General features: G+C 45.2%; 1 protein-coding gene across 3 annotated transcripts; it reads right to left on the bottom strand.

Annotated features, from left to right (window-relative positions):
* Positions 1–26,755: 26,755 nt before the first annotated feature.
* Positions 26,756–60,624, bottom strand: ZBTB38 (zinc finger and BTB domain containing 38). Of its 3 annotated transcripts, none has more exons than XM_088466597.1 (2): positions 60,585–60,624; positions 26,756–33,201 (listed from the first exon to the last, which is right to left on the bottom strand). In XM_088466597.1, the coding sequence occupies exon 2, from the start codon at positions 33,179–33,181 to the stop codon at positions 29,408–29,410; it is 3,774 nt and encodes a 1,257-aa protein (XP_088322723.1). In that variant the 5' UTR covers positions 33,182–33,201; positions 60,585–60,624; the 3' UTR covers positions 26,756–29,407. The 3 variants fall into 3 exon arrangements, with proteins under 3 accessions (XP_088322723.1, XP_088322721.1, XP_088322722.1); XM_088466595.1 differs by lacking the exon at positions 60,585–60,624 and adding an exon at positions 41,687–41,795; XM_088466596.1 differs by lacking the exon at positions 60,585–60,624 and adding an exon at positions 41,215–41,259.
* Between the last annotated feature and the right edge of the window lie 11,465 nt (positions 60,625–72,089).

Genomic DNA, 72,089 nt, shown 5'->3' with positions numbered 1-72,089 from the left:
GCCGGCCCTTTACTTATGACACAGGCGCACGCTTGGCACTACTTTGTTGATGCACGTGCGGCTACTGCGCACACAATTCACAAACACAGAAAATAATTTTTTTTTTGGTTTGGACTGGAGTGTACTTTCGGGGGTTACAGCACCCTTTAACGGTCAAGCCAGCCGGCCCTTTACTTATGACACAGGCGCACGCTTGGCACTACTTTGTTGATGCACGTGCGGCTACTGCGCACACAATTCACAAACACAGAAAATAATTTTTTTTTTGGTTTGGACTGGAGTGTACTTTCGGGGGTTACAGCACCCTTAACGGTCAAGCCAGCCGGCCCTTTACTTATGACACAGGTGCACGCTTGGCACTACTTTGTTGATGCACGTGCGGCTACTGCGCACACAATTCACAAACACAGAAAATAATTTTTTTTTTGGTTTGGACTGGAGTGTACTTTCGGGGGTTACAGCACCCTTAACGGTCAAGCCAGCCGGCCCTTTACTTATGACACAGGCGCACGCTTGGCACTACTTTGTTGATGCACGTGCGGCTACTGCGCACACAATTCACAAACACAGAAAATAATTTTTTTTTTGGTTTGGACTGGAGTGTACTTTCGGGGGTTACAGCACCCTTAACGGTCAAGCCAGCCGGCCCTTTACTTATGACACAGGCGCACGCTTGGCACTACTTTGTTGATGCACGTGCGGCTACTGCGCACACAATTCACAAACACAGAAAATAATTTTTTTTTGGTTTGGACTGGAGTGTACTTTCGGGGGTTACAGCACCCTTTAACGGTCAAGCCAGCCGGCCCTTTACTTATGACACAGGCGCACGCTTGGCACTACTTTGTTGATGCACGTGCGGCTACTGCGCACACAATTCACAAACACAGAAAATATATTATTTTTTTAGCACTTGGGGGGAGCACCCCTGATGGACAGAGCACCCCCTGGACAACACTACAGCACTCCTTTAGGACTGGGACACTGCACAGGACTTTGGAGTGGACACAGCCCCTATGGAGAACTGACTGCACAACACAGTCCAGCCAGCCCCTATGGACTTTGAAGTAGTGGACACAGCCCCTATTAACAACAGCAGCACAGCACAACACAGCCAGCCCCTATGGACTTTGAAGTAGTGGACAACAGCAGCACTACACTACACTACACTACACTACACTACACAGCCCTAACTCCCACCCTCCCTCTTCACTGTCCACAGCCGAGTGAGAAAATGGCGCCGACGCGGGTACCTTATATAGGATCCAAAACCCGCGAGACTCAGAAGGCGGGATGATGACGTTTTGCCTCGATTTCAGATCCGAGTCAGGCGGGAAAGTCGAGCCTGACTCGGATCGGACTCGGATCGGGGGGGCTCGGGGGGGTTCAGATTTCAGAAATCCGAACCCGCTCACCCCTAGAACATATGGAAGCCAAATATTAAAGAACTTCTCTGCTTCCTTGTCTTTATTAAGGGATAGTTCTAGCCAATCCATATTAAATAGGTATGTAATTCTAGGTTGTAAAAGACTGAGCGTTAAAGTGTCAGTGGATATCCATTGAGATAATATTGTTTTTTTTGCAGCTGCTGCAATCTTTGCTAGTAATAGACGGGCACCTCCAAGGGCACAGGATGACCCAGATGATGGTACAATATCCCACATAGCCCACTCGGGTGTTAGTTCAAAAGCAATTCCCAACTTGGTGGATATATAGGTGTGTACCAAGGACCAGAACCTCTGTACCTCCACACAGTGCCACATACAATGCATTAGATCCGCATCAGGTTGACCACATTTAAAACAATTTGAGTCTGTGGAAGTACCTGTGATGAGTCTTAATTTGGGGGTGAAATAGGCACGATGCAATAATTTATACTGCATTTCCGCGTATGAAGCCGAAATTAATTGCTTATTAAGTCTAACAAAAGATTTTAAAATGGTGGATAGGGGTATGGTAGGGAATGTGGAATGCCACTTGGCAAATCCCACCGTCTCCACTTCCAAATTTATTTCCCGGCGTATATAGGTGTATAGCATAGAAGTGGAAAATGACATAGAGAGGCAGCGAGACAGCACATCATCCAAACCATTTTTCCCAGGTATAATGGGAATTTTAGGGAGTAAAGTATTGACATAACTACGTATTTGGAAATATATAAATAAAGGGATTTGGATACAGGGAAATTTTTCCTGTATTTGGTTATGAGAGTAAATAGTCATTGTGGAGAGATCCAATAATTGATATATGTAACGCAATCCCTGTGTGTTCCAGGTTTTGAAAGTCTGTGTTAGAAAACCAGCATCAAACCCTGGGTTATGGCCGATAGGAAGGAACAAGGAGACATTGGGAGGGACTCTCATTTGAGTTCTGGCTCGTCGCCAAGCCAAGCATGTAGTATGTAGTAGTAGATTTTGTGCTACGTGAGGTGGAAAAGGCAAGGGTCGTGTGTGTAGCAAACTAGCTAATGGCATTTCAACACTAAAAGATTGCTCTATTAGCTGTCAGCAAATCCATTTGTTCCTCTAATCCAGTCAATTGCGTATCGGTAATTTGACGCAATAGCATAAGATTTTAAGCAAGGGAGATTAATTCCGCCTAAAGCAGGTGGTTGGCTGAGTTTGAATAATGAAATCCTGGGTTTTTTGTTCGCCCAAATGAACTTGCTGATCGCTTTGTTAATCAATTTTAAATCAGATTCTAAAGGAAGCAAGGGGAGCATCTGAAAAAAATATAAAATCCTAGGAAAAGATATCATTTTAATTAATTGACATCTATCGAGATATGAGAGTGGGAGATGTTTCCATTTTTTAAAATCTAAAAGTGTACGTTGTATTAAAGCAGGGAAATTGACTGAGTATAGGGCGGAGGGATGTGCCGGAATATTAAGGCCTAGGTATTTTAGAGTTGTTTTGGCCCATTTAAATGGGAAAGAATTTTTCCAGTTTTTTGTGACGTCCGAGTGTAGGGCCAAGGCCTCTGTTTTGTTATAATTTATCAAAAAACCAGAGATAATATGGAAGTCTTTCAGGATATGAAGGAGTTTAGGTATGGCAGAATGTGGGTTCTCAAAATACAGTAATAAGTCATCCGCATACGCGGAGACTTTCAAAGTGTTATTTCCGATATTTATTCCCTGCCATTGTTGACATAGCAAAAAGGTGCGGATAAGAGGATCTATAGCCAGGTTAAATAATAAAGGGGATAGGGGACAACCCTGTCGGGTGCCCCTATGTAGTCTAAGGGATGGAGTATTCAGGCCGTTAACTGTTAGGAATGCTATAGGGGTGTGGTATATTGTTTTGAATAATGTAATAAATTCGGGACCAAAATTTTGTAGCTGGAAGATGCGCAGTAGGTGGTTCCACGACACCCTATCAAAGGCCTTGTCAGCGTCGCAGCTGACAAGGAGCGTTTGGTTATTTCTCATTTGGTGAGATTTAGTTAATCCTGCAATCAAATGTCGGACGTTGATCACTGAGTGTCGTCCTTTCATAAACCCAGTTTGTGCGGTGTGTATGAGATGTGGCAATACTAATTGTAAACGTTGAGCGATAATACCAGTGAGGATTTTAAAATCCTGGTTGAGCAGAGATATTGGCCTATATGATTGGGTCAGCGTAGGGTCTTTCTCAGGTTTCAAGAGAAGGATAATTTGGGCCTGGTTAAAGTCTGGTGGTGTTGAGGCTCCCTTCAATATTGAATTAAATAAGGAAACTAAATGAGGGGTTACAAGTGGATTTAATATTTTGTAGTACTCGGCACTAAGGCCATCTGGGCCGGGTGTCTTTCCGTTGGCCAGGGATTTGATAGTTAGAGCAACCTCCAACTCCGAAACAGGAGTTGTTAGGGAGTCGCGGGCCTCTTCAGAGAGGGAAGGTAGATTAGCCTCTTTCAAAAAGTTCATCCCCAGAACAGGGTTATCATCCTGTGCGGAGTATAAGTCTGTGTAATATTGTAAGAAAGAGGCCGCAATGTCCTCGTTGGTATGTAATGATCCTAGAGGACCTTTAAGAGAAAGAATGGGAGAGGATGTTTTCTGACTTCTCACTATATTAGCTAGCAGTTTGCCCGCTTTATTTCCCCAACGGAAATAGCGATATTTCTGGAAATCTAGATAATATTGGGCTCTTTCAGTGCACAATGTGTCATATAAATTTTTGTTATTCAAATAATTCCGCCGTGTCTCTGTGTTGTTATTTTGCAGCATAATGGCATACGATTGTGATAGGGCTTTACTCAATTCCGTGAAACGTATGTTAAGTTTACGGCGTTTATGGGAAACATATCCCATAATATGCCCTCTCACTACTGGTTTAGATGCGGCCCAAAACAATGATATGTCGCCAATATGAGAAGCATTATCATTATTATAATTAAGAAATTGTTGTTCTAAGTATTTTTTGAAGTCTGGAGAATTGAATAAGTATGAGGGGAATCTCCAATTGAAGGAAGATGTTTTGGGGGTAGATAGTTGTAACGTGAACCATGTAGGCGCATGATCGGAGATGACTATGTTTTCTATATGAGATGTTTGAATCCTATAAATTAATGAGCTTGAGACCAGCCAGAAGTCCAATCTAGCTGAGGAGTGATGGGGGTGGGAGTAAAACGTGTAATCACGTGCTAAGGGGTGGAGGTGTCTCCATGGGTCTACTAGGGCGAGGGATTCAATTAGAAGTTGTAGCGTTGGAGATGTGCTGCCCCGCCACTCACCGGATGCTCCCGTTCTGTCCAGACTAGGAGAAAGAGTAGTGTTGAAGTCTCCTCCTATGACGAGGGCGCCTTCTGCCCAATTCTGGAGTCGGGCGTAGAGATCGGAGAAGAATGCATTGTTGTGACCTGTGGGAGCGTACAAAGTGACAAGCGTGATTAATTCACCTTCTAAATTCAGTTTAAGAAAGAGAAATCTGCCCTCGGTCTCCAGGATCGAGTCTACAACTGTGTATTTTAAAGATTTATGGAAAATCACCAGCACCCCTCTTTTTTTAGATGTGAAAGATGCAGCTGTATAATCTTTTATCCATGAGTCTCTAAGAGTATTGGGGTCACCCTGTCTCCAATGGGTCTCCTGTAGCACTGCTATGTCAGGTTTAAATTTTTTAAGTTGTTGTAGTATTTTACGCCGTTTAATCGGGGTGTTTAAACCCTGATTGTTATTATTTTATATGATTTTGCAGATTTTGATAAATAATGTGAATGAACTTGCTGCAAATGACGTAACATGGAGGAGATACCTAGATGGTTTATGTCCCTACCTCTACTTACTTTGGCACTGCAAATGGTACAGATGGCTTGACAAATGTCAGGATTTCAGTAAAAAAAAATCCACAGAGAAGAGGTGGATTTTTTGGTCTTTTGCCCAGGCATGACAGTGTGCTTCTTCTTATAACTGGACCTGCTGCCACTGGTGGCTAACTTACTTTGACACAAACAACATCATCCTCCTGAATTTTATCACATAGTGTCAGACACATAATTATTCCCCTCATCCTGTTGCACTTCCAAAGTAGCATCATCAATTTCTATGTCTAAAGCATTATCATCATCATCATTACTATTACTACTACTCTTCCTCATATTTGCAGAGGGTTCAGAAATGGTGGAAGGAGGCACACATAGCACTCTTCAAATATGATTTAAATTTAATTATAAAAGACTTCAGATTTAAAAAAAAAACAATAAAAGATAATACAATTTTAATACTTATGATTTATGGCCGACCAAATAGCCAGCTGGTGGCTTGTCATCATCATGCTATCATGATGATGGACCTATTTTTATGTGGAGGCCTGGAGCTGTAGCTCCATCTGCCCCACTGTTAATCTGGGCCTGTGTGGAGGGCATCTATTAATGTGAATGTGACAGGGGGAGATGTAGTATTAATGTTAGAGATGAGCGGTTCGGATTCTGTGGAATCCGAACCGCTCCGAACATTGGGGATCCGAGTCCACCCGCCCCGCCTGACTCGGATCCCCGTTCGGGGCCGAACGGCGGCCGCCTGATGTCGGATTCTCACTAGAGAATCCGACATCAGGGCTCCTATTGTGTAAGGCAGAGCGCTGTGATAGCGCTCTGCCCTACACAGATACAAACACACAGCCGCCAGCGGCAGCTGTGTGTTTGTTACAGCAGCCAATGAGAGTCACACAGACTCTCATTGGCTGCTGCACGGAGGGAGCCGGCTGGAGCTCTCACATGAGCTCCGTCTTCCGGCTCCCTCCTCAGCGTGTGACAGAGCGGACGGCGCGGGAGCGGGGATACAGGTAAGTTTTTTTTTTTTTACTTGTGCAAGGGCCGGTGGTGCTACTGGGGGGGGGTCTGCTACTGGGGGTCCATAATATTGGGGGGGCCTGCTACTGAGGGGGGCTATACTATTGGGGGGGTCTGCTACTGGGGGTGGCTATACTACTGGAGGGGGCTATACTACTGGGGGGGGGTCTGCTACTGGGGGGGTCTGCTACTGGGGGGGCCATACTACTGGGGGGGCCATACTGGGGGGGCATACTACTGGGGGGGCTTAGTACTACTGGGGGGGCATACTACTGGGGGGGGCTTACTACTACAGGGGGGGGGCATACTACAGGGGGGGCTAATACTGGGGCAGCCTACTACTGGGGGGGGGCTGCTACTGGGGCAGCCTACTACTGGGGGGGCATACTACTGGGGGGGCCATACTACTGGGGGGCATACTACTGGGGGGGCCTGCTAATGGGGGGCATACTACTGGGTGGCATGCTAATGGGGGGCATACTACTAGGGGGCCTGCTAATGGGGGGCATACTACTGGGTGGCATGCTAATGGGGGGCATACTACTGGGGGGGGCATACTACTGGGGGGCATTCTACTGGGGGCACTGCATAGGGGACCCTACTACTAAGGGGACTGCATAGGGGGCACCACTGCTGGGGGCATTGTGTAAGGGACACCGCTACTGTGGGCATTGTGTAAAAGGGGCACTACTGTGGGCATTGTGTAAAAGGGGCACTACTGTGTGTCGTAACATAAATAAGAGACACTACTTTATGGTGTAATGTGAATCAGGCCCTATGTGCGGTGTAATGTGAATAAGATTGCGCACTGTGACTCCTTGGGCCGTAGCCCACTATGTAAACAAGTAATGTGACTCTGCTGGCCGTACCCACTGGGTGGGTGCACTACTTTTCATTTCTGTCACTGCTGTGTGGCAATGTGTCATAGATGTGCTTTATACTGTGGTGTCTGTGTCGTTGTGCCGCTGCTTTGTCGCTTAGTAACCAGTCAGCTCACTGCAACCTTTGGCCAATAATGTTGAAAACAATATTATAAGCTGTGATATGGTCTAAATTGACTGGAAATTAATGTTATTGAGGTTAATAATACTCTAGGAAGAAAAAAAAGACCAATTTATGTGATTTTAGCTTTTTTTGTCAATTTTTGTAAAAAAAATCCAAATCCAAATCCAAATCCAAAGCCAGTCACCGCAGTTTGGCAAATCCAAATCCAAAGCCGGATGACGAATTAGAACCAAATCCAAATCCGGCAAAAATGGTCCGGCACACATCCCTAATTAATGTAAATGTTGCAGGGCAGAGATATACAGTATTAATGTCAGTGGGGTAGCTAGGGTCTTAGCTTATTGGAATATATACGCTCATAAGTGGAGCTAGACACGCCCTTTGGGCGGAGTGGACGCTGTGCATTCTGCTGCCATCTACAATCTCCCTGAAAGTGTTTTTCAAAAGTAGGCAAGTATGCTGTAAGTGCAGCTCACTTTTTCAATATCACTTTTAACAAACAAACACAAGAGCATGTTTGCACTGGATTGCAGTTGCTACTAGTATCTGATCAACAAGCATACAGTGCCATTAGCCTGTTTGCCATTTGCAGCACTGGAGTGTGTCATCAGAATCGATGGTTTGAGCTCCATTTTGGGACAGTTGGGACCAGCTGAAGTAGTAGTGTGGTTGAGACTGGGAGCCGTGATAACTTGCCTGCTCATGGAGCAGAATTGGGTAATGCTAGAGTGTCCTTGGCTAGTTTGGCAGTATGACACTGAAACACAGGCCAGGAATCTGATCCAAGATACAGAACTGGAATCCCAGAAGTGAGGGCCTGGAACTGATCGTATGGAACTCAGCCCTGGTACCTGGTGACAGGGACTGAAGGCTTGGACCAGCTACATGGAACTCAGACAACACTACTGTGGAGACTCAGAGCTGCATAGTATCAAACGTGGACTCGAGAAACTCAGAACCAGTGTCAGGAATGGGGAACTCAGGTCGAGCAACCATGGAGGCTGGATCACCCTAGAACCCACACTATAGCGCACTAGCCTGGATCCAGAATCAGATCATGGCACTCAGTTAGAGAATGACAGATACAGACCCCCAACTGAACCAGGCGAGTGAACTGAGAAACGGCAACCCACCACAGCCATGGAACCAGATCCTTGAAACTCAGGAACAGTCACAGTGTAGACACCCATAACAGGAGAAACCAGTCACAATAATAGCCTATGGAGATTAGCTAGAGGGATGGGCAAAAGTAAAGATAAGCACTAGATGCTGGAGACACACTCTTGGAGATAACCACAGTAGATAGAAGCCAACGGGTGCCAGGAGGTATGCAGAAGTCCTTTGTGCAGGACACTAGTGAGGTTGGCACATGGGGATACTGGGCCTGATTCAGACCCGCTCGCGAGCGCTGATCGCTCACAAGCGGGTCGATGTTGCCCAAGTGCGCATGCACACGACGGAGCCGGCTCCGTCGTGCGCATGCGCGAGACCCGAATAACGACGGCCAAGCTGTCGTTATGGGTCTAGCGACAAAGGGGGCGTGCTGTCGATGGTGATTGACAGCACGCCCCCTTTGGTAGGCATGCCTGCCCAGACGGAGGCGTTCCCATGGGAATGCCTACCGTCTGGGGCCGGCCCCACTGACATCACTAGTGATGTCAGTGGGAGTGCTTTTGGCTCTGATAGAGCCAAAAGCACTCCAGGGCTTGCGGCAGCGAGACCCTACCGCGACCATCATTTTGGCCGCTCACTATAGCTGTGGGTCACCCACAGCTATGCTGGCGGCCAGGAGGCCGCTCCTAAACGGAGGAGGGACGGCCCTGATTCAGAGCGAGCGCTCTGTCAGAGCGTCCGGCTCTGAATCAGGGCCACAGTCAATATCCCAGCAAAGGGGATGCCGGCGCTTAGAATACTGGTGCCGGGAATCCCGACACCTGTCAGAATCCAGGCGCCGACATCCAAACACCGGCATCCCGTACCCAACCCGGCAGATGTACCGATGCTTGTTGGTGACTGAGCACAGGTAAGGCTGGTAGGTGAAGTCCCACACTGGAGTACAGCAACAGGGAACAGGAACAAGCACTGGAAATACTGAAGCCTGGGGACAAGGTTCTATCCCAGAAGGAAGGCGTTGCTCTGGCAATGTGCTGTACTCAGGAGCACGTTTAAATAGGTTGCTGTGGAAGCCTATATTCTGCATGAGTTATGTGAGCTTGAGTGCAGTGCTGGGATAGGACTAGGAAGTCACATAGGGAGAACCAAGATGGCCACGCCCAGCATGTTGATGAGGTACCGGGGAAGTGCGTTATTCCACAATGTAGCAGTGGTAAATGGGGCTAGGATCCCAATTTGTGACAGACTGCAGTTGCTAGCTAACAAACACATACACAGTGATAAAGATGCCTGCAGTCTTTTTACACACACTCCTACCTACAACTCTCTCTAATGGCGATAAGTATTGCAGCACAATTACAGCCCACACAACCTCTCCATGCACTCTCTAATGGCGATTTTAGTTTTGTTGCTTGTGGCACAGCTACAGCCCACACCCTCTCCTTGCATTCTCCTGTGTGAAATGGCACCTGATCGCGAGGGAAGGACTCATAATCCTAAATCCCAAATTCGGGTGTGTCCGGATTTCTGCAAAATCAGGCCACTCATCTCTACTAAGAAGTGGTGTATTATTTATAATATGGACATTCGCATGCATTGTATAGACACAATTTATGTCTACGTTTTTGTAGTAAATTTCATCCAAATCTCCATGATTGTTAAAGAATATAAAGAACTGCAGGAACGTCTAACGTCTTACATAAAAAGCTTTAACAACACAGAATAATAATGTTAAGGAGGAATTTATTTCAGCAGTTGAGCTGAAGCCTTGCAGATTGTGAAGCAGAGTTTCCTATGGATCTAACAAAAATTATGGTTGGAATCATGAAGCATTGGAAATGACACGAGTAACCAGCAGTAAATTGGGCTTATTCCACAGGTATAAGGAATGAGCAAAGTGAGCCCTCTTCAGATGGCTGGGCCTACAAGGACCTGGATGCCTCATAGCGCTGGGATCATTAGTTAAATTCTGACCTAGGACCTATCTATGTGGAGTTTGTAGGTTCCCCCTTTGTTTGCGTGGGATTCCAGTGGGTGCCTCTGCCATATTCCAAAGACATACTGGTAGGTTAACTCTCTTCTGATTAAATAGACCAGTCTGTGGGTAGGGAATATAGATTGTAAGCTCTGCTAAGGTATGGACAGTTGTAATTGATTAAACATTGCCTGTAAAGCTCTGCGTAGTATCATTGGAGCTATATAAAACAACTCCTAATACATAATATGGAAGTCACGGCCTATAGACCTAGGGCGGGAAGTACTAACCTTGCGGTGTACATTCCGCCAGTAACTGCAAAATTACATTGCATATGTACTAACATATGCGATTAGTATTGCAATAAGAGCTGCCCTTTGCGAAGCCCAAAGCCGGGTGTGGGTCTCCGTCCCCTCCGAGCCCAGGAGCTTCCTGCTGGTGGCCTGTGCAGGGAGTCCCGGGCTCCTCCTCCTCCTCCCTGCACCAGGAAGATTAGGAGGAGGCGGAAGACCCAGGAGGAGCACAGGCCGTCAACCAGGAGACTGAGGTGAATGCTGGGCGACTGCGGAGCGTCGGGAGCATGATGCGGTAAAAAGCCCTTAGGCTTCTATAGGGTAAAGCCAGATTTTTCTGGCATAACCCTCCACACCGAAAATAGGGTGGCCATGGCTTAGTACATATGAAAATGCGGTAAAAACCCTGAAAACGTGTTTTTACAGCATTTTTCCTTTAGTACAGCCCGCCCCTAGAATGAAATATTTTCAAGCACCATAGAGAGGAGCACAAAGAGGAAATCAGAGAGACCAGTTGCCAAAAAAAAAATCCAGCTGAAAGTGCTCACAGTCAGACGAGCACAATGGACTCCCGTGGTGGGGGCCTAATGCAGGGGAGTTTGGATTCCTTACAGATTGGTAAAATCAGTGGTCTTGCAGCTATATTCCTAACCAGAGAATAATGATATCAATTATCTTTAAGTATGTCTGTCCGCTGCTGGAACAGAAAGTAGTTTGTCTAGTTCTGTTGGAAGAAATATATCAGGCTATTATTATCCTATTTTTCTAGTGAAAGAAAACATCTGAAGTCTTGCTGCCTTTTACATGACTGTACCTCGCCAGTCTGAGTGGTTCTATGTGTACCACAGCTCTGTAGTCTAATCCAGAGGTTCCCAAAGTCCGCCATTACAGTCCACGTTTTAGGGATATCCAAACTTGAGTCCAGATGGTTAAATCAAATGGATTGAGGAACTAATTAAGTCACCTGTGCTCAAGCATAGATATCCCTAAAACGTGGACTGTAATGGTGGACTTTGGGAACCTCTGGTCTAATCCTTACCTGTGCCTTGCCAGCCTGGGTAACCCATCATGTTCCGATGCCTTGTTGCCCAGTCTATGCCTGTTCCTCACCAGTTTCCATCTGAAAAACCTGCATCTTAATCCTATTGGCTCCAGCCGAAAGAGCCCAAAATCCTCACCTTGTGACAACCATCAAAGTTTAACTATCTACACTTCTCACATATAATTCTTCGGGAATGCAATTTCCCTCCAGAATGTGGGTTTGCTCAGGTAAGAAAGTGGCTTTATTAAAGCAGCTTACAGTATTTCAATTACAGATGTGTCCACATACATCTAGCCTCCTTGCGCGTTAAACAGCCCTTCTAGTTGTGCCATGCTGTGGCGCGGCTTGGTAGCGCAGAGTGTCTTTTAGTGCGAATTTTCCTTAAAATGTCTTATTCGCAAAGCGATGCGAATCGGACGCACAAGCAGCTTCTGCTGATTAAAATTGTACGTGGCATGCCTATGTTCTATGTGCGACTGCGGCTCTATCTGCATGCAAAATGCTACGTTACAGTGTCACAGCCGCTCACACTGTGACATAGCATTTCGCATGCAGATAGAGCCGCAGTTGCACATAGAATATAGGCATGCCGCATATCATTTTAATCAGCAGAATCTGCTTGTGCATCCTATTCGCATCTCTTTCTGAATAAGACGTATTTTGAGGGAAAAAGTTATATGTAATGACGCTCAGTGTTACAGAGTCACACGGCGCTTACGCATTATGTGTAATGCATCTTGTAGTGCATAGAGGACAGATGTATGTGGACACATCTGTATAACTGGGCATAAGCTAATACCTTTCTAATACAAGTTTTAGAAATGCAGTATGTCCATACTGTCCTACTTTTAAAAAAGCATTTTAGGGACATTGTGAAAGCAACACCTAGGTGCAGGTCCAGCGACAGGGGGGGACTAAGGGTCCAGACAGGAACCATAGCCACAGCCGCCAAGCCCCAGCTCCCTTGTGGCCTGGCCCCGGAAGCACTGGGCTCTTCCAGGTGACTCAGATGAGGCCCGGGTCAGGCATGACCTTTACATCTGACTGCAACGCTGCAGCGTGACGTCATTAGTCATGTCACTGCACGTCTTCCCTGCCCAGGCGGAATGGGATGGATCCCCAGCTGGCCATCAGGTGGTAAGTAGTTGAGGCTGCTGTTAGGGTTGGGGACGGAAAAAGGTGCAGGGGGCAGAGGAAGGTGACAGGGGCTGGGGGCGGAAGGTGATGGGCTGGACGAAGAGGAAGGTGAAGATGGCTGAACACAGAGGAAGGTGATGGGGCTGGTGCAGAAGGTGACAGGGGATGGAAGCAGAGGAAGGTGAAGGGGGCAATGGAAGATGAAGGAGGCTGGGGCACAGGAAGGTGATGGGGGCAGAAGGTGACAGGGGCTGGAAGCAGCGGAAGGTGAAGTGGCAGAGGAAGATGAAGGAGGCTGTTGGCAGAGGAAGGTGATGGGGACTGAGGGCAGGTGTTGGAAGCAGAGGAAGGTGATGGTGTCTGGGGATGGAGGAAGGTGAAGGGGGCAAAGGAAGATGAAGGGAGCTATGGGCAGTGGAAGGTGATGCGGGCTGGGGCAGAAGGTGACGGGCTGGACGCAGAGAAGGTGATGGTGCCTGGGGACAGAGGAATGTGAAGGGGGCAGATTAAGATGAAGGAGGCTGGGGGCAGAGGAAGGTGCTGGGGGCAGAAGGTGACAGGGGTTGGAAACAGAGGAAGGTGATGGTGCCTGGGGATGGAGGAAGGTGAAGGGGGCTGGGGACTGAGTATGGGGTCTGGGGATGGAGAAAGTTGATGGGGGGCTGAGGAAGGTGATGAGAGGCTGAGGACTGAGGATGGCTGGCTGCAGACAACATCTCTCCTACCCCTGAGGCATCCACAGCACTGACATCAAGAAGACCTTGCAATAGACGGCAGACAAGAACTACAGCCTGCATCATCAGTGACAGAGAGACAGTGTGGTAAGCCGTAGTGTAATTTTACTTTATTTGAAGGCTGGCATATCTTTCAGTTAACATTATACTTCACATATCACACATGCAGGGGAGAGATGTGCGGGATTGGGGATGGTGGCGAGAAGGTGGGGCCCCCAGAGACATCACTGTATCGGGCCCTGAGATTTCTGTTGCAGGCCCGGCTTAGGTGCACGGCAGTAAAGTGGACGTGCACTGCAACATCTGAGAGGCCTGACTTACATGTACACAAGCCCCAAAGCAGCAGTTATTGCTCAGTAAAGGTGCCCATCCACTAGACGATTAAATTGAGCAATTGAATGATAACGATATCGTTATTGTTCTATTGTTCATAAATCATTTGCAAAAATGTCTAAAACGACCAAGCGATTCGCGCTCCCGCTAGTCGTTTAGACATCTATCATCGGGCAAACATGCTGGACAACCTGATGATAACGTCAGGTTCAGCATGTTTGCACATTATTGATGAGCCTACACTGAACGACTGCTCGTCCAGTGTAGGCTCATCACAGACTGACAAACGACTGCACGAGCACAATGTCGTAATCGTGCAGTCATTTTCATGTCTTTAAGTGGATGGGCACCTTAAGACCAACTTGTTGATGAAAAGACACAGGGCCTGATTCAGAGCCGAACCCCCTGACCAGAGCGCTCACTCCTCCATGAAAATGGAGCGGCCTCCTGGCCGCTCGCATAGCTGTGGGTGACCACCCACAGCATATGCGAGCGTCCATGATGATGGTCGCGATGGTCTTGACCATCGCGACCATCGGGCTTGCGACGGAGACCCTGCGGTAGGGTCTCGCTGCCGCAAGCCCTGGAGTGATTTTGGCTCTATCAGAGCCAAAATCACTCCCACTGACATCACTAGTGATGTCAGTGGGGCCGGCTTCAGACGGTAGGCGTTCCCATGGGAATGCCTCAGTCTGGCAGGCACGCCCACCAAAGGGGGCGTGCTGTCAATCAACATCGACAGCACGCCCCCTTTGGTGCGAGGCCCGGAGCGATGGAGAGCCCGTCGCTCGCCGGGTCTCGCGCATGCGCACGACAGAGCTCCCTCCGTCGTGCTCATGCGCAGTGGGGGAACATCGACCCGCTTGCGAGCGTCCTGCGCTCGCGAGCGGGTCTGAATGACCACCACTGATACATAATTTGATGATACCATTTGTATATATAAAGTAAAACTGAAAAAAGGCACCAAAACAACAGGAAGCAGAAGCCAGTGGTATTTTGGGGTCTGCATTATTATGTAGGGTCACCCCTCTCTAATCTTACCTTTTTATTCTAAGTTTATAACAGCTACATAATGGGGGTAAGGTGCAATCAGGGAGCTTGCTACTATTTCTGGGAGTCTTCCTGACATTCAGGGAGAGTATGAGTCATTACTTTATTAAAAAGAAAATCATATGCATTTCCTTCATATTTTATTGTTAGTTAACTTCTGTTGGACCTGTCATGAATTAGGGCAAATGCAAAGCAAAATTGTTTTCTTATCTGACAGAATTTTTATTTCCTGGTGCCCATTAATGATAGAAATACCCCCTCTTTTCAGGCTAGAAAGAGAATTAATTTAGGGGGTCATTCAGACCCGCTCGCGAGCGCAGGACGCTCGCAAGCGGGTCGATGTTGCCCCAATGCGCATGCGCACGATGGAGGGAGCTCCGTCGTGCGCATGCGCGAGACCCGGCTAGCAACGAGCTCTCCGTCGCTCCGGGTCTCGCACCAAAGGGGGAGTGCTGTCGATGTTGATTGACAGCACACCCCCTTTGGTGGGCGTGCCGTGAGTGTGGCTGCCAGACGGAGGCGTTCCCATGGGAACGCCTACCGTCTGAAGCCGGCCCCACTGACATCAGTAGTGATGTCAGTGGGAGTGATTTTGGCTCTGATAGAGCCAAAATCACTCCAGGGCTTGCGGCAGCGAGAAACTACCGCAGGGTCTCCGTCCATCGCGACCATCATCATGGACGCTCGCTATAGCTGTGGGTGGTAACCCACAGCTATGCGAGCGTCCATAAGGCCGCTCCATTTTCATGTAGGAGGGCCCTGATTCAGAGCGTCCGGCTCTGAATCAGGCCCTTAGTAAGTTAGGAGGATCTGTCACTTTTAGGAGGAGAGTGAACTTAACCAGTTGATCTCTGTCATGAGTTATAGTAAGTAAAATAACAAATTTTACTTTTTTTCTGTGATTATCCCAGTATAGAGGAAGATATAATAAATTAAAATAGCTCTGATTGGAGTTTAGAATGTGGCATCCTTGAAAGCAAAGTCTCAGAAGCTAATAGTGACAGAGCATCCTGAGCAGTAGGGATGGCCATCGTCTATCAATGATTCATAATCATCGATGGTTTATGGTCGATGTCCTATGCTTTTGCCATCGATGGGGGAGAACCAGATGGTGACCCTTCATCGATGTCTAAGCATAGCCGAATGTTTTATTTTTTTACAAGATGCTGGGACTTGGAGCATAGCTCCGCCCCTGGCACCCCAAGCTCTATCCCCAGGTTCTGATTGGCCCACGGGCCAGTCAGTCAGTCACAAAACAGATATGACCATCAGTTGGTGAAACCATCGATGGGCATCCATTGAGTAGTTTGTAGCCATCGATGGCTACTAGCTATTTTGCCATCAATGGTAACACTACCGATGGCCATCCCTACCGGACAGTGCCGTAATTCCAGGAGATGCCGGCCCTGCCCCCTCTGCATGAGGTCATATGCTATGGGGGTGTGGCTGGCACAGGCTGCAGAAAATCCATGTTAGGGCACTGTAAGAATATTATAACATTACAGTCATCAAACAATTCTGTAAGCTGTAATACATACAGGTACGGGCTGGTTTAGAATAGGGGGTAACTGCAGGGCTGTAGAGAGTGGGGATGGAGCAGGGCCACCCCGCTACACAACAAACAAAAGAAATGTGTGGTGTCGCAAAAAGCAGGGGTTAGATCAGGGTGATCGCTCCCTCCCGCACAGCATGCTGGCAGGGAGAGACTGCTGCTGCTTAGCGGCAGCAGCTTCCCTGTACCCTCCAGCACACAGCAGCATGATGGGCTGGGTACAGAGGCTGCTGCCGCTGACAGGTGAAAAGTCTTATGGGGGGGTGGACCCGGGCCCCAGTCAGGCTGCTCCAACAAGCTTGGCCTGGGTAATTAGTGCCCACCCCCCCCTTCTCGGCGCCCTTGGGTATCTGTGTATCCTGTAGTTGTAAGGTATCACTTAAAGACCTGTCTCACATAGATAATATGCTGCTGTCACAAACTTTTATTACTTTACAGTGGTCTCTGATGACAGCCATTTTGTGGCCAGTGAGATCCTGTTGAAATTAGGCCATTTTGGACAAGGGCATAGCCAGTAGCATTTTAAAAAAGTTGATAAAAAAAAAAAAAGAGTAGTTGGAGGGGTGACAGTTGGAGAGAGGAGCTGGGTGATGCCACTGAGCAGTGTGAGGCAGATACAGTGATATAAGCAGCTGAGAGGGAGAGACTGCAACAAGCAGACTGGCTGAGACTTCCATGCAAAGTCCTGCTGTAGTCAGAGCTATACTTACATTTTACAGGAGAAGTAACATTCTGACTCAGTATACTACATTGGTGAAAGCAGGGCCGAAACTAGGATATCCGTCACCCGGTGCAAGGCAGCAATTTTGCGCCCCCTCCCTGCCTGTACCTGGATTTTGTCCTTGCTTCTCCATAAGGCAGTGCACTACTCAGACGTCCCTGGTATAGTGACTTACATTATTCCACACACCATAATGCTCATTACACATTATGCCACACACTGTATTACCTATTACCAAAGTGCCACTTACATATTTGCCCGACACCATTTTATATCCCACAGTAAGGCTTCTAATTACTTTAAAATTACCTGCTCATTGCCAGGGGGTTTATGCTCGTTGCAAGGGGTTACATGCTCTTTGCCATGGGGTTTCATGCTCATTGCCATGGGGGTTTCATGCTCGTTGTCAGGGGAGTTATGCTCGTTGCCAGGAGTGCCATGCTCATTGCCAGGGGTTACATGCTCGTTGCCAGGGGGTTACATGCTCGTTGCCATGGGGTTACATGCTCGTTGCCATGGGGTTACATGCTTGTTGCCATGGGGTTTTATGCTCATTGCCATGGAGTTTTATGCTCGTTGCCAGGGGTTTTCAAGCTCATTGCCAGGGGGTTTATGCTCGTTACCATGGGTGCCATGCTCATTGCCAGGGGTTTCATGCTCGTTGCCAGGGGTTACATGCTCGTTTGCAGTGAGGTTTATGCTAGTTTCCAGGGGGGTTTATGCTCGTTTCCAGGTGGGTTTCTGCTCGTTGCCAGGGGATTTCAGCAGCTGAAAGCTGCATCTTCTCCCAGCAGCGGCAGCGTTCCCGGAACTTCCGGGAACACTGTGTGCACCTCTAGCATCTGTCTCTTCCTTGGCGGCGGCCATTTTTGGATGGCCGTTTTCAGCAGAGTCCATGCGGACGGCTAGTCCGCATGGAATCTGCTGAAAACGGCCATACAAAAATGGCTGCCGCCAAGGAGGAGACAGTCACTAGATGTCACCCGGTGCACGTGCACCTCTAGCCCCCCCCCTAGTTGCGGCCCTGGTGAAAGAAAATGATATACTGTATATGTCCTTAAGCATCTATTGTTGTGGAGAAGACGTAGGGGCAGATGTACTATAGCTGCACTTATTGTGCAGGTGAAGCAGGAAGCAATGTATTAACATCTTGGCCACAGAGTAATGGGGAGAAAACTCCTTCCTCCAGTGATCCGAGCAAGACCCACAGCGCATCGGCCTAGTGTCTTACCTCCTGGCCGGCCCCATTACGCATATCGGCAGGCAATCCTAGCCATTCCAATGGCATTTTAAGCATATTGAGAGTGGTCATTGAGCATTGTTTTTCTGACTCTCAAACATGCAGGGTGCTGCAGCAAAGCTACTGTGTATGAAGGGCTTTTGTCCTATCCAGGAGAAGCATGCTTGCCGACATTCTGGCAGCCCCCTTCGGGAGGGGGCAGTCAGGTCGGCAGTGGAGGCGGAGCAGGGGCGTGGTCACAGAACAGTGTCAATTTGGCCCCACCCCCGCTATGCAATGCTGAGATTCAGCGCGAATCGCATCATCTGAGGGGGTTTGTCTGAAAATCGCTGGGGGGGGGGTCCAGGGAGGTGGCGGCCGGCCGGAAGGCTTGCCTACTTTTCTGGGGGGGCGGGAGCGCAACCCGATTTTTGGGAGTCTCTTGGCCGAATCGGTAAGTATGAGAAGAAGTCTCCTAGCTCTGAATGGCTGGAACTATATACCAGGGTGCAAGAAGCTGTAAAATGTTGGAGAGAGGTCTGATTACTGTGATAATAAAATTCTATATAGGTCTACATAGTAAAGCAACCAGATATTTGGGGTCTGCTTTCTGCCCTAATCCATGCTTCCTCTCTCTGTTGTCATTCATAATACTTAATCACATTGATCCTGATACATTATTTGTATAACTGTAATCCTGTGCAAGCAACAGAGCGTATGTCTTCTAACAGGGAAGTTTTTTTAGTAGGATTAAGGCAAGATACATGTCATTTGGTTTATTCTAGATCAGTGGTTCTCAAACTCTGGACAACATTTACTAAGTGGTGGGTTTTAAACCCTAGTGGCTTGGTGGCAGTTTTGCTATCCGATCAGATTTACTAAGACTAAAACTGCTTTAAAACCCCTGCAAAACCACTGTCAAAACACATTTTAGAATAGACTAGAACAGGGCTAGGGCTAAAATGACTAGTTTTAGTGTAATTTAGAAACCGCAGTCAAACCGCCGGGATTTAGAACCCGCCGCTTAGTAAATTTTGCCCTCTGTCCTCAGGACCCCACTCAGTTCCAGGTCACTCAGCAGGTGCACAGGTGTACTCATTCCTCACTGACACATTTTAAAAGATCCACAGGTGGAGCTAATTATTTCACTTGTGATTTTGAGGAGACCTGGAAAACATGTACTGTTAGTGCTCCCTGAGGAATAAGTTTGGGGAACACTGGTCTAGAGCAGTGGTTCTCAAACATGGTCCTCAGGACCCCAAACAGTGCATGTTTTCCAGGTCTCCTCTCAGAAACACAAGTGAAATAATTAGCTCCACCTGTGAATCTTTTTCCAGGTCTCCTCTCAGAAACACAAGTGAAATAATTAGCTCCACCATCGACCCGCTATGCGCTCGCAAGCGGGTCGATGGTGGCCCAGTGCGCATGCGCACGACGGAGCCGGCTCCGTCGTGCGCATGCACGAGACCCGGATAGCGACGGGCAAGCCGTCGCTCCGGGTCTCGTACCAAAGGGGGCGTGCTGTCGATGTTGAGTAACACAAGTGATGTCAGTGGGAGTGCTTTCGGCTCTGTTAGAGCCGAAAGCACTCTAGGGCTTGCAGCAACGAGACCCTACCACAAGGGTCTCGTCGCAAGCACGATGGTCGCTCGCTAAAGCTGTGGGTGGTCACCCACAGCTATGCGAGCGACCATGAGGCCGCTCTAAAAAAACAGAAGGCCGGCCCTGATTCAAAGCGAGCGCTCTGTCAGAGCGTCCGGCTCTGAATCAGGCCCCGAGCCTATATATTGTATAGTGGTCATTATAATGGTTACTGAATTGTAGAGAGGTCACTAGATTTGTCTCTATCTTATAGATGTCATTGGAATTATCTCTGTATTAAGGGGCCTATCCATTAGCAGATCTTTCTGAAAGACAAAAGATTTATCTTTTGAAAACTCCTGGGGCTGCTGTGACAGATATCTGTCATGTACATGACAGATTTTTGCAAACGACGAACGATATTGCATGACATCATTCTGGGAGTGGATTTTTTAAATGTTTCTATTCATTTTCATTAAAAAATCGTTCATCGTTTACCGCAACAGATATTTCTAATATCTGTCAGCGATAAACGATAATTGACCAACATGTTGGAGAGACAAAAGACCCAATTTTTCGGCAGTGGGGGTGCGCATTTTTATCGTTCAGAGCCTATCCATTAGCAGATAAATTGAACGACTGAATGATAAATTGTTCATCGTTCAAATTTATCTGCTAATGGATAGGCCCCTTTAGAGGTCACGAGAATGCTCTCTTTATAGCAGTAGAAAGAATGATTTCTGTACTGTGTATACTGGGCCTGATTCAGAGATGGACGCTCTGAAAGAGCGCTCGCTCTGAATCAGGGCGTTTTTTGGGGTTTTTTTGGAGCGGCCTCCTGGCCGCTCGCATAGCTGTGGGTAAAGCCACCCCTCGGCCATGCCTACCAAACGGGGCGAGCTGTCAATCACCATCGACAGCTCGCCCCTTTGGTGCGAGACCCGGAGTGACGGAGCACCCGTCGCTAGCCGGGTCTCGCGCATGTGCACGACGGAGCAGACTCCGTCGTGCGCATGCCCATTGAGCAAACATCGACCCGGTTGCGAGCGCTCAACGTTTGCGACCGGGTCTGAATCAGGCCCACAGATCACTAGAATGATTTCAAAGAAGAGGTCAAAATAATAGTTTCTGCATTAAATCGTAGTTAGTTTGGTCTGGTAGGTGTTGATTTGATTATAGATCTTTGACTATAATTTTTCATATGTCATTAGCTTTATATACCATACACAATCCATGCCTGGTTGGATTTTCCAAGCCCATTTTTTCATTGCAATGCATTAGTAGTAGAGTCTGGTCTACTTACTTTTCTTTGCCCTCAAGGCTAAAAGTGACCAGCCGAAGGGGGAGTGAAATTTATAGTTACGCCACTGATAGGGCCTGATTCAGAGGTGACCGCAGTAGTGCAGCGGCTGCAACTTTTGTCACCGTCGCTTCTGCTCCTGAATGGTTAATGCAAAGGCTCATCGGTGTCCAATCAAGATGCCCACTGGCCACTGTGCAAATTCGCCGACGTGCATACAAAGACACACTATTGGACAATGCACCTGCCTATGGCAGGCGCAGAATGTCCGTAGGCTATGGCTGACGGTCAGTGGCAGTCCCTGACATCGCTATGCTCGACATTATTAGATACTCCCCAGTCACGGTCCAGGGACACCAATTGGAATTGCATGGATCTCAATGGAGTAGACATCGAAAGTGGTGTAGCTGCCAGCCAACAAGGGAGCGTTAACATTGGGGTAACATTGCCTTAGTATAGTCGAAAGTGATCCCAGGATTGTTTGGGTGAGGTGCAACTCAGCTGTTGACAAACTCATTGTCACCAGTGCTTGCATCAGCCTATGATATAGTGACATTGGCACAAAGTTTGTGGGCTTAAATAGAAGTGACAGGGTACAACTGTCTTGTTCAACAACACAATGCACTTGCACTGGAGGTGGTGCTGTGCTGAATAGGTTGCAGTGTGGCAGTGGGGGGTCTGCATAAGTACCTTGTATGGCAGAGAAAATGGCGCACAAGGTATAGCAATGGGGAAACCAGCAGCAGACTGCATAAGCATCCTGAGAAAGGTAGCTGTGTGTCTGGCTCCATGGGACAGCAGGCCAAGGGTGAATGAGGTAGTGTGTGCACCCAGTTCTAATTTTGGGGCAGTTTTTGCAGTGCTCACATGGGGCAGAACATGTCCAAGTTTGTTGAGTGGGGAAATGTCATAACCTTGAGTGTTGCTTACTTCCGAATGTGTTGTTTTCGTGTGAATAAAGTTGTGACCATTCTTTAATGGATGCAGTCAGGAAGTCGATGGTCGAAATGCCGACCGCCGGCTTCCCAACTGTCAAATCCCGGCAGGGTAGTAAAGACAGGCGTCGAAATCCCGACGCCTGTCATTAGACCTACACTGGGAGCCCGATGCCCGGCATACCGATCCCGTGCACCTCCACCATTCTGCGAGTCTTTATTTTCATTATTATGTGACAGCAAGGGGCCTACACTCCCCTTATAGACAGAAACCCGTTATAACATGACCGGAGTTCCCAGCGGATGCATCTGTGGCCACTGGAATAACACAGGGTTACAGAAACTGTGCTTGGAAGGTATTAATGCCCAGAGTCAGTTCTAAATATGCTGCACTCAGCAGGATGCATTTCTTAATCACTATTGTTAGCTAGCAATGGGCTAAAGCTGTTCCCTTAAACTCATCACTAAACTGCATAAATACAACTGTGTCTACCTGCTATGTACAAAAATGCCCCTACATACTCTAAACCAGGGGTGGGGAATCTTTTTTCTGCTGAGGGCCATTTTGATATATATAACATCACTCGCAGGCACGGTGCAGGCCACGCCCCTCCATGTGACATCACACAGGGCAGAGCCACTATCACCATTGATTACAGCAATACCCAGAGCATTCTGAGGATGCTCTGGAGAGGTGTAAGGGCAGTGGTGTGACCGTCAAAATTGTCCTAAGGACGCTCCTGGCGGCACTGCTGCAGACTCTGGCTGCAGGGTGCCATTCTGGGCACCCTGCTAGCCAAATGAGGCTAGCAGAGAAAAGCTCCGAGGGCCAGACCAAATGACTCCGAGGGCCTTATACGGCCCCTGGGCCTGAGGTTCCCCATCCCTGCTCTAAACCCTAAACATTGCATGAGTCCCCTATTCCTTACACTAATACCTCTACACACACCAAACACATTGGTCTGCTGTCCACTCTCTGGCCCTCATTCAGAGGAAGTCGCAAGAAGCGACCGCTCCTTCTGAATGAGGGCGGCCTCTTGTAATTTTAAGTGCGGCCTCCTGGTCGCTAGCTAAGCTGTGGGTTACCACTCACAGCTTTAGCGACCGACCAGGCTGATGGTCACGATGGTCAAGACCATCGCGACCATCTGGGCTTGCGATGAGACCCTAAGGTTGGGTCTCGGCAACCGCAAGCCCCAGGGAGCTTCCTGCTCTGATCGAGCAGTAAGCTCCCCACTGACATCACTACTGATGTCAGTGCATCCGCCCACAAAAAATGGCAGGCGCTCCGTCAGGAACGCCTCCGTTTGTGTAGCCATCCCCCCGCCCCGCCTACAAAACGGGTCGAGCTGTCGATCACCATCGGCAGCCACCCCTTTTGTAGTAAGCTCCGAGAATTTCTGTCTTGCTCCGGGGCTTGCGCACGCGCAGTGCGGCCGCTGCGTGTGCGCAGGGCCTTATCATTGACCCGGTTGTCTGAATGAGACCCTCTGTCCCAATTTTTCTACACTGCTATACCAGACAATTAGCCACGGGTTGTGACAGGTGGCCTCTGCTCTCAGATAAAGTGCTGGGGACTATTCAATTAGAGGCCCACGGTCAACATACAATTAATTCTGTAGCAGAACTTAACGCAGATTTTTGCTAGCACCACAGGAGGTTAAGTGTTGCCTCAGTTCTAGTCACAGGATGAATGCAAGCCTCTAATTGGATAGTCACCAACACTTTACCAGGGAGCAGAGGTCACATTACACAACCAGCTGCTAAGTGATCTCCCCTACATCTTACGCTGGGCATACACTATACAATTATCTGTCAGATATCTGTCTAATCTGGCTGGTTGGAATGAAAACCTATGGGAGCAAATGAGATTCGACCATATGGTCACAAACACATGAAAATGGACAAAAACGATTGTTCAAATTAGTTAAATATGTTTGATTTAACTAATTTGTCTGAACAACTATTTTTGTCTCTTTTCCAGTGTTCATGAGCAAATGGTCAATTATGATACCATACACTAGCAGATTTTCATTCCAACCAGTCAGATTGGACAGATATCTGACAGATAATTGTATAGTGTATGTCCAGCATTAGTCAGATCAAGAAAGAGTGTATAATTATATACTCTTACCACTACACTACAGAAACATTTATACAATAGGTACTGCCAACATATAAATGTGCCAAAAAATATAGGGGCCATTGCTGGACATTGTGTGATGTTAAGCAGTGTGTCATTCTGGAAAACTACTCCCTTCTTGGACCTGTATCGATATTCCCTTGGCAGTTCAAGGTATCTATTATCCCACTATTGGCCCTACGTTGGCCTGCTTGAATAAGTTACAGAGACAGACATAGGTTTCCTCTATATTCATACCTTTGATGCCATTGTTTGACAACCCCGAATTTCCCTCCAGGCATCTCAAATACTGTCTTACGAGTGTGGTCTCTGAATGTGGTGATACATGTTGGCCAGCTGGTAGGACCTGCAGGTATGTCTTCTTTTCTACAGGCTAAGTGCTCTATACCAGACTCTGATTGTCTGGCGTTACTTGCAGCTCAAGCATTTTGTTCTGAAAAATACGGTTGGCCTGTGGAAGAGCCTTGAGTCCATCTGACTATCTGCTCCTGTCTATAACTTGGCTTTCACCTAAAAATCTTTTACTGTCTATAACCTGATTTTCATATGACTATCCGATGCTCTCTATAACCTGACTTCATCTGAATACTGTACCTGCCCCTATCTATAACCTTGTTTTCACCTATCTACCTGCTCCTCTCTATAACCAGAGTTTCATCTGGCAGCCTGCCCATCTATATCCTGACTTTCACCTTACTACCTGCCCCTGTCTAAAGCCTGGCTTTCACCTGTTACTGTCTATAATATGGCTTTCATCTAACTACCTTCGCTTCTCTATAACCTGGCTTTCACCTGATTACCTGCCCCTCTCTTTAACCTGGCTTTCACCTAACTACCGGCCCCTCTCTATAAACTGGCTTTCACCTGACTACCTGCCCCTCTCTTTAACATGGCTTTCACTTGAGTACCTGTCCCTCTCTATAACCTGGTTTTCATCGATCTGCCCCAATCTATAACCTGGCTTTCACCTAACTACCTGTCCCTTTCAATAACCTGGCTTTCGGCGATCTGCCCCTCTCTATAACCTGGCTTTCACCTGACTACCAGCCCCTCTCTATAACCTGGCTTTCACCTGACTATCTGCCCCTCTCTATAACCTGGTTTTACCTGACTACCTGACCATCTCTATAACCTGGCTTTCACCTGACTACCTGCCCCTCTCTATAACTTGGCTTTCTTTTCATGTGTAACCTCGTTTTTATGCGGCTATTTGCTCCTGTATATAACCTGACTTTCACTTTGTGCATCTATTGAGTCCCATACCTCTGTTTGGGAGTGGTAAGATATGTCGACAATCATAATGTCAACATAAGAATGTTGACATGGTCATAATGTCCACATTGACCATGTCGACATTCATCATGTAGACACTGATTAAATGTTGACATGTCGTCCCTTGTGGCCCAGCAGTCACTTACATGCCGGCTACAGCGACTCCATTGCGACTTCTTGACCGTCACTTCCGGGTCATACCTCCGATGCTTCAGCATTCCGGTGAGTCCCTACCCCAAACCCTACCTCTAAAGCCTAACCCTAATCTCCCCCCTCTGCAGCCTAACCATAACCTCCACCTAGTGCCTAACCCTCCCACCCGCAGCATAACTCTAATGCCGACATTAAAAGACTGCTGACATGTTGCCTGTTAATATTTAATAATGCCAACATTATAAATGTCGACATAGTACATGTCCACCTATTGACTATATCCTCTTGTTTTGAGACTGCTATTTATGCAGCAACGATAAACAGATACATATATTATTATAGTACAGCATAGAACCTAGGGGTAAATTTACTAAGATTTCTATTTAAGAAGTGATGTTGCCCATAGCAACCAATCAGATTCTACTTCTCATTTATCTAACACCTTCTAGAAGATAATACCTGGAATCTGATTGGTTGATATGGGCAACATCACTACTTAATAGAACTCCCATCTTAGTAAATTTACCCTCAAACTGAACACTTAGTTTAAATGATTATTGACTGATATACACCCATATACGCAACAACAAACTTAGAACTGAATATTACAAACACTGAGATATATCTGTATCTCGACTTTGCGGAGAAAGACACTGGGTAAATTTAAACCATCACCGTTCTGCAATTTAACTGATTTATTTTTCAGAAACATTTCCCGTTTTATATATATATATATATATATATATATATATACTTTTTTCATTTAAAAGTCCTAACATAATCTTTCAACGAACCTTTTGTCAGACTTTACAATTCAAAGTAGACATTAAATATCTATGTTTTAAGATATCCTACAAACATTTCTCACAATTGTCTTTTTTTTGTAACAAGTGGAACAAGACATCAAAACAAAATGCAGGAACATTATAACAAAATTATAATAGACCAATCAAAAAAACATTTTATATTATAAATATATACGTCTATACTTTTTACTGCTACCACTAATCTCCTATGTAGTGAACAGTAAAGCACTTTTTAACATATTATCTCCATAGTGGTTCATAGTTGGGAATATACTTGTTCCATTTCCATTTACCTCATCTCACTGTATACTTAAATGAAACTAAAAAAAATTGAAATAAACCAAAACAACCACAAAAGTTGGCTTGTGACTTAGAAAAAAAAATGAATATAAAATAAAAAAAAAAACCTTCAAAGTTTGGTAAAATTAACATACCTTGATATTTCCTTATAAACCATTCTTTGAAGAAATCGGTCCCCTGAATGTTCTATGGTGCAGTGGAAAGATATTTTGGCTAGTATTCAAAGCGTTTTTTTGAAAATGCTTGAAAAATAGGCCTACGTACTCACATAGACTATAAATCCACAATCTTTAGTCAAGTGACATACGCTTCTTGGTATTCACATGTGCTGTTTGCCTTCACATAGGGGGCAGTATAAAGCCTGTTCCTCACACACAAGCACAGGTAAGCTCTATGACTGCTGCCAGCAGCACTTACAGAGTTTACACTGTCAGCTGTGTGCAAGGCAAGTAAGGAGTAGAAATGCTGAATGTGACATGAATGTGCCATGTGTCACTAGCCTATGGGATATATTTACTGAAGTGCAGGTTAGATGTTGCTCATAGCAACCTATCAGATTCTACTTAACACTTATCTAGCACTTTCTAGAAGATCATAGCTAGAATCTGATTGGTTGCTATGGGCAACATCTCCACTTCTAAAAATCTGTACAATAGTAAATATACCTAGGAAGCTGCATACACACACAACGATTTTGTAAATGAACGATTTTAGTAAACTATTTCCGTTCATTTTTTTCAAGGGAAAAATGAACGAAAATCGTTTACTAAAATCGTTCATTTACTAAATGTAATGAACAAATTTTTTGAACTACAAACGATTTTTGCATATTCCCTTAATGAAAATCATTGAGTTGGTCAGTCTGACTGAACTACAAACGTGAATGCGCATGAACGATAATCGTTCATCGTTTTAACTTAGAAAGTGAACGATAAAGTTAACGATAATTGTTAAAAAAATCGTTGTGTGTGTATGCACCTTAAGAGTGTAACTGTCTACTAAGGAATTTTTTAAGTTAAGTTTTAAGTGTACATTAATTTCTGAATTAAATATTAAAAAAAAAACCACACAAAAAAACATCCTTTGGTTGCATAGATAAAATTATCTTCCACACTTTCTGATTCTTTTAGGTACAGTCCTGTTCATAGAGGATTCTTAAACATTTCTAACAACCATTTCAGTACTGTAGAATGTTATTCTCTAAATGCAGAATCTTAGGTTAACGAAATGATGACAAATAGCTATCTTGTGTTATTATAATTCACTTTAACATGTTATGTGTGGCTCATGTGTCGAAGAAACATTTACTTTTGTCCTTGTTGCATGGAACTGTTTCCTAAATAACACACTAAATACAATATAAAATATGCTGTACAGTTGATTCTAAATGTGGTATAATATAGAGTATTTAAAGAAGCAGTCTAAACAGTTTTGCCCCATGTGGTATTGTGTTACAATATCCCAATGAATCTGGACGGTCAATAGGAACTGTCATTATGGAAAAGTGCTACAATATAATTTAGTGTTAAAATTATTTTGTTAGACTATATAGGGGTATTCAATTATCGTCAATGGGATCAATTCAATTAGGAGCGAGGGAGAGGGGGGGGGGGCGAGTTGCCATTGCGTAGAAACTCACCTTCCCCTTCACTGCCCGCTCTTGCCTTGGACTTGTGGATTTATGTATGCAGCCCTACGGGGCTGCAATACAGTCCATGAGTCAGGCGGTACTGAAAGTGCGGCACATAGCCACACTTGCTCGCAGGTAACTTAGTCACGCCTAATTGAAATAATCCCAATGTGTGGCTGTGCACATCACTGATAAGTACGGTGGCCACGAGGTGCCAAAGAAACAGTCGGAGTGGCAGCACTTCCTGGCTATCGCCGATAGTTGAATACCCCCCTATGTTGGGAGATCTTCAAACATAGGTAAAGATGTATCAATCCTTCTAAAGAGAAGTTTTCCATAGCAACCAATCAGGTTATAGCTATAATTTGCTTAGCACATTCTATAAAATGATAGCTAGACTCTGATTGGTTGCTATGGAAAACGTCTCCAAATGTCCCTTTAGAAGGTTTGATACATATCCCCCAAAGTGAAAACACAGAAAAACCACATTTTAATGTGGAGGAAAATAATCTCAATTGGCTTCTATGACCCACCTACATGTGTAAGCAGGAAGTAATAACAATGACTGCTGCTTTAACAGCCCTATATTGTACGATAAACTGTACAGAAGGTGTTACTTGCCTAATTGCTCTCAAGAAAACGTTATAAGCTGACATTTTTCTATACAGGAGTGGTCCAAGGATGTACAGTTCAAGGAAAGTAACACTTATTAACACTTTTATTAACTTGACTATGTGTAACCATTGTTGCTGCTATGGGCCCTGGAACTGTCTACTAGCAGCAAAGGGGTTAACAAAAATAGTTTGTGACACATTTTCTTAACTGTTCCACCATAGTCATCTATGGGACAAAGGGGGTCTCAAAATTTGTCATTGTCTTTAATTCGGTGAAAGTCTTAGTGCTCTCTTTCAAGGAAGAATGATCAGAGTTCAAACTTTCCTCCAAGTTATACTGCCTTGCTTTCCAGTATTTCCAGCCTTTCGGGGCCTCCATTAGGACACTACTGTGCAATTCAGCTGGTGGGGGAGGTGGTGGTGGTAGAGGAGTCATGAAATGATTTTCATTTTCGCCAATTTCATTTACATTCTCCACAAGACTTGCAGCAATAACACTCTGGGGGATTACCTCTGTAACACTGCTATTAAAGGACAACAACGGAGCCTCACAGTCATCGAAGGAAGGAGGAAGACTTTCAGGCACATTCACGGAACTACTTTCTCCAGCTATAATGGACTCTTTGCAACCACTACTCGACACATCACCCCAGCTTCCCATTTCCACAGAAGACGGCGGGAAGTCTTTATGTTCCCTATTCTTTAAACCCCTGAGATAGTGTTTTTTTTGGTGCATCCCAAAGGCGGCAGCTGTCTTGCAGATTTTTGAGCAGTGGACACAAACAAACCCTTTTACATTTCGCTCTGCTAAATGTCTTTGTTCGTGGTTATTTTTTGTACAAAGGTACAGGAACTGCTGGGAGCAGAACTGGCAGTCAAACGTTTTCTCTCCAGTGTGGATCCTCTCGTGCTTTTTCAGCGTCTCGTTTAGCATAAATGACTTGCTGCAGTACTGACACATGTAGTTCTTCACACCCATGTGTATGCGTTCATGTTTGTTTAAGTTCCCAGGGAAGGAGAAGCACTTTCCACATGTCTTGCATGTGTAAGGCTTCTCACCAGTGTGACAACGCATGTGGACCTTCAGTGTTGAAGGATTCCGAAAAGATTTTTGACACAGCTCGCAGAAACAAGGCCTGTTGTCCAGTTGCCACTCTGCATTGTCCATTTCCTCCTCAATGTCCTTATCAGGGCATTCAAGGTCTGCCGTCTCCGAAATTTCCTCTCTGCCATTTTCTTCAACAGCTTTCCCGGAAGAACATTTCGTCTCTACTTCGCTTACATTCTCCTCAGTAGGTCTTGGTCTGCTGTGTTTTTTCCTTTTCTTCAGTTTCCTAAATTTCTTAAAGTGCTTAGACTTCTTTTTGGGCTTGTAGTTGTAGTAAGGTCGCCATGGTTTGTCAGACACATCCTGGTCACTGGTGTCATCACACATCTCTGCCATTTTGACACTTTCTGATTTACGAAGTCGGTTGGAGCTCCTCTCTTTCTTGTCATCAGAATCTGGCCATGCTCTCTCTGAACTGGACTCAGAGTGTTTTGGCCTACCGCTCTTCCTGAAAAACAACGATGAACCAGAGATTTGTCTTTTTACCAAAGCCTCACTTCCAATTTTGACTGTTATCTGGCAAAGAGGTGCAATTCCACTATTTACCAGAGTCCCAGGTAGGGCTGGTTTAGCGATGTAAGTCTCTGTTTTGTTCCCTTCCCTTATAACACTTTTGTTCTTTTTTGATGAAGTGGCAGGAAGAAACTGTTCCCGCCCTTCCTGGCGAGTGTCTCCTACTTTGCTGCCTTCTGTCCTTTCCTCCCCTTTCATGGACCTTTGCTCTGCTGCTTCTGAGTTATTTCCCTGATATGCATCCTCTCTTTCTGGTGTTACAATGGTCCTACTGTGATTCCACCCTATTCCATTTGCTGCTGTTGTCCCAGTCACGGCATTTCCATGCATTATCACCGAAGATACCCTGCTGCTATGCATAATCACTGATGGAGCCAAAGTGGTGGTAGCGTTGATGACTGGAGGAATATTTTGATTTTCACCAATAAAAGAACTGACTGTATCATCACAATCTTTTGGTGTGGAGCCACCAGTTTGTGAAGGAGAATTACAATTCCTATTAGGCAAATCACTGGCCTGTCTCTCGGACTGTAACATGTGAAATGGCCAAGTGTCCTGGTCTGTGGTTGAACTTGGCACACTTTGTGATGGTGGATCCAACGGACAAGAAAAGTTCTCCTGGCTTTCCAAACCAAAAGGCTGGGAGGTGAGTGTACTCTGAACAATGGCAGCTGTGCTGAAAGAACTGTTATCTTGGAAATGTATTCCTGGGAGTTCTGTGGACTCATTCATAGAACTCTTCAAGGGTGCCCTTTTACACTTCATTGGCAGCAGTCTATAGAGTTTGTAGGGATAAATACTAGACTTGAGGCCTCTATTGTTTGCTTTATTGCCCACCCCCAGTCTTGGATCAATCCCGTGGGAAGATTTCTGATGATTTTTGAGGATGTAATAAGTCATGAACGTTTCCAGACAGAATATACACTGGTATCGCCGGTCTCCTGTGTGCCAAATTTCATGTTTGGTTCTATATTCTGCCAAAGCGAACACTTTGTTACAGTAATGGCAAGGATATGATTTTCTCCAAGAATGGACATTTGAATGACGTCGAAGACTTGACAGAGTCACATAATTTCTCTTGCATACAATGCAGACGTAGAATATTTTGCCATCCACTATCTTCACAAAATGATCTGTTCCAGGTGAGGAGCCATACGAAAGGGCATTCTGGTCAGGCGCTGAATCTACCGAGGTGTCCTGTGAAAGGCTGTTGGGCAATCTCACATCTTTCTCTGTATGCACTACTTTGAAACAGATCTGTTCATGCCGCTGTAGGCGTTTAAAATGTGCAAAACCTTTGCTGCAGTTCTTGCAGTTAAATGTCTCTTGGAGCCTTTTAGGAAGTGGATACAGCCCAGTATCATAGTACGATGGTGGTACAGGAGGTTTCCTTGGAGGAAGTTGCACTAAGAGGCTTTCATCTTCATTTTGGCTGTAGAAATTAGGAGGGTTGGTGGTTTGCTCTGCTGAGCAACTCATGCTGTCTGTTTGAGTACAGTTCTGGATTATAGTCTGTGGGATAAAACACTGAGTTTCAAGTACAGGTGTGTCATTAGCTGTTTTTGCCTCTTGGATGGAAGGATCTGTGCAAGGCTTTGTGCTTTCCTTTTCACTAGTGTGGTTAAGATTGCTGCCATGTTCAAATACAGAGTCTTTTTTGTACTGTGACTCCCCAGACGACACCGCATAAGAGTGCTCGGCCAGGGTGTTCACTGGTTCCCCGTCACTACAGACACCATTCTCACAGTTACTCCCATGACGCACTTCTTCAGTTGGGCCTGTGCTCTTTTTGAAATTTGCTCTCAGATCGAGAGGGGAATAACCATTTACTTCAGTTTCCAGAATAGAAAACGCATTGGTTATCCTTGGTCCACTAGCTACCGCAGGGTCATCACCCTTTTTGTCTAAAGTCTCTGATTTCAAACCATTCTGTTCTCGATAAAATGTAGGTGGCAGGTTTTCCTCGGGTTCTCCATGGCACGGAGCAGCAGCGGCTGCAACAGAACTTTTCTTCAGAGTTCTGATGTTTTCTAAAAAGGTTATTCCTAGTTTTTTACCAGCGTCCGCAAGATCCGTAAGCGTCTCCTTTTTCTTCACAGCGATCTTAGAGCTGTAAATAAAATTCAGTATCTCTGTAAATGTGTCTGCTTTGAAATCTGTGAGCTCCAAGACATGTCCTTGTATTAAGATGCTTTGGCTCCGGAACTGGTTTCTAAAATACAGGCTGGAGGCTGCCAGTACATTTCTGTGTGCCTTAAATTTGGTGTCTTCGACCACGATGGTGACATCACATAAGAATCCTTGCATACGCTGCTCATTTAAGTTGCAAAGAAGGCTCTCTCCATGAAGACAGTCAGCTATGTCTTCTGAAGTGCACATTCTGATCTAGGCATGGAAATCTGTGGAAAAAACAAAACAAAGAAAATAAAAATTTATTTGGCATAAACGTGGCCATGTACCCCCTGCATTGATGTCAGTGTGTTCCTATAACACTACAGCAATTGTTCTATGTCTAAACCGTGTGAAACACAGAATGCTTCTAACAGTTACGGAACACACTCATTAACCAAGAAAAAAAAACACTGAATACAGGTATGAGGAATAGAATTGTGTATTTATATAAGCGATTGCAAATCTGGATCACTGAAAACCACACTCTCCTGATAACATTCTAAGAATACGAACCCAGATCGGACGTAATTACAAACACATTGCATGCACAGGTTGAATTTTGAATATTCAAATGTATGCTAAGTAGTATGCAGCCGATTGTGTTGCCATTTTCAATACTTGATTTCAAAGCCATTTTCATTATTAGGGCGGGATGTACTAAGCTAAAAGATGCAGTAAAACCACCTAAAATGCCATTTTGGAGGGGTTTTCATATATATACTATGTGCTTCGACCTGGTGGGTAATGTCATCTTTAGATGGCATTACCCAACAGAAGCCTATGGGCTTCTTTTCAGGACGCCCCCTGAGGGGGATCCAATTGGATTCCTCCCAGCTCCCACGCACCAAAGGGACCTCTGAGTCATAAACCCGGAAGTCCTTACCAGGAGAGCTGCCCTTTGCAATTTTCTAGGTACCCAATAATTGGAGGTATGTACAGCATCATGTATGCGATGCTTAGTACATTCCGTCCTTAGGAGCTCATTCAGACCCGCTCACAAGATGCGGCTGCTCACTCCCAGCGTATGGAAATTCAGCTAGGTGACGTCAAGGCAGCCGCTCGCACGGCATGGCATGAGCATGCCCACTATGTATTGGTGAGCAATTGCTTTGTGTTTTTAGATGCCCACCGGCCTGTCTTTAGCTGCCCACTAGCGTACGTCATCTCCAGGAAGTATATACAACCATCAGTACATCGGGTTCCATCAAATCTGTCCGCAGCGCTTGCGGTTGACTGTACCCTACCGCAAGCACTGCAAGCCCTTCAGTGTATTATTAAACCAGGTGACGTGTTCTATGACGCTGCCTGTTAATTACGCACGCCCCAGAAACGGCGTGAATACACTCTGGCACGCCTGCGTCCGCAACTCCACTCCCCGTTACTACTGCCCTGCCCCTGTTACCTCCCACAAACGGCCTCTCCTGTCACTCATTCCACTGGGCTGTCATTGCAGGGTGAGCGAGAACATTCGCATCGCTCGTACTATTTTGCGCACGCGCACTGCGAACTACACGCATGCGCTCATTAGTGAACATCGTCTGCAACGAGCGGCCGCTTGCTAGCGAGCGGGTCTGAATGAGCTCCTTAGTACGCACTTGCACCAGCCCCATCCTTGGTGCCAGAGACATGTCTAAAAACTGGCATATTTACACTTCTACAACTCTGTATAGCCCACAATTCCATGCATGCCCTCACTAAGCCTAGGTTACATGCGAGTAACCCGTAACTACTATTTACACCCCTTCCGCTACAAGTGGAGATGCAAATGAGTTGCGCCGATTCAGCATCGCCTGAAGTTCAGCTCCAAAGCATGAACAGAGCAAAAATATGTAAGATCCGTACACAAATCTGACTTGCATTTAGAATGTAAGCTCCACAGGGCAGAAACTGTTGTGAACGATGACATATTCTCTGTACAATGCTGCATACTATGACTGGTGCTATCTAAATGATAATAAATGTTTCAAGTCAGAAAACAAGATCTCTAATTTGCATGTCAGCACAGTAGGAGACGCATAATTGCACCCAGTCCGAACTTTGCAAAGAATGATCGCATTTCCCCAGCGCCCCCATACAGAAGGTGCCAACATTAGTATCCCCTCCCCCCACCATTATGCTAATATACGTTTTCCCATATAAATGTGCAAAACTGCCACATGACTTTATAAAAAGGCATATGCGCTGGGGGATGGGGCTCACACATTATGATCAGTACCTATCTGAGACAATGGCAATATCTTGCCCCCGATTTCATTATAATTAAACACTTGGGGAATATATTTACTAAAGTGCAGGTTTTTAGAAGTGGAGATGTTGCCCATAGCAATGGGTGACCGACTGAATTACTCAGTCGGTCACCCATTACTGAGTGGCGTGCAAAAAACAATTGAACCTCCACCAAGAACATACCGTTTAGGTGCAGTGCAAAATCCGTTTTTGTTGCGTTGCAAGGGTCAAATTGCTTATACTAAAGGGCATTACCCAATAGGAGCTGTGCAAAATCCATGCATCATTTTGCAGTGAAAGAGTAATAATATAAGATAAAAGAGAATGGACGCTTTTGCACAGCCTTTTTCACTCCACAAAAACACTGAATTTTACCTCAGCTCTGAGCTGGCCGAGAGCAGGTCTTATTTTATACATTCAATTACACGCATTTGTGCACCATTAAAGGTGCCTATATGGCAATATTTTACCCGATCTGGCCAATTCCGAGGCATCGGAACGACAGATCATGTAAAATATGCCCAAATCGTGAGTCCCCACTCACGATCACAATGCGAGTCCCCGCAGGTCGCACATTGCATCTTCAGATCTGCCGTGCTGTAGGGCAGATCTGACAATCTCAAGTCACGATGCACTGGATAGCTTAGGAGGCACGATAAATCGTGTGGCAAATTGGCAGCTTTTTCAGACCAAATTGTGCCCATGACTGCCTGGGAGCTTCTGGGGAGAGTTCAGGGGGAAATCGTACACATTGTGAGATTGTGAGGACATCGCTATGTGTGTAGGCACATTAAGACACACATCACCTGAAAATAGCGTTTCACAGTTTGCCCAATGTAATAAAAGCTTCAAACACACAAAGGGGTATATTTACTAAAGTGTGGGATTGGGGTAGGTTGAAGCTATTGGGAACTATACCAATGGGAGAGGTTATGGGGCTGCCAGTAAAAGTGTTTGGGAGATGTGGGAGACAAAAACATGTACATTCAGATGTGCCCATCATGATGTATGTCCAAAATAAATACATATAAATACATATGATCATTAAACTCTTATTTTCCACTTAGGACTGCCCCCAATTTCATTATAATTAAAACCTTGGGGATGTGCAGGTTTTTAGAAGTGGAGATGTTGCCCATAGCAACCAATCGGTTTCTATTATCTTCTAGAAGGTACTATATAAATGTTAAGTAGAATCTCCACTTCTAAAAACCTGCACTTTAGTAAATATACCCCAAAGTGTCACATGAAATTAGGAGATTCCTGATTTTCCATGCATGACTGATTGAATTTAGAAATAAGACTAAACTGAGTAGCAAAAAAGAAAAAGCAGATTTTATTTGATTAAATAGGGGGTTCAATAGTGGTGGGAGAATGGATTGCCCAGTGCCCTTTTCAGATTTCCCAGCCTATACGCACAATTCGGCAGCTGTATTTGAAGATAAGCTGGTTACTGTAAGGAAATACCTAAATCTAGCACACAGGCAAAGAATATAGACTTTTTTTTATAGCTGTGGACTAGGCTTAATATGTGTCTGAGCACACACACAATTCAGCAGAAATAAGATCCCATGTGCCAACTAAAAGGTGTGCATCTTGGCGTAGAGGTGCCCAATGCTAATTCACAGCTACTGGCAGTGCAAGTAGAGTGATCTTACAATATTTAAACAAGGTCCATAGACACTGACATACAGGCAGTCTGGCAATCCTGGCTAAAATATCCTTTCACTAATTGTACATAAATGCAATTATTATTATTACTATTATTATCGTACTGGAAAATTGGTCACTGGCTGCGACGCTAAACTCAATTTGTCCGTCCCGCCTATTTATTGTTCTCCATATTTTTAATTATTATTCTACAAATGTAATTGTTAAGTGGCCCAAGGTGTACTTGTCTGAAGTTTACTTTGCTTTGTTTTTTCACATGTTTGTTAATATGATCCATTGACAACCATGCTTCGTATTGGAGAAAGCACAGATTTTGATGATGTGTCATGTCATATTTTTGTCCCAAACAATGTGGGTCCAATACAAAGTCAAACCGCAATTTATTATTCCCATAAATGGCTTTGTAACTTCAGATGAGGTCAGCATTTGCAGAGATATGTGACTAGATGAATGGGATTGCATCTGTATTTGAGTCATGGTTTATGTACAAAATGAGTAAACCTCGCACTTGCTCCCAGGCCGAGAACATAGACTTTCTTTCTGGCAGTGGACGAGGCCTGCAGAAATAGGATTTCGCTTGTCAACTAAAATATTTAAATGAAGATGAAGGGGGAGAGACTGCATAAATATGAGGGCAATCCCGATTTTATAGGGAGCTACTGTACATGGCAATATTAAATGAACAAAAACAATCCAGGAAAAAAGTGCTTGTACACCGCTTCTGTCAATCAAGAAAATAAATCTAAATACATCAATTTTACAAATGTAATAACAAACCATAAAAATATACGCAATTGCTATATGTGACATAGGGGGCGAGTCGATTATTTTTTGGCGGCTATTTGTTTTGGGCGCCCAACGGAGCAATTCAATTGTTGCTCCTTTCGGTCGTGAGCAAACATGTGTGATAAACCCACGGTTAGGGCGCCCTGACAGTAGTTTGGGCACCCCAACCAGGACTTTAGTCAGGTTTAGCTGTTTTACACAGCTAAATACGGTCTAATCGGGCGCGATGACCACGATAATTAATGGGGGCCCAGAACAATTGAATTGCAATACTGGGCACCCATTAATTATCGACGCCCAACAAACAAATGAATCGCCCCCATGATCTATCAAGCAATGATAACATTATCACTACAAAACACACAGATAATACCTCTTGATGTCATGTTTTATGTTAATATAACTTGACCCAATCACATATAAAACAAAGGAGTTCACCCCTATAAACACACTGTACCCAAAGGTTTGCTCCAAGCCATGTATTACAATTCATCTTATCCTATTATTTGGAGCCCTAGGAGATGGGTATCCAGTGCTCTAAAGCTGGGACCACACAATGCGATCTGTCACACGATATTTCATTCCGATGAGGATCGGAAACTATATATAGTGCGGCTGTATAGTGTATACGCCTGATCGAACGTGCAAACGGGTCATTTATGGAATCGTCCCATCTGCTGTGCTGCAGAATCGGATTGGAAACTATATATAGTGCGGCTGTATAGTGTATACACCTGAACGAACGTGCAAACGGGTCATTCATGGAATCGGCCCATCTGCTGTGCTGCAGGATCGGATTGGAAACTATATATAGTGCGGCTGTATAGTGTATACGCCTGAACGAACGTGCAAACGGGTCATTCATGGAATCGGCCCATCTGCTGTGCTGCAGGATCGGATTGGAAACTATATATAGTGCGGCTGTATAGTGTATACGCCTGAACGAATGTGCAAACGGGTCATTCATGGAATCGGCCCATCTGCTGTGCTGCAGGATCGGATTGGAAACTATATATAGTGCGGCTGTATAGTGTATACGCCTGAACGAACGTGCAAACGGGTCATTCATGGAATCGGCCCATCTGCTGTGCTGCACAGCAGATGGGACAATGCAATGACCGACGCCATGCTGCAAAATGCAGCAAAGAACGACACATTGCACTGTTGTACACCGCATCGTGCAGTGTGTACGGAAGGCGCAACGTACCGTTACATTGCGTCATCCCGTCGGCTCGATACACATTCATATAGTGTGTACCCAGCTTAAGCCGTGGTGTGCTGTAAGCCAGCACCAAGGCTTCTTTCTAACAGCCGGGTAAAAACCGGGTAACTTAAAATTAATGAGAAGGTTAAAAAGTAACAGTCACATTAACATAAAAAAAGATTTCTATGATGCCTGCCTCCAGGGCCGTAGGGAGGGTGGTGCGGCCGGTGCCTCCGCACAGGGCGGAATCCTCCAGTGGCACCAGCCACACACTTCTCTGCGCCGGAGGTCTGCAGGAAGAGACCTCCGGCAGTGGTGCGTGCCGCACAGTGAATATCGGCGTAGGATCCCGCCCTCCCTCCTCCCCTCGGAAGTAAATGTAAGTGCTCAGGGGGGGAGGAGGGGGGCGGAGAGGGAGTGAGAGGGGTGGCAGTGCTGCACAGGGCGCACTGCCGTCTAGCTACTTGCTGCCTGCCTCCAAAACAGTGCACCTTAAGCATGTGTCTAGTTTGTCTAGTGATGCAAGAACTCAGGACCTCATTCAGAGTCGGTCGAAGCGGCCGCACGGTCGTACGCCACCGATGTTCGCTATACTGCGCATGCGTAAAGTTCGCAATGCGCGTGCGCAAACTAGCCGCTCTGATCAGAAATTTCTCTCTCCTTGAACACAGCCAGGTCGGTAGTTTGAGTGACAGATTGAGGCGTTTGTGGGTGGTAACAGGGGAAGGTGCTTGAAAATGGGGGAGTGGAGATCCGAACGCAGGCGTGCCTAATTATGCGAACGGCGTTTTATGGGAGTGCATACGGTTTATGGGAGTACATAATTAACAAAGTAGCGTCATGGCACATGTGACATTGTGACATGGGAGGTTTTTACACTGACATGATCGTAGAGCTTAAGAGAGGGTATGGTCAACCTTAAGCTCTACGACCAGTTCCGATGGTTGCCGATGGTCTCGATTAATCCTTATATGCCCGGAGATGACGTGCAATGCGTACGAGAAGGGGGCGTATCTTTATGAATTCCGGCCGCTTCCTCCCCTTGGTCGGCCAGCTACCGATCCGAACTTAGGGACGCAACTTGCGAGGGAATCATTTGAATATCCGGCCCCTTTTCCCATACGACCGTTTCGACCGACTCTGAATGAGGTCCTCAGTGCCATAATTTACTGCAGAATACACATGAGATAATATACACATGTAGTAAATGACAAACATATTCAAAGCCACCACAAGACACCTTGCAATATTTAAAATGACAACAAGGTCATTAGCAGAATGGCGCTTCCTGTTGTGTTTGCATTGGGAGATGGGCTCTCTCACCAGACTTTCACACAACCATCGTGAGACACAGCTCACTACAAACTTCACAACATGCTAAAATCAACAAATCACAACATGCGTTAGCTATGATGTCGATAGGACCTGGAATTAATATATCTAGATGTATACACAAGACAAAAACAAAAAAGAGGGATAATATAGAAAATAAAGAGGTAAGGTTTCAATCATGGACTATGCCTTAAGAAGAGGTACTATAGGTTGAGTCTCCCATATCCAAAATGCTTGGGACCAGGGGTATTTTGGATATCGGAATATTCCGTTGTTTGGAAAATTTGCATACCATATTTAAATGTCTTAGGAATAGGACCCAAATCTAAACACATATACATTTAAGGGCGGAATTCAATTCATTCCAGCCCCTATCGCGCCCGACGGAGCTATTCTATTCTTGCTCCTGTCGGGCGCGATCAGCTGCCAAGCGCTACATTTCAGCTCGCAGCCCCAGGGGGATGAGAGCTGAAATGTGCGAAAAGTGACATGTTTGGGCGCCCAAACATCACTTTTCACGATCGCGCCCAGCACTTTGGTCGGGTTTAGCTGCTTTACGCGGCTAAACCTGACCTCTATGGGCGCGATCAGCGTGAAGAATGGCGGCAATTGAATAGCGGCCCGCGATCTCCTGTCACTTTAGACGGGAGATCCGGACCGCGTAATCAATTGAATTCCGCCCTATGTGTTATATACACCTTATACACACAGCCTGCAGGTCATTTTATACAATATTTTCAATAATTTTGTGGCTCAAACTAAGTTTGTGTACATACATGAAATTTATTTATGTGTCATATACACCTTATACACACAGCCTATAGGTCATTTTATACTTTATTTTTAATAATTTTGTGCCTTAAACAAAGTTTGTGTACATTGAACCATCAAAAATCAAAGGTTTCATTATCTCAGTCATGCTGAAAATATTTCGTATTTCGGAATATTTGGATATGAGAGACTCAACCTGTACTAGGAGCCATGTTAGGGATTTGAGAGGTTATCCATAACCCTACATAACTTAGCTGCCACATTTTCCGCCATTACAAAGTTATGTTTGTCATCCAGTCTGCGGCCTATGTATATGACTCATTCCACCTAAGTTCTAGAAGCAAAATAAACAGTATAATGTTGGTGAATGCAACATATATGTAAGCTGGGTATTTTATTTATAGTACTTACTGGGCAGTCAAAGCAAACACTATTAAACAGAAACACTACTCATTTAAGACAGATAAAATGGCATTTACTTCTGCTAGGCCCTACATATGCTATACAGACAGTCACCCTTTTTTTATTAATATATATATATATATATTTTTTACTTCTCACTGTAGTGTAAAATATCCAAGACCCTGACTGATGCTGCGATGTCCCCATCATAAACCTACTACACTGGTCACTAACTGCACGGGCATTCATTAATACAGCTATAACAAACACGATTCTCCAATAAACTAATGCACAAAACATGCTTTAAATAGTATACTTGCCGCATTGCGTTCACTTTGCACAAGTTGTGAGCCCCAATAATCCAGGCGCATTACTGCTCAAGGCCATGGTCCTGGGAGAAGACAGCAGACACTTACCTCCGTGCAGTCGTTGATGTTTACAAGCTGCAAGGAGCATAAGAGCAGTGTGTTCTGTTTGCGACCACCAGGTGGCGCCCGTGTACTTGCTGTAGAAGCAGTACTGCACCCGGCCCCGGTGGCCCCTCCTTCATTCATTGATACACGGTGACCTAATGGTACTGACATGCCTGACGGAATACATTGCAATGTGGACCCAAATGTGGCTAAACGTGCAAATATACCCAAATACAGTAGTAGTTCTACAAGATTGCATGCAGCCTTATTCCTGTTTGTACCAGATGTAGCAACAACCAGTCAAAGCATGGAAGCTGCCAGGGTAGCTGTGACTTGTAGTTCCACAGTAGCTGGATAACCTCAGCTTGCCTAGTTAAAACGAAAGCAATTCCTTTCCCTTTATCTAATAGGCTGCACACAGCTTATCTGCACCTGCCTATTGTGTTTCTATGATAATTATACGTTACCAGAGCCGTACCTAGACTTTTTGGTGCCCTGTGCCAGAAAGAGCATTGACGCCCCCTCATTTTTCAAAGGGACATAATGCACCCAAAAAAGGGCCATGGGTTCATGGGGAAGGACCAGGGAAGAGATAGGAGAGGCTAGGAGATGCTGGGGATAAAATAAGAGGAAGCTACAAGCAAGAATGATAATAAACAGAAATTTGACAGGCCCAAACAGTGCCCCCTGCCCTGTGGTGCCCTGTGCAATGGCATCGGGCGCACTACCCTATCTACGGCCCTGATAGTTACAGTACCCAAATACAGTTATGAAAACTCAAAGTGGGTACACAAGGTACGACGGACGACCCCACGGGAGCGCGCAATGCACGATATCGTGCCTACACGAAACGATATAGCTGTTTTATCGTTTCAATGCATCGGATCGTCAGCTATATCGTTCCTTGTGTAGGGGCCTTAAGTGTTATAAATATTATTATGGTATCATTCTGACAAAAAATAAGAATAAGATTAGTGTCTAGTCTACATGTGTGTATGTGAGCTAGGTAATATCGATTGCTAGCTACATTGGGCAGGGACTGATGTGATTGACTACATTTTCTCTGTGAAGCGCTGAGGAATAGGTGTGCACTATATAAGCAACAATACATTTATTATAAAGCACCCACGGTTAGTATTTACCATGAACTAGGCCTGAATAAGTGAAACGATGAATTTTGCCTCTGCCCAAATGACTGAGCTCAGCTCTGCAGAATATGACTGACCCACTTCCTGTGTTCTCAGAACAAACTGACTTGTGTGTTTACTTTATAACTGATTTATTCTATCTGGTTGTTACTGTATGTTCTATGACAGTTACGTTAAAGATATTTTATTTATATGTCGTACAATATATATATTTTTGTGCTTGTAGGGATAAAATCAGAAATACTGGGGCTTGGTAGGATGTATATAATCTCACATATTGTGTATCAGGTATTAGATCATTGTACCTGTACAATAATTCCAAATCTCTGTTTCAGTGGCAGCAATCCTTTCGCGCCAAAGTCCACGTCTATCTTGCCTTCCACATTGTAACTTTTCAGTGTAATGGTAAATTTCAAATTGCTTCTGAAAATGTATCTGTGCCATGTAAAATGAGCGCTTTTGTGAAATATGGGAGTTTGTGGTTCTCGTTACAACTGCAGTCGCAGTAATGAGATTTCCCTGTACATTAGGATGCTGTCACACTAGCGATTTTTCAACTGTGGTTTTCCACAGCGGAAAATTGCTGCGTTTATTTTCAGGAGTGATTTATGGGTGATTTGTCTGCATAGAATTTCCACTGCTGAATATTTTTATTCTAAATATTTAGCATTTTTTTCTGGTGATTTTAAGGGATGACATGCAGCTCAAAGTCGTTGCCTAACACCAGTGAATAATCTCCTGTGTGCTAGGCAACTGGCAGGTATCATCGATTTCAATAGAGCTGCATTTTCCCATCATGTTTCATCTTACTGGGCTAAATGAAAATAGCCGTCTGTAGTGACTACTCGCCATACCATGCTCTATCTTCAAGCCACATCATTTACATAGCACATGGTTATATCATTTTGTGAGGTATCATGCTGCTATTAATTGCACCCTGGATCTTAAATCTATAAGGCAAATGGCAAACGCATTTATTTAAATATTCCTCGACTTAGCTTACAGTAGAGGTAGGGATGGGCAGCTATGAATATATCTTATCGTCCATAAATTAGCAATGCATAAGAATGGGTCTTCTATGATTATATATGTTTGTTTGCATATGTGTACATATGTAAATATGTATAATTGTCTTACAGGTGCTGCTTCCTGGGTTAAGGCTTGAATGAAATTACATATTTAGCATTACTGCACCATAAGGTGTCTTACAGCAAAGTGAGTATCTTGTTTGTATTAAAGAAAACAATCAGCAAGTGTATATAGCAGTGGTTCCCAAACTTTTTTGAATCACGGCTCCCTACAGTCAGTGACGTCCCTCCCTGAGGTGACACCCGGTGCGGGGAGTGATGTTGTGCGCGCGGCGGCAAAAAGGTGGAGTGGCCTCTTGCCCCAAACCCAGTTTTAGTCACTCCGGGGGTCCGGGAGATGCGGGCTGCCCCTGGGGACAAGTCTTTTACAAAGTGTCGGCTCCCTCACTGTGTCAGGAGCAGAGTGTTGCACGTAATGCTACAGGGCAGCAGCCAGCTCCTGTCACTGAGGAGGGGTCAGCACTTTGAAATTCGGCGGGTGACACCCGGGTGTGGCCCAGATCCCCCTTGTGGCGCCACTGGCTACAGTATCAGCATTCTTTTCACTGCACCCATACGCCAAAAGTTTCTTATACAGAAATTCTGCCAAATTTTTTAAATAATTGTGTTTATATGTCATCCTTAGGTTCAGTTATGTGATAGGCAGGGTTAAGATTCTGTTTGTCCACATATTTTATGATTGATAGCCTCAAGCTCTAGCTTTTCCTGTCACATGGACCATAAATAATTTGATTTGGTCCTGAACCACTAACCCGTGGCACCCCTGCCAGTGCCCCGCACCACCCAGTTTGGTATAGAGGATATGGTATGGATGCTGCACATAAACTACGTCTGACTTGTGTAGATAAAACACAGTTTTGCACATAAGCTGCATACACATGTAAAGATTTTCTGTCCAACCATCCAACTAGTTGATTGGTTGGAATGAAAATCTGGTAAGGTATGAAAGCAAATGACAATCAGCAATTTGCTCCCAAATGCCGGAAAATGGACAAAAACTGTTGTTTGAACAAATTGTTTAGATCAAACATTTAACAAACTTGTCTGACGACCATTTTCATCTGTTTTCTGGCATTTAGGAGCAAATTGCTGATCATCATTTACTCCCATACATTACCAGACTTTCATTCCAACCAATCAACTAGTTGGATGGTTGGACAGAAAATCTTTACGTGTGTATGCAGCAACTGTCTAGCTATTTTAGTTAATAATGGTTTACTCTGGGAAATTACCTGTATTACAGTCAAAATTAAATGTCTCAATTCCAGTTACAGTTCTTCCCATTGGATATCCTGCTCTTTGTATATATTACTCTTTTAGTAAATCATATTTGCAGTACTTGCCTTTCCTTCAAGCAGATAGTAAGGATATATATTACTAACCAAAGAAAATGCCCAAGTGCAGCACATTTCAGTATGTCTGCCGAGTACATATATAGGAACTTGTCAATTTCCCATATTGGGAATACCTGGTTCTGTACAAATGCTCTGTATGAGATTGCAGGATTATGGGACCACGTAGAAATACACAGAAAATAAATAAAATGTAATTTATGTATATTTATAATATAACTGTTATTTTCATAATATTCTGCTTGCTCCAGACTCATCTAGTAACACAAAAATGAGAGTGAAATTTATGTGTACATATGAATTTATGAAATTTATTTTATTTATTTATTACCAGTTATTTATATAGCGCACACATATTCCGCAGCGCTTTACAGAGAGTATTTGGCCATTCACATCAGTCCCTGCCCCAGTGGAGCTTACAATCTATATTCCCTATCACATGCACACACACATACACACTAGGGATGTGCGCCGGACCATTTTTGCCGGATTTGGATTTGGATTTGGTTCTAATTCGTCGTCCGGCTTTGGATTTGGATTTGGATTTGCCAAACTGCGGTGACTGGCTTTGGATTTGGATTTTGATTTGGATTTGGATTTTTTTACAAAAATTGACAAAAAAAGCTAAAATCACATAAATTGGTCTTTTTTTTCATCCTAGAGTATTATTAACCTCAATAACATTAATTTCCAGTCAATTTAGACCATATCACAGCTTATAATATTGTTTTCAACATTATTGGCCAAAGGTTGCAGTGAGCTGACTGGTTACTAAGCGACAAAGCAGCGGCACAACGACACAGACACCACAGTATAAAGCACATTATGACACATTGCCACACAGCAGTGGCAGAAATGAAAAGTAGTGCACCCACCCAGTGGGGTACGGCCAGCAGAGTCACAGTACTTGTTTACAAAGTGGGCTACGGCCCTAGGAGTCACAGTGCACAATCTTATTAGCATTACACCGCACATAGGGCCTGATTCACATTACACCATAAAGTAGTGTCTCTTATTTATGTTACGACACACAGTAGTGCCCCTTTTACACAATGCCCACAGTAGTGACCCTTTTACACAATGCCCACAGTAGCGGTGTCCCTTACACAATGTCCCCCAGCAGTGGTGCCCCCTATGCAGTCCCCTTAGTAGTACGGTCCACTATGCAGTGCCCCCAGTTGAATGCTCCCCAGTAGTATGCCCCCCATTAGCAGGCCCCCCCAGTAGTATGTCCCCCATTAGCAGGCCCCCCCAGTAGTATGCCCCCCATTAGCATGCCACCCAGTAGTATGCCCCCCAGTAGTATGGCTCCCCCAGTAGTAGGCTGCCCCAGTAGCAGGCCCCCCCAGTAGTAGGCTGCTCCAGTAGTAGCCCCCCCTGTAGTATGGGCCCCCCCTGTAGTATGGCCCCCCCTGTAGTAGGCCCCCCCAGTAGTATGGCCCCCCCCAGTAGCAGGCCCCTCAGTAGTATGGCCCTCCCAGTAGCAGACCCCCCCCAGTAGTATAGCCCCCCCCAGTAGCAGGCCCCTCTGTAGTATGGCCCCCCCAGTAGTATAGCCCTGCCCAGTAGCAGACCCCCCCCAGTAGTGCAGACCCCCCCAGTAGTATAGCCCCCCCCCAGTAGCAGGCCCCTCTGTAGTATGGCCCCCCAATAGTGCAGATCCCCCCCAGTAGTATGGCCCCCCCAGTAGCAGACCCCCCCCCAGTAGTATAGCCCCCCCCAGTAGCAGGCCCCTCTGTAGTATGGCCCCCCCAGTAGTATTGCCTCCCCCAGTAGCAGACCCCCCCCCAGTAGTGCAGACCCCCCCCAGTAGTATAGCCCCCCCAGTAGCAGGCCCCTCTGTAGTATGGCCCCCCCAGTAGTATAGCCCCCCCCCCCAGTAGCAGACCCCCCCAGTAGTGCAGACCCCCCCCCCCAGTAGCGCCCTCGGACCTTTGACAAGTAAAAAAAAAACAAAAAAAAACTTACCTGTATCCCCGCTCCCGCGCCGTCCGCTCTGTCACACGCTGAGGAGGGAGCCGGAAGACGGAGCTCATGTGTGAGCTCCAGCCGGCTCCCTCCGTGCAGCAGCCAATGAGAGTCTGTGTGACTCTCATTGGCTGCTGTAACAAACACACAGCTGCCGCTGGCGGCTGTGTGTCTGTGTCTGTGTAGGGCAGAGCGCTATCACTGCGCTCTGCCCTACACGCGAGGAGACCTGATGTCGGATTCTCTAGTGAGAATCCGACATCAGGCGGCCGCCGTTCGGCCCCGAACGGGGATCCGAGTCAGGCGGTGAACACCCGAACAGGGTTCGGGTGGACTCGGATCCCCAATGTTCGGAGCGGTTCGGATTCCACAGAATCCGAACCGCTCATCTCTAATACACACTAGGGTTAATTTTGTGTTGGGAGCCAATTACCCTACCAGTATATTTTTGGATTGTGAGAGGAAACCGGAGTACCCGGAGGAAACCCACGCAAGCACAGGGAGAATATACAAACTCCGCACAGGTAGGGCCATGGTGGGAATCAAACCCACAAACTCAGTGCTGTGAGGCAGTAACGCTAACCATTACACCATCTGTGCTGATGAAATCAGAGATTGTGGGCTCAGCACTGTGGGAGACGTAGCCATGTATGTGGGGGGTTTCTACACCACATTGCAAATACAGGATCACACTTCTGAAGTGGACATGGCTTAAAGGGGGGGTGAGGCTGCACCTCCTTGGAAGGTCTAAGCTCTCAGACAGGCCGGGTTTGAGGTACTATGTACCTGTACCCCTCCTGACACCCCTGGATATGAATGTTTTTTATAAAATTTACTAGATTTTGTTTCCGGTGCGCAGACTCTTTTCTATAATATGCATTTACATGTCTTGTCCTGTAACATAAAACCTTGTTGCTCTAAGAACTTGTACAGACAAGATCATCCGCACAGAACTGACGTATGACATCACAAAAGGGTATTTACATCGGGACACAGGTTTGCATTCAATGTTCCCTTATGCACATTCTGCCCATGAACAATAACAGTGCGTAAGGTTCATCATGTACTAGATTGAAAAGCTAAGGTTTCATCATTTGTTATGGGTTACAGGCATCACTTTTGCGCTTTGTTAGTATATAAACCACACACATTTATAATTCCACAGTTATGGGAAAGTATCCGTAAATGATCACAAAGATAAATCTGAATGAGTGCTAAATGCTATTGCTGTCTGCAAAATAAATGTATATCTATAACATAGTGTATTGCTAAATATAGAGAGATGACAGCTACTACAACTCCCTGTATGCATCATGTATGTCTGTCACATGCTTACTGTTTGTCACTGCTCCTCAGTGCTAACGTCAGTCTTCCGTCAGTGCAATGCAATGATCGTGACAGATCTCCTGCTAATAAGCCTCCGGCCCACACTAGCAGCATGGTGGGGTTCCAATGTGCCTAAGCCTTCAATGCAGTGATCTGAGCACAAGAGTTGTCATCAGTGCCAAAATTAGACTTTTCTCTAGCCTTAAGCCTTCCTCCTACTGGAAATCCATCCTATCCCTTTTTCCTCCTGGAATTCCCAGTGTAGCAAAAAAGATAATAATAATAATAATAATAATAATACTAATAATAATTCCTATCAAATTTGGGAGTCCCCAAGACTTCATATCACTACCAGGCAACTACAAGACAAATACAAGATATTTGGAGACATATAGACATAGGGCCTGATTCAGCATGGATCGCTATTCTGCTAATATGCACGCAACGCAGTTGCTAATATCAGCAGTGATATGCAAATGATTGCATTCGCATTGCGACCACAGCCTAACAATAGGATGCCCACTTCCCCTTACTCACATCCATATACTTTGGCAACATGGCGCTGTATGTATGTCTGTATGTACGGCGCTGCGGACCTCTTGTGGCGCCCTATAAATAAAATGTAATAATAATAATAATGGCGAAATAATCGGTAACATCGAGTAACATGGGACCCGTACGCACAGTTAAGGCAGGTCAGACCTCACTCAGGAACTGCTAACTTCAGCGCACGCTATGAGGCCTCAGGCTGCGTATGGTATCGCAGTGGCTAATTTATGCACGAGCCTGCAGCGCCGTTGAAATGCACTGGCACGCCTACGTTCGCCCGACCACCCCACGTTATCACCCACAAACTGCACTTCCTGTCAATCACTCTGCAATGGGTCTGCGTGGTCTCTGTGATCGCAGTCCCGATCGCAGTGGAGTGTTCACAAGCGCAGTGCGAAACAATCGGCCGATTGCGTGCGTATTAGCAACTGCGATCCTTGCTGAATCAAGCCCATAGACAGGCAGCAATACTGTTGTTGAATGATATGTTAGAAGACGGCATCTGCACTGTGCAGGCAGCGATTGGCATGACTCACTACTGAGTGGGGCACAAGTAGAAAGCTGATTATTTGGAATGTTAGTCTTCATACTGCATTCAAGTTGATGGTCCTAGAGAGACCATTCAGAATGGCTTTATAATCGTCTATGTGGGAGATTATAAGTGTATGAACAAGTATTTTAGTTGAATATTGATAGTTTGAGTGGCAGCAGATATTATGAAGTAAATTATGGAGACAGCTATGTCAGGCAAAGGATGGGACTGTCTCAGCAATGTTGTATTTTAGATATTGAGAGGATGTCAGTGAGACAGTAACTGAGAGACAGTAATATGGTCCAGTGTAGATGCTGGTGAATATTATAGCTGTAGTTTGCGGTCTCATATCATTGCTGTCTGTGTGGGGCATAGTCGGGAGGCACAGCATAGAGACTAGGGGCCTCATTCAGAGGCGGTCGGAGGATGCAAGCGGTCGCTCAGAAACTGGGCGGCCGCTTGCATCCTGACCGCCCGCCTCTGTTGCGGTCGTTAGGCTGTGGTTTAACACCCACAGCTCTAACGACCGCTCCGTTGATGGTCGCGATGGTCAGGGGGGCTTACGACGAGACCCTTCTGGCTCTGCACTAGTGATGTCAGTGGGGCTTCCCCCAAATGGTAGGCGTTCCCATGGGAACGCCTCCGTTTGGGCTGCCACCCCCCCGGCCCGCCTTCCAAACGGGGCGAGCTGTCAATCAACATCGACAGCTCGCCCCCTTTGGATCGAGACCCGCTACGACCGGCGCTGTCGGTCGTAGCGGGTCTCACGCCGTCGTGCGCATGCTCTGTGGGGGGCCATCGACCCGGTCCGAGCGCATCGGCGCTAACGACCGGGTCTGAATGACCCCCTAGCTGTGCTATTTCCCCAGCAGCATCCTGCTTGTAGAGCAACTGTAGATAATTCTCATGTGGTCACATCCTAACTCCTACAGGAACTTATATTACCAAACACTAGCTTTTACATGTCATCAATACAGATAGCATAAGATCTCATGTTATTACTTATTAGGCTAATAATCATATCAAATCGATTGTTAGTTTCTTTATCTTCCTACCAGTAGGTCAACGTATCCCCTTATACTGGCCACACACTTGCAATGCTATCACTGAACAACCAAATCGAATGTACTTTTTACACCCACAGAGATGGCAAATTCACGTGGGTCTGAAAACACCGCCCAAACCACTTTGTTTCTTCTACATTTTTCATTAAAATATAATTAACTCGCTCACATGATAAAGATAATTTAAAGTGTCCAAGAAAGTGCTTTGCTATTGAAATTGCATGAAAGTGAGCTAAAAGCAAATGTGTATATTTTTATTTCTAACCGCCACCAAGAAATACTTTGCGTTTTTTTGCTTCGGCATTAATCCACATTTTCCAAAACAGCAAAATGCCAGATTCTAGTCTAGCTGGGATACCCGGTGTTGCACGGCTTGAAAAATGAATCTTGAAGTACATCTGCAGCCTCAATTTTTTACATTTCAGACCAACATTGGAGACCATGGCATATGAAAATGTGCTTGTCAATGCAGTTTCAGTGTTACAGTTGATCCTACGACTGACTGCTCTTCCGTTGGAGCTCTGCCTGCCCCCCAATGGTACATAACAGCCTGTACCTTCAGATCAGTGCAGTTTTAGGCACCACAAGACATCCTGACCGAACTTGATTAAACCAAAATTTCAAATAAGAGACTCTACGGCCTACTTGGTGGGCACTATGTAGACCTCCATGGCCCTGACGAACTTCAAAAATAGCCAACGACCTAATCTTGGACAAACTACATCACCATGCCAAATGTGTTGGAGCTAGGCACAAACCTCGGGGGTCTATGTACTAAGCCTTGGATGGAGGTAAACTACCAGACAAACAGCTCCTGACTGCTATTTGACAGGCTGTGTTTGAAAACTGACAGTTTGGAGCTGGTTGGCTGGTACTTTATCTCTGTCCACTTTATCTCCATTCAAGGTTTAGTAAATAGACCCCTCTGGCTGTGCATAAAGGACCATTAGACAGACACACACACTTTCTCGCTTATTATATAGACTAGCTCAGATACGCGGCAGTGCCCGGATTGAAGAATAGCCCTTGAAGTACATCTGCAGCATTCATTTTTTACACTGTCCTTGCCTATATCCCTATTCCATTGATCCTGAAAAAAACACTGTTTGCTAACATGGTTTTGGCCCTGAAAGAGACCTATCTATTCATTTATATAGAGTATTTAGACAAAACCTCAACATTGAGATATAAACAATGTTATTTGTTTTTCCATTAGGAGCCAGAATGAAAAGGCTGTTGGAAGCCTTCACTCTTGAACATGCCACATAAAACTGCCCATGGGAAAAGTAAGGTGTTTGCAGGTCAATACCTGCTACAATCAAAGACTGACCTTGGGAATTATTGATGGTCATTGCAAAAGAGAGTCGGATTGGAAATTGCAATCTCTTGAATTCAAATGGAATGTCTGTTGGTATGAGTAGGATGTGAGGAATGAACACATCCTCTCCTGTGCCACATCCTGGTATGATAGTGGCTTCAATTACATGGGCTATGAGAGTTTTTATGCAGTCTTGTACCATTGCAAAGCTTTGGAGCATCCAGGTTTCTAAGTAGCATGATTGGTGTACCAACCATCAAAAGTAATTTGTGCAGAGACATCCTTGGTGGTTCCTGGCAGTTTATAAATTCTGTTGAATAATGCACAGGCCATGGCATATGGAATTGTGCTTGGAGGAAAGTAGTAACTGTCAGTGCATGTGCAGTGTTAGAGTTGATCCTCCGACTCACTACTCTTCCGTTGGAGCTCTGTCTGCCCCCCAATGGTACATAACAACATGTACCTTCAGATCAGTGCAGTTTCAGGCACTGGAAGACATCCTGAGCGAACTTGCTTAAATAAAAATGTAAAATCAGAGGCTCCACGGCTTACTTTGTGGGCACCATGTAGACCTCCATGGCTTTGACGAATTTCAAACATAGCCAAAACGTAATCATGGTCAAACTACGCCACGTGCCTAATTTGGTGGTGCTTGGTATAAAACGCTGTGCATAAAGGACAAACAGACATACACACACTTACTCACTTATTAAATAGATGTAGGTTTTCATAATAAGATCTGCATTTGAAAATTATTAAGCTTTTTTTCTTTGTTTGAGTGAAGGCATACCTTTTTGAAATATATGCAACCTATGGTATGAAACTTGTGGACCCCTGAGTTTATTGATGCCAGGGTGGAGGACATCTGGGCTTTAGAACCCTCCCCATGTCTGGACTTCGTAATGGTTTCTGCAGTGTAGGGTGTTATTGTCTTGTGAGAGGCAGACAATAGCTTCTAAGGGGCCACATTGTTTGAAAGAGGAGACTCCCCTATTGCAAACGAGGGTGTCTCCGAGTGTGTAAGTGCCAGAATGGGGAGATCATGTATGCTAAGTGCCCTCACCCTTCTGCCGGCTCTACTTGTCTTTCTGCAGTTCCGGTTGATATTGTCTGGTGACACCGGATAATAAGCACTAAGAGTCCATATAATTTGAAAGAGGGGGCTCTACTCTTTCAAACAAAGGTGTCCCTGAGTTTATTGAAGCCAGTATGTGGGAGATATTTCCCCATCTTGGTCTTTATAATGATTTCTGCAGTGTATGTGTGTTCTCTGATGAACATGGGGCCTGATTCAGCAAGGATCGCAATTCTTATACGCACGTAGTACAGTTGCTAATATCAACGGGGATATGCAAATGTTTGCATTCGCAATGCAACCTCAGCCTAACATGAAGACGCCCACTTCCCCTTACTCACATCCATACACTTGAGCAACATAGCGAAACAATCGGTAACATTGAGTAACATTGGACCTATACGCACAGTTAAGAGAGGTCAGACCTCACTTAGAAACTGCTAACTTCAGCACACACTATGAGGCCTCAGGCTGCATATGGTATTGCAGTGACTAATTTATGCATGCCCCTGCAATGTCATCGCAGCGCATTGATGCGCCTGCGTTCGCTTTACCACCCCCCATCACCACCCACAAACGGCACTTCCTGTTAATCACTCTGCAATGGGTCTGCGTACACACTGTGCTCACATTCCCGATTGCAGTGGCAAGTTCGCACATGCGCACTGTGATGCATACGAAAATTGTCCGACTGCGTGCGTCTTACTTAGCTCTTGTTATCCTTGCTGAATCAGGCCCTTGATCAAGAGAGAGTATTGTATTTTCTCAGCAGTCACAACACTTTAAAACAGAGACTCTCCTCTTTCAAGTTGTGGGTGCTAGCACTTTAAATCTTCTATCTCCTATTTTATGTCTTATAAAAATGTCTGCAGTGTTTTGCATGGAAAGGGAGGGCTTAATGGAAATCAATGCACAGGGGGGGGGGGGGGGGAATCAATGCACATCTTTTTTTTGTGTGTAATTTATTTCCAATATGCATAAATGCCCCACCATCACCCAGGCAACACAACAGCAAGACAACAGCAGCTATAAGGGAAAGACTTTTAGGTAAGTTCCCTTTCCCCATTTGAATGCCTGCAGCGCTTAGTCCCATTTGTAGCAGTAAAAGGGATAATCCAATTCCAGTAAATCCTCTCTATTCTTTACTTGCCCACTACTTACTAATATTGTTATTAAACATTTTGTGGACACCCCATGCCCCTGAGCTTGCAGCAGATTTTCGCCATGGTATGTACGTTTAAAAAATTAAGATGTTGTGTTGGATGGCGTGTTGGCATTCCCTCTGACTTGATGAGATAAAGGGTTGAGGACTGAGGATGCATTTTTAGGCAGGTCTACACCAGCAGAATAAATAAAGCACTTCCCATAGACAGTACACTGCGTACTAAAAATACATAGTTAAACCAGGCAGCATGCACATCCCAAACCTGGCTGCAAACCCAGTCTTGGCAGTTACCTCATAGCCTTCCTTGTGATGTATGGCTGGTAACCACTGAGGAGGGGGGGGTGGGAGTGGTAGGGTAGGGTCACTGAGAAGTATATTAAGAGACAAAATTAATAATTTCAATATAATGAAAGGAGGTTAGCGTTTTTACAGAAAGCTACTCTATACAGGCACGTCTAGTTTATGAGAGCATATATTAGGCCTGTTCTTTGATGTGTGCAAGATTGTCCATCTGGGTGCAACAGTCTGTTTCAAGTTACTCATCAGTGCGGTACATTAATGAGGTCCTCTGCCATTAGATTTGACAAATATTTCTATAATATATTCAATTATTTAATGTACTGATTCCTAACACTCAGAAATCATTATTTGAAATGACATTTAATGTTACCTCCCGTACCATCATTTCCATTTATTACCAATGTCATTTCTAATGAGCATAAGCTCTCTCTGTATTGTGCATGCATGCACTTAAAGCTATGCTAAGAGAAAACACAGTATAAATACGTTTATAAGAATACATGTAAGTAATAAATAATGAAGAATAAAAAGTGGGTTTTAACATGGCACAATAATATAAAACAATTGTCATCTTCAGCTATTATGAAAAATATAATTGTACATTTTAGCATCTGTTAATCACTACCAGAACCCAGAATGCATGCATTAAGTTAAGCCGCGTATATTCTTGCAGATAGTGGAACAACAGTACGATTACAACATTGTAATCATACAGTCGTTCCTCATCCCCTGTAGTGCCTATACTGAACGAGGCACCCACAGTCATCCCTGAACATGGTCAATCTGTCGTTATCGGCAGATTGATTGTCATGTTCAGACGATGATTGATGTCGGAAACAACCAGTAGGAGCGCGCATCGCTGGTCGTTTCCGACATTAAACTGCCCGATTTATGCACGATTAATGAGCGCTTGAACGATAACTATGTCGTTATCTTTCCATCGCTCATTTATATCTTCAAGTGGATACGCGGCATTACCTCATTTAGAGTTTTTGGGTTAAAAGTACTACTTCTTTAAATCCCTGATCCTGTTTCCTATTTAGATGATATGAATTTGCAGTGCAGTAGGTTTGCTATATTTCAGTACAGGTTGTGTCTCCCATATCCAAATATTCCGAAATACGGATTTTTTTTTTCATGACTGAGATAGTGAAATCTTTGCATTTTGATGGTTTAATGCAGGGCTGTAACTAGGGTTGTGCGACCAGTCCCATGGCGCAGGGCACCGCAGGGCAGGGGGCGCTGTTTCGGCCTGTCAGTTTTCCTGTTTATTATCATTTTCTCTTGTAGCTTCCTCTACTTTTATCCCCAGCATCTCCTGGCCTCCCCTATCTCTTCCCTGGCCCTTCCCCAAGAGGCCATGGCCTTTTTTCAGGTGCATTTTTCATCTTATGTTCTTGTTTAAAAAATGGAGGGGCGCCAATGCTCTTTCGGGCACAGGGCACCAAAAAGTCTACTTACGGCTCTGATTTAATGTACAAATACTTTGTTTAAGGCGCCAACTTATTAAAAATATTGTATAAAATTACCTTCAGGCTGTGTGTCTAAGGTGTATATGAAACATAAATTAATTTTACGTATGTACACAAACTTTGTTTGAGCCACAAAATTATTGAATATATTGTATAAAATAATCTGCAGGCTGTGTGTATAAGGTGTATATAAAATATAAATGCATTCTGTGTATAGATTTGGTTCCCATTCCCAAGATATGTAATTATGATATGCAAATATTCCAAAATACGGAATATTCCGATATCCAAAATACCCCTGGTCCCAAGAATTTTGGATATAGGAGACTAAACCTGTACCATTAAAATACTGCAGCTTTCTCACAGCAATCAGTCTCATTACTGTGTTCAATCTAGCTACCACTTTGCATTCAAAGATAAGGGGCTCATTTATCAAGCCCATTTTTCATACAGTTATGCCGAAACAGGAATTATCTTACAGTTAGTACATAGCCAGGACATTTAGGAAAAAAATGAAAAAGTCAGTTGCGAGATGGACTGTTAATAATCACTGCATTGCAGCGATTATTAAAACATAGGTTCCTAAAATCTAGGGCCTGATTCAGAGCCGCTCGTAAGCGGCCGCTCGTTCGCTCCGAGCGATGTTTGCCCAACTGCGCATGCGTACGGAACGTTATACGCATGCGCGAACCAGTCAGTGCGGCCGAAATTCATGTGCTCGCAAAATAGTAAATGCCTGATAATTTGAGTGACAGAAAGAGGCGTATGTGGGTGGTAACAGGGGAAGGTGCTTGAAAACGGGGAGTGGAGATCCGATCGCAGGCGTGCTTAAAGGTCAAAACGGGTGTTTTATGGGTGTGCATAATTAAAACAGCAGCGTCATTGACCACGTCACTGGGTTATTTTATAACCAGAACTGCTCGCAAAATTGTGGTAGCATAAACCAACCACAAGAATAGCGAGCAGCTCATACCCTGGTCGATGTACTCGATTAATCTAATAAATAGCGGACATGACGTAGGATGCGAGCGGCCAGGGGGCGTAGTTTCCCAAAAAACGAGCGCAAGTTTTGTTCGCTCGTTCAGACCTAGAGGCGTGAACAGACCGCAAACAGCGAACGGTTCATTTGAATAGCCACCCCCTTTTCTTGAACGACCGTCCGCAAATTGCGCCCGGCTCTGAATCAGGCCCATAATACATTAGGTCAGTGTGAGCCGACAGTATGCACCCGGGGGGTGGGAAACAGTATTTGTACAAAATTAAATGTGCCGCACATCTGACAATTCTGCAATTAATAAATTGACCTTAACATTATTGGCCTGATTCATAGCAGCATGCAATTCCAAATGTGATTGGATCTTGCGATATTTAGCAAACTGCGCATGAGCAAGTGCATCTTGGTTGCTTCTCATTGAATTGATGCAACCGACACAGAATACAGGCGGATGTTCGTATTGATTTAAAAATAGGTGGAAATGGACAGAATTGCGACTGCTTTACCTGAAGCTAAAAATCAGCCCCTACAAGGGCATGCTATCCCTGATACTTGCAAAGGAAATAATCCATTTTCAAAACAATTGAATGACAAACCGCATGTGATTCATCTCTCCCTGTGGAATAATAATGCTTCCCTCTTAATTACATTTTTGCTTCTGTTTATTTCAATTTTTCTGTTACCATGTTAGAACTATATGTGCTTGTATGTCATATGTAACAAGTACTAACAATAGCATATTATTTTGTTCATGTGACCTGTTAAAAGCATGCATGTTGTGTAGGAAATGTTCGTTCTTCAGTCTATAGCACCGTTGGCTGAGTAAGTGTTTGCAAACAAAAACAATGTCAAAATTTCAAATCTGTTTACAGCACTTTGGATTTTTAATGGCGTCCCCTGGGATTTAAAGGGTTAACATGCTGACTGCAGATACCCGGATGGATTCTACGTAATATAGTGTCAAAAAATATTTCAAGAGCAGTCACAAAGAGAAAGAGAGCCTTGCTGTGTCATCATTATCAGCAGGTCACAGGGTGTCTCAAAATGGCCACCGACACAGGTCTCTCCCCCGTGCTACAATAATGAACTGGAAGCGGATAAAAGCCAGTGAGGCGCTGCCATTCAAGGCATAACCTATCAATCTTCCCCCGATCTGGTATCCCTGGACAGACAGAGGTATGCTATCTTGAAATCAGATTGATTTTGAAGTTTCTGCCTTGATGGGCGATATATGATTATAAATCTAATACAGTAAATGTGATGTTGTCTTTCTTTCCACTGTCCCCTCTCAACTCAAGCAAATGGGAGTGACTGAATTTGTGGTTTCTTTTTTGCGATTCCTGCCCCCCCAAAACGTTAAAATGAAGTACACTTAAAAAAAAAAAACACTCAAGCATAGGAAACAGAGCTTATTTGTCTGTGCAGCCTATGAATTGGAGCTTCAAGTTAGCATTGTATGTAGAATTAATATAAAGATCGAAGTCAAATTATAATTTTTTAAACAAAACTGATTATTGTCCCCTGGGAACGTAAGGGTTCATTTAACCAAGTTTATTCCTGGTGCATGCAGATGCAAGATGGTTTTCAGTTGAAATGTCATTACCAGGAATGTGGAGAGGGATAACAGAAAGACCATCCCGTTTAAAGAAAAAACCTGTGTAAACTAGTAAAAGTACCGCAATCTTCCTATTTCATTGCCTGGCAACCATTTTGCAGCAGATATGGGGACTCAAAATGGCCACAGCTGCAGGTCTTTTCTTCGCCAATGTAACATGACATGAACAGGAAGAGAATAAAAGCCAGCAAGCATACACCACAGCAGCCTACAAAATTACTCACACATGTCCTGCTGTTTAAGGCAACAGATCAGAAATATTTATTTACGTTAAAAGCTTAAAGTTTAGCGCCTGTCAACTTCTATACGCTGTTTTGAACACATTTCCGTATTCGGTAACATGCCTCTGATATAAAAACATGAAAGAATATTAACACAGAACAAAATGGAAAGTAGGGATACTGTTAACTACAACAGAGTGTGTTGAGAACTCCTGTGGTCTAAATACGGTTTAATGCAGTTTAGTAGCCCATGCTGCATACAAACTGCCTCTGTTGCTATTTAGTACAGTATGCATATTGCTCTAATATATACGTTGGCCTTAGGAATAATGTAAAACAATCTGCGACACATTTAAGAATGCACAGCACGCAGCTTTGTCTGCACATACAGATGAAATCAATAAATCATTTCCCAACAGAGAAAACAAAAATAAAAAAATTAATTAATGCTTTCTGTGGAAAGAATTTGCTACTTGCCTGGTGGAAAATTTTCTAGAAATAACATTGTCTTCCCCCAGTGTTAAAACCATTTAGCGAAAAAATTTCCCGTTGCCACAGAAACAAGGCGAAGGCCCAGTCTAGAGAGATCATCACCAACGCAGAAACCCATTCTTAAAGGAGCTTTGCTGCAAACACGCACAGAGCAAGGCAGGGAATGCATATAAAAAAAAAAGAAAAACACCCCGTTCTGTACGGATTTGGATTCATGACATGAAATCATCCTGCGTCAGGATAGTTATTAACCCTTCAGCCACCAAAGCGGCCCATGCAGGCCTCAAATGTTATTCAACAGACTGTAGCAATGACATTTATGCAATAACAAAGCCAGCAACGTACAAGTACTTTACATTTGGCGTTTCAGAACATCTTTTTATGGGGGTTTTTACAGTGTCATAGAAAAATCTCTATTTTTATGTAAAGATTGCGGATTACATCTGCCGCAGTTAAAAACCTCACTATGCTTTGTTACCTAATCAAAAGCAACTATAGCGGAGCAGAAATCGAGGGGTTACTGTCAAATAAAGGCCTCGCTTTACGTTGTCGAAGGTTTTAACAGTGAAAGGGAATAGTGAAAAACTGAATGGGTTTCCAGAGCAAAAATCTTTAAAATTTCATATATTGATATAACAAAAATAAATATTTTTTTTAATTATTTATTTACCAGCAAGGTTGTTATTATTCGCTTTCTTTAGTCTAGCCAGCATATTGCAATGCTATATCCAGCCTGAGAGCAGTGAACAGTTAAAGTGTGTAATAAACCATCCGCCATAGTTTCCAATACACCTTTCACACAGAAATGTAATTTATGCACCCAAGCAAGAGACAAAGTATGTAGAGGTCATTTAAAAAAAAGTGATGCATTTGTTTCATACATACGTTAAGAAAAGGCAGATCGCCTATTGTTAAATCAGCACCCTATACAGGTGAATCATAAAGTCAATTATATCGCCTATTTTCTCTTTTCCCACTGCTTCATTTGTGTTTATTTGTGTAATGTAACATGCAGTGCACCCACTGTGTATTGTGTTAGCTGTATGTTTTTAGTGTAAATTGTACGTATGTTGTTGGCGCTGTGTATATGAACGATATTGACAACAACATGCACTTTTCAACCTACCTCTATGAACCATTAAAGGGATTGTTAACACAGAGAATACTTTCCATCTTCCACCATGTTACGCAGTTAAGGAAATATAAAAATAAACCTTTTTATTCGGTCCTTGCTTCATTGGTCGCTGGTAAAATCAGCTGGAAAGCAGCCCAGATGACTGACATTCATGACAAGTGGATTTTTCTATTGGGGAAGGGATGGTGGTAACTACGATAACCCACCTCCGGGTTTTCCTCATGCTGTGTCCCATAGACCTGCAGTTGTGTATAAGTAACAGCTGGACTGACCACTGCAAAGGGCCACTTCTGTGATCCCCTGGAGAACCAACCTTTTCCCCACAACTTCCGCATAGAGAAGCCAGGCTCCACTGCTACGCAGGAGTTAAAAATAGATTTTTTTTCCATTCCTCCTACCAGCATTGCAAGCATATTAGTTTTCAAGCGCTTTAATTTGATATTCACATTAATTAACAATACAGCATACATTATTTAGCTGGGTAAATACAGGACAGGATTAAAAAGCAAGATTAATACCATCACGCTGTCTTTAACAGTCTATGTGTTTGGTGTTTTTTTTTAGGCTTGTATTTTGCATAAGATGATAATGAAAATGTCAGCTGCAAAAGGGTGATGCAATGTTTAGACATGGAAGTGAGAGACAGGAGGTGCAGTATGTTATGTCAGGCATAGTATTTACATACTGACAGCAGCGTATAATGGATTCGGAGCACAGCATGCAGAAAAGAAGGCATTAATCCTTGCTGCCATTTCAGCCTTGCAAGAGATGCGTTCTGCAGCATCGCTTATAGAAGAGGAAGGATACATCCAGCTCACCTTAAACGCAGTATGTAACTAACGGTGTGGGTGATGGACAAGATATCAAAGGCTTCGGATTAAGGAACAAGAAAGCAAGAAATGCAAAATGAAAAGGCCTTCTAATAAAAAACAAAACAAAAAAAAAGCAACCTTTCCTTAGCTGGCTGTTTCCCAGATATTATATGACAGGATTCTCAGAGATAGCAGCGTCGCCTTGTAAGCCGTGTATATGACCGCTCCCGGGGCTGATGTAGGATGCACACTTACTATGTATGACATCCTTCTTCTGTCTGCAAAATAAAGCCTATTGCTTAAACATGGTCTTCTGTAAGGGCTGATGTTCGGTCTTCAGTCAGGATTCATAACACCGCCCTGCATTCGCAGACATTTGCTCCCCTTTTATGTTTTGTAATCTGCAGTTTAAGTTTTTATTAAAAGCAATATCCTTTCCACAGTTTGCAAGCCACAAGAGCAGAGATCCAGTCATCTGACCGGCTAATTGTATTTAGGCAACACCCTACTTACCACAAGCTCGGCAAGTGCTAAATATATCAGCATTACAGCTGCTCAGTCGCACAGGAAAATACGTACTAAAGAATTGTTATTTCCTCTCGAGATAAAATATAAATCCGGCAGAAATGTATTCTGCTCAGATGAGACGTAATCCATGGCAGTTTCTGTTGCATAATCTGAGGACACTGACCCACATAATGAAAACAAGCGGAGCACTTATTAAACTGAATGCACCTACTGACTGCTAGCTTTTTTAACTGTCTGGCTGCGTGCTCTGCGTATTTCACAGCACTGTAGTCATGAGTTGGTGGCAGTGTAAACAGGCTAAGAGAATACATTCATTCAGCGCACTATGCAGAAATACAGGAGTGCTGTTGTCTGGTCAGGGCAATACACTTCTATGCTTTCATTCTATAGAGCAGGGGTGGGGAACCTTTTTTCTGCTGAGGGCCATTTTGATATGTATAACAATATTCGCGGGTCAGTGCAGGCCACGCCCCCTTCATGTGATGTTACACGGGGCGGGGCCACAATCACCGGTGACTACAGCAATGCTCGGAGCATCCTAAGGATGCTCTGGGGAGCTGTAAGGGCAGCGGTGTGACCGTCTGAAGCATCGTAAGAACGCTCCAGGTGGCACTGCTGCATATATTCTGGCTGCAGGGTGCCGTTCTAGGCACCCTGCTAGCCAGATGAGGCTAGCAGAAAAAAGCACAGAGGGCCAGACCAAATGATTCCGTGGGCCTTATACGGCCCCGGGCCTGAGGTTCCCCATCCCTGCTATAGGGAGAGGCAGTTGGCATCTGGCTGGCATTTTATCAGCCTGGCTGGTAAAGTTGGAACTCAGGGCCAATGATAATGATAAGTAAGAGTTAAAACAGGGAAATAAAGGACAGTATGAACTCCAAAAAAAGTGGCAACCATAGTTTTTATATAGAGACATGGGAATATGCAGGGGTATAACTAGTAATCGGTGAGCCTCATAGTAAAAGTAGGGGGGGATGGGTAAAGGGTTAGCTACGATGCAGGACCTTATCTCACCCTTGAGCCTTATAACGGTATAACACAATACCATTCCTCCGACATTTAAATCGGAAAACATTAAATAAATCTAATACTTGTAAACAAAACAATTGGCATATACATAACCACAGTCGACTTTAACGTACACCTGTCATACAGTCAAGTCAGCCATTTTGCTGGCAGCTATTTTGTGACCTGAAGCAACATTCAGCCAGTCAGTTCACTATTGATATCACTGAGGCATAGCGGGTGTGATGCCAGTTTGTGCAACGTATCCTGCGTGAAGACACCCTTTTCATGTCCTTTATGCCGACCTGGACTTGTAGAAGTGGATTGTGGAGGTATTTTGTTTTTCTAATGTAGGACAAGTACACTGAAATGCCCAGTGAAATACAACTCGATGTGGCATTGATTCTAAAAGTAAATGGAAGACCTCTGGGGAGATGTTGACCCATGCCGTCTGGATAGCTTCCCACAGCTCCCTAATATTTGTAGGTACAGGATCTTGGGTGCAAATGTACCTCTCCACCACGTCCCATAAATGCTCGATTGGGTTCAGAGAACATGGTGGCCACAACATTCATCAGAATTCTCCAGAATGTTGTCCAGAAACCAATTCCGGACATCTTGGGACCGATGACAAGGTGCATTATCCTGCTGGAATTCCATCATGGTGGGGGGTACATGAAGGGCTGCAAATGGTCATCAAGCAATGCACCGTAGCTGGTTACCAGTCAATTATGTGTTTAGGCGGACCAGCGGACCCAGCCCATGCCACTTGAACACACCCCATACCGTTATGGAACCACCACCAGCCTGCACTGTGCCTTGTTGACAACTGGGATCCATGGCCTCTTGGAGTCTGCGCCACACCCAAACCCTACCATCGGCCCAAAACAACTGGAACCATGCCTCATCGGACCATGCCACATGTTGCCAGTCCTCCAGGGTCCAATTAGCAATGTCACAAGTCCGGGTCCTAGGGCGGTGTCTTATTGTTAACATATGCAGTGTGGTGGGTCTTCTGCTCCCATATCCCATGGAATCTAAAGAACATTGCACTGACCTGCTGGATATGCGTCTGGTACCTCCTGCATAGAATGTGGATGTGATGTGAGCCAGTGTCGTGGACAATTCTGGCTGGCCACGATCATTAAGCACTGTGGACGGCCATTGCTCTGTCCACGGTGGGTGGTAATGCCTTTCATGAGGCATTCCCGGTACACACGTGACACCGTAGATCAAGAAATGTTGAATGTCCACACAACTTCTGTGTTCAAACTGACTCATGAAATGTTAAATTAAAACTGATGCAGGTCTGGGCATTTCCAAGATGTCACAGTACAGTGGCACCACCTACCATTACCTTTACATACTGCAATCCCATTATTTTTGGCACTTCAGTGTACAGTAAAGTTATGCTACGCACATGTGACCCATGCAGACCTGCAGAACGCGCATATACGCCTTTTCAGAGGCGTATCTTTGGTCCCTGCTAAAGGGCAGGTGAAATACAATCTGATGATGATGGTTTGTTGTAAACCAGGCAAGAAGAAAAATTTTAATTTAGATTTCTCTTAATTATTAATTTGTTGGTACCTTTTCAGGCATTTTACCATGTCCAGCGCAATATTTTCCCCTATCGGCAGATTTTGGAATACATTTTTGTTATAGTCCTTGAAAAGTATACTCCCTAAATTTGGTGGCATTCTGCTCTGAATAGGGAACCTTTAATTATGGCCACATTGTACATGGGAGATCTGACATAGGTCCTGCTTTTTTATACAGCAATATGGAGAGAGAAGAGGCACCATACATATAAAAAATATAGCAAAATTTGGAACTATACAAGTGGCAGTAGGGGAATACGGAGGAATCCAACCCACGCTCCATCCTTAATATACCTAATCCTTCTGAACATGTACTCACAGGTCTCCAAACAAGTAAAGTTTCAATCCCACGCATTATACCGGTGGATTAGGAATCTGATTCTGCTTACTAGAATATTGCTTCTCCAAAAACAAATTTAATACACCCTCAGCAAAAGGGGCAAGAATTAATGAAAATTTCTACAGGCCCTTCTGGAGTAAATGGCAATTTTGAAAACAATTTAAGTGTCATACTAATCAAAGTCTAACGCTAGTCAAGATGGTAGTTTTCACTAGAGAAAGGGTAATTTTAAGAACAGGGCTATAGTTTAAACCACCAACACCAGAGAACGTTGACATAGTTACCCCCATCCCTATAGATTCTGTGCGGAAGGCAAAATTACCCAATTTATCAAGCTTGCCCCAGTGAGCTAACACCAGCTTCAGATGGCGTTAGTTACGGTTTCCCAATGGTAAAGCTCCGGCAACAGTGTACTTTTCCATTTGCAAAACACTGCACAGTAGAGTGGATCAGGAAGTGAAGAATTTCAAAACTGCTTTAAGCTAGCGGGGGCAGACTTTTCAGTGGGAAATTGCTTTGTTGGAAGAGTGGGCCTGATTCAGACCTGCTCGCAAGCGCACAATGCTTGCAAGCGGGTCAATGGTCCCCCACTGCGCATGTGCGTGCGCATAGGCGAGACCCGGCCAGCGACGGGCACTCCGTCGCTACGGGTCTCGCAACAAAACGGGGCAGCTGTTGATTGTGATTGACAGCTTGCCCCGTTTTGGAGGCGGGCGGGGGGGTGGCTGGCCAAACGGAGGCGTTCCCGAAGGAACGCCTGCCGTTTGGGGGCGGCCCACTGACATCACGAGTGGCTGGACAGTCGGCAGCAGTGGAACCTGGGCAGAGTAGCAGGTAGCGTAAACTAGATATAATAGAGTTTCTTTTATCACTGCCGTTTGGGGGCAGCCCCACTGACATCACGAGTGATGTCAGTGGGTGAGCTTCCAGCTCTATTATCTCTATTAGCTCTATCCTACCACAAGGGTCTCATTGCAAGCCCCAATGGTCGCGATGATCGTGACCATCGCGACCATCACCTGTCCGCTCGCTAACGCTGTGGGTGGTCACCCACAGCTTAGCGAGGGGCCAGCAGGCCGTCTTTAAAAAAAAACAGGGACGCCCTGATTCAGAGCGAGCGCTTTTAATGAAACACAATGGACTACACTGTGTCTGACTGTACCATAGATCTGGTCCCTTGTTTAAATTCAGTTTAAGTTGAGCACTGTTCAGACAAAGTGGATGTGCGGCTGGCAGGCAGTCAGGAATGACAAAGGACAGAACTGTTCCTTAGAATTCGACCAAAGGGAATCCGGATCCTAGTTACTGACATTCCTTCAGCTGTTGGCAAGTACAGACATGAGTTCCTCTAGTGCAGCCAAGCAATATAAGCAAAGCTTCTACATTTATATTCATTATTTCTTTGCTATTTCCTCACAGTGAATCCAAAATATTTTATACTGTTTACTAAGCTCATTATGGGGCTGATTTAGAGTCGCCGTAATTTAGCACCATCTACAGCCACAAAGCGTGCTCGGAAGTAAAGGTGAATCTCTGCCTGTTTTCAGAGTTGTCGGCATCTATGTGCCCATACAAACATTGTGAAAGTAGTCATCATCACAAAGGAGCGCGCATTTGCACCAGCCCTATAGCTGGTGCAAGAGATCTGTCTGAAATCAGCCGAATCTCTGCAAAAGCTCACCTCTGAATAGCCTAGCCCACAATTACGTATATATGCCCACAACTGACAGCTCTGGGATGGGTCTGTCTCACTAGGCGGTTGTATGAAGTATCAGCCTGCTATCGATTTTGCTGCACAGAATGGAAGTTGCTCAAATCAATTTATAAGCCCACCACAGATGCATGAAAGGGAAGAGTTAAGCTGGCCACACACTAGACCAACTTACATCCAACCAGCCAACTTGTTGATTGGTTGGAATGAAAATCTGGTAAGGTATGGGAGTAAATGATGATCAGCAATTTGCTCCTAAAAGCCAGAAAACAGAGGGAAATGATCGATCAGACAAGTTTGTTAAATGTTTGATCTAAACAATTTGTTCAAATAACAGTTTTGTCCATTTTCCGGCGTTTGGGAGCAAATTGCTGATTGTCATTTGCTTTGATACCTTACCAGATTTTCATTCCAACCAACCAACTAGTTGGCTGGTTGGACAGATAATCTTTAGATGTGTGGCCAGCTTTAGTCTAGATAAGAAAAAAAAAAAAAGTATATTATTATTATGCCAGGTCCCATCGCCGTGATGTCGCCCTGGGTACACATCGTCTAATGTGTACCCAGCTTAAGACTGAGTTGATCATCTTCCCGTCCTCCCGCATAACCTCACTTCCCACAATTTAATTTTCAATTGACGGCATAACTGTCTCCTCTAGTCCCAAACTGCACTGTCTTGAAGTTATCCTGGACTCCTCCCTCTCCTTCAAACCACATATTCAGCACCTCTCACAGTCCTGCTGCTTCCATCTCAAAAATATTTCCATGATCAGACCCTTTTTCACCCTGGATGCTACTACCCTCATCCACTCTCTGGTCACCTCCAGATTGGACTACTGTAACCTCCTCCTATCTGGCCTCCCTGACTCCCACCTCTCTCCACTCCAATCTGTCCTCAATGCTGCTGCTCGGCTTATCTTCCTCTCCAAACCTACATCTGCCTCCCCTCTCCTACAAGCCCTACACCATCTCCCCTTCCCCTGCAAAACTCAATTCAAGGTTCTTACATTCACCTACAAAGCCCTCACCCAATCCTCTCCAATTTGCATCTCTGACCTCATCTATCTTCACACTCCTGCCCGCCCATTTCGCTCAACAAATACACGCCGCCTCTCCAGCCAACTGATTACTGCTTCCCACCCCCACCTCCTAGATTTTGCCTGTAGTGCTCCTCACCTCTGCAACTCTCTCCCTCTCCCCAGTGGCGGATTCAGGAGGGTGGCACCCAGGCACGTGCCCCCCCTGTAATTTTCGGGCAAATTTTTTCTTTTAAATTGCAATTTCTTTATTGCTCTGGGACTGGGAGGAATGACGGAAGTAGGAACACGCCCGGCACCCGTCTGCAACCTCTGATTGGACGGGTGCTGGCCCACGTGACCTGCTGGAAGGAAAGGAAACCGAGATGCGTTGCCGCGCCGTGACCCTGGCGGTGCTGAGAGCTCGGCTCAGTCAGTTCATGCAGCTGTAGTAGGTACTGTGACTGTGGTGACACATCAAATGCAGGCTGCGCTACCATCGGTCAGCCCACCTTCCCCTTCGGCTTTTGTGGACGGAATCAACAAGTAGCTGAAGGGATGAGGAGCCATACACATGTGTCAGCCCAGAAGAGAGAAGGTAAGGATATGGGGTGATGCTAGAGGGAGACAGGGCATGAGGGCAGGATAGTGGAGTTGGAAGGGAACAGGGCAAGAGGGCAGGATGGTGGCACTGGACAGAGACAGGGCAGGATGGTGGCACTGGATGGAGACAGGGCAGGATGGTGGCAATGGACAGAGGCGGCATGAGGGCAGGATGGTGGCACTGGACAGAGAAGGCATGAGGGCAGGATGGTGGCAATGGTTGGAGACCGGATGAGGACAGTATGGTGGCACTTGATAGAGACGGAATGAGGGTAGGATGGTGGAGCTCAAGAGAGGTGGCATGATGGCAGGATAATGTTGCTGGATGGAGACAGGGCATGATGGCGCTCAAGGGAGAGGGCATGAGGGCAGGATGGTGGCACTGGATGGAGACAGGGTATGAGGGAAGGATGGTGGCACTGGAGAGAGATGGCATGAGGGCAGGATGGTGGTGCTAGACATATGCCAGGCATGAGGGCAGGATGGTGGCACTGGATGGAGATGGTATGAGGGAAGGATGGTGGCACTGGACAGAGTCGGCATGAGGACAGGATGGTGGAAAAATGCAGAAAGGGATGAGGCTGGAAAGACCCAGTGGACAGGAGGCCCGAAAGCCCCAGAGGACAGGAGGTGACACAAAGAGCATGAGTCTGGTTCAACCTCTGATGTATGATGACGACATTGAATATATTTCTACACAAATATAGGCATCTTCCGGACCTCCTACATGGATATCAAATACCGTCTGAAGATGCTGTCTGCCCGAGGATGATCAATTTCAGCCGAGGTTCCCTGTAGCAGAGAAACTACATATAGGTAAGGTGTATTTTTATTTAGTACATACAAAAAAACTGTTGAATGCAAATTAGACTTTTCTCCCTGTGCTATATTTGGTCTAGAATCAGCCCTGCAAGTTGTGATTCACTTGCATGACAAACAGCACACTGGCATCTGTCATAGCAAGCAGAACAGCCTGTGGAGGATCTCTTGTCAGGGACGGCTCGATATACATTCTGTCAGTGCATTCGCACAAGGGCACCAGAACAACAACCTGGCCGGCTCCCGTAAAACCTGCCCTCCAACCACCTGCTGACATTATTGGTATACATTCAGGGGGATGGATGGGACGACGGTGCATCACAGGACAGCGCTGGGTGCTGAGAAACCTAGCGCTGGCCCTAATCCTTGTCTTGTGAGACAGAGCTCCCCCCTCGGTGGGGGATTGGGAGGCCCCATCTCACTCGCTGCTCTGCTTGTCTGAGCAAGCTGTATATAGGTGGCAGGCACATGCACTTTGTGTCTATTCACTGGAGGCAGGCACACAGATGCTGAGAGACTTAGGGGCCTATTAATGATGTTAATTACTGGGGTCCGACTCCGATAATTAACATTTTAACTCGTCGCGGCTGCCGGAGCAATTCATCATTGCTTCGGCGCAGTGACAGCTGATGTAAAATCAGCTGTCCTCACGAGCTGTCACGGCCAGGGTTTCTCGGCATGGTGTTCATCGGGTATTACCTGTGAGGTCATTGTGGCGAGGGGTGTCTGGCAGCGGTGCTGGCGTTTGGCAAGGGGCCTTGGCTGCGTGTGGTTCTGTGCGGGCACATTGTCACTAGGGCTGGTGAGGCCTGGCGGTGCTTCTTTTCCATTTGGCATGGGCGCCGCCATCTTGCCTGCGGCCATGTGATTCTAGCTGTCCAATCCTGGTGGGTCATGTGCTCTTTCCAGCCAGTCACAGCGTGGCACCGGGTATTTAGGAAGGTCCAGAGCCTTCCTTCTGTGCCAGTGCAATGTGTTTTTAAGCTGCGGCTGAGAGAGAGTACCTGTGCCTTAACTGCCTCCTTGGAAGCGCTACTAGCCTGAACCTTGCCTGCTCCAACCTGCTGGACTTACCCTGCACCCTCCATTTACCTTTTCACCTGCCTGAGTAACTGAACCTGCTGTTTCCCTGCACCTTGCCTCCACTCACACCCAGCTGGACTTCATTACCTCTGCCTGCATTCTGTTACAACTCACCATACCTGTATACTGGACTGTTCCTGCCTGTCACTATCTGGACATTCTCCCATTTACCTCACTGCAGTTATCAAGTGCATTTTAGTGCTATACCTGGACTTTTTCATTTGCCATTCCCATGTCTTCTAAGCTACTTATTAAAAACTCCACTTTTTCATTTAAATCTGCTTCTGTGTCTGCTCCTATCACCACCCCGGGACCACAACAAAATCAGAACCTCACAGTTTGCACTGGCCCCATGGATCCGGCCATGGAACAGGAGTCTGGAGTGGATTTATTTTGCTGTATTGCTGGCCGTTTAGAAAACCTGGAAGCTATGCAGCATCAAATGGCTCAGTTTTTACAGGAGATGTCTAAATGACAAGATAATCTGCAAACCTCGTTAATCACCCCTGAGGTATCAGCAACTACACCTCCAGTGGCAAACGCAGGATTTTTAGGGGGGGTTTCCAAATCTCTCTCTATATATACAGACACACATATATACTGTGTATATATATATATATATATATATACACACACACACCCACACTGTGTATATATATATATATATATATATATATATATATATATATATGAGATACACCCCCCTTTTTAGTTATGTGTATCTGTATTATTACTCTTATGCAGTGCCCCTAATGCAGTGCCCCCAGTAGTTTTGTCCCATATGCATGGCCCCCTAAACTAGTGACCATTATGCATGGCCCCTTAAAGTAGTTTATGCATGGCCCCCTAATGTAGTTGATGCATGGCCCCCTAAAGTAGTTGATGCATGGCCCCCTAAAGTAGTTGATGCATGGCCCCCTAATGTAGTTGATGCATGGCCCCCTAATGTAGTTGATGCATGGCCCCCTAATGTAGTTGATGCATGGGCCCCCTAATGTAGTTGATGCATGGGCCCCCTAATGTAGTTGATGCATGGGCCCCCTAATGTAGTTGATGCATGGGCCCCCTAATGTAGTTGATGCATGGCCCCCTAATGTAGTTGATGCATGGCCCCCTAATGTAGTTGATGCATGGGCCCCCTAATGTAGTTGATGCATGACCCCTCCCCCTCCGCCCAGTACTTACCTCACCACCACGCTGACTCCCGTCCGGCTGCCTCCCGCTTCGCCGCTGCTTTGGCTGGATCAGGCTCTTCACATCGTGCGGGTGACGTCATGACGTCACCCGCGCAGTGCATCACTGGGAACGCTGGCCTCTGAAGCGATCAGAGGCTTCTTTAGCCTCCGGTCGCTTCAGAGGCCAGTGTTCACACTGCAGGGAACCACAGAGGTCGGAGACAGAGCGCTGTCTCCGTCTCTGAAAAAAAGAAATTTGGATCGTCAGGGGGGGTTTCTGGGTACTCAGAAACCCCCCCCTGTGTGCGCGGGTGACCTCCTCCTGTGCCTGGTAATACAGGGACCAGGGTATCCCCTCGTCTACATCTTCCTATGCCAAGCAAACTTGACGGCAATCCTAAGCTCTGTCGTGGTTTCTTAAATCAGTGTGATATACACTTTACATTACAGCCTGATAACTTTTCCACCGCTAGAACTAAAGTGGCATACATTGTGTCTTTATTGACCGGCTCGGCTTTGGATTGGGCCTCCCCACTCTGGGAGCGTTCAGACTCTCTGCTGGATAACTATACAGACTTTGTATCATCTTTCAGGAGGATTTTCGATGAACCTGGATGCACAGTGTCAGCATTGTCCAGTATCATGACCCTGAGACAAGGAACCGTCCTGTCAGCCAATATGCCGTACAGTTTAAAATCTTGGCATCAGAGCTTAAGTGGAATGAGGAGGCCCTCACCTCAGGCTTTTGGCATGGCATTTCTGACCGACTAAAAGATGATCTGATCACCCGTGAGCTTCCCACT

Source organism: Taudactylus pleione, unplaced genomic scaffold (genome assembly GCF_031769625.1).
Source record: "Taudactylus pleione unplaced genomic scaffold, aTauple2 ptg000066l, whole genome shotgun sequence".
Classification (NCBI taxonomy): Eukaryota; Metazoa; Chordata; class Amphibia; order Anura; family Myobatrachidae; genus Taudactylus; species Taudactylus pleione.
Note: the sequence above shows the minus strand (reverse complement) of the source record. Positions and strands in the feature narration are given on the sequence as shown.

Bases quoted from the DNA above. Each gene is read 5' to 3' on its own strand.
- ZBTB38 (XM_088466597.1), bottom strand. From the start codon at position 33,181: ATGTGCACTTCAGAAGACATAGCTGACTGTCTTCATGGAGAGAGCCTT.